Source organism: Nicotiana tabacum, chromosome 22 (assembly GCF_000715075.1).
Source record: "Nicotiana tabacum cultivar K326 chromosome 22, ASM71507v2, whole genome shotgun sequence".
NCBI classification, from domain to species: domain Eukaryota; kingdom Viridiplantae; phylum Streptophyta; class Magnoliopsida; order Solanales; family Solanaceae; genus Nicotiana; species Nicotiana tabacum.
This window is the reverse complement of record NC_134101.1, coordinates 133,440,493-133,501,440: the sequence shown is the minus strand read 5'-3', so window position 1 is coordinate 133,501,440 and position 60,948 is coordinate 133,440,493. Positions and strand designations below refer to the sequence as shown.

General features: G+C 41.1%; 1 long non-coding RNA gene across 1 annotated transcript; it reads left to right on the top strand.

Moving 5' to 3' along the window:
• The first annotated feature begins 2,035 nt into the window (after positions 1-2,035).
• On the top strand, positions 2,036-18,381 carry LOC142176470 (uncharacterized). Its single transcript, XR_012705105.1, has 3 exons — positions 2,036-2,569; positions 17,087-17,156; positions 18,090-18,381. It is a non-coding gene; the product is annotated as an uncharacterized LOC142176470 (long non-coding RNA).
• Positions 18,382-60,948: the final 42,567 nt, after the last annotated feature.

The following is a 60,948-nucleotide window of genomic DNA, read 5'->3' as shown; positions in this document are numbered from 1 at the left end:
CAGGGTACGACATGGTAGAGGTTTTGTGGGTCAGCCAGTTCAGTTGCACTTCAAGCTTCACACGATATTTCAGGCACCCATGGGTCTCAAGATACCCGTGCTGGACAGCTTCTATAGACATGTCAGCAGAGAGATTGCATTGAGTGTGGAGATACTAGCCATATGGTGAGAGATTGTCCTAGACTCTGGACAGATGTGTTACAGTGGGGTATTCAGACTATGTCTGCTCTAGTTGCTGATATTCCTGCACCGCCAACTTGGGGTACAGGTCATGCGAGTAGAGGGCACCCAAGAGGGGGAGGCCCGACCCGTTGATGCGCTTTCTATGGTAGGGCTGAGGCTGCTACACCAGATGATGTTGTACAAGTATGGTTTTGATTTGTTATGTAGGTCCGTCATTCATATTTTGTTTCGGTTTTGCTTATCGGGTTGAGTCCTCCTATGTTACTTCACATACGGGTGAGTATAGTAATTTGGTACTCTGCTTATGTGTTTGCCTATGTTGGGAGATTTTATAGTGGTAGCCCGTGTCTTTCATTTTGTTTTCATTCATTATTGAGATATATGACTAGGAGTGGCCTTCCCTTACTCATTTCGGTAGTTTTGATGTGATTGTTGGACGATTGGTTACTATTCATGATTTAGATGCTCTACCAATGTGGGAGTTCAGTATGTGTCGTGATTTTTGTTAGCAAAATTGAATTAGTGGAAGCTTTCGGTTGTATGATGTGTATACTACTTGTGATTCAGAGCTGAGGATGGAATCCTCGCATTTTCTTGTGAATTGATATGTTTGGACCAGGCTGCGGGCCGTGCTAGAGTTATATCAGGATGAGAACCTCGTGATTATGATTAGTTCATGTCTTTTGATTCTCCCTTATGAAATTGATTCGTAGTATGGTACTGATAGGGAGTGGCGCCTGTCGAGCTTGTTTGATAGTTCTTTCATGTGTTTCCTTGTATATTCAATCATATTTGTGCTCTGCTTAGTGGGTTTTAACTTGCGAGGTGTGTTCCCAAGTGGTGTTGGGTGTGACTTGTTGATTTGAGTGAATAGTCATGGCATCTTCATGTTTCCTACATCGTTGTCAGTGTTGTGGATGTCTGGGAATGGGGTTCTAGCTAATATGAGGCTTATTGCCAGTGCATGATTTGATTATGGGCAGCTATTATGGCCAGATGAGTTGTTATGGACACATGTGTGATGTGCCACTGCGTATGGTTGTACCTTGTGGGTGTAGGCATAAGTTGTTGCAGCTGGTTGAGGCTAATACCGTGTGTTGATATAGTAATCGGGTCTTTAGAAATGGTCGGATGGTCAGAAATTCGGTTCTAAGGCTTATTGGTATTGGTGGAAGGAATAAATTTAAGTTGAGATGGTGTTGTTGGGCTTATGTGGATTGGGGTAACGTGGGATCACCCTGGGTATATGTGGTGAATACATTCAGTGATTTGATGACTTCAGGACAATTCTTGACACGTTCGAGGACGAATGTTTGTTTAAGAGAGGGAGAATGTAACGACCCGATCCGGTCATTTTGAGAATTAGAGTCTCTTTCGGTGGTTTAAGATCTCGAGCAGCTTCGCATTATGTGTTATGACTGTAGACATGTAATTTTTGACCTTCCCCAAGATTTTACACATTTTAACGTAAAATATTTAGTTTAGGTTTAGTATCGCTATTTTAAATAGTTTTGACTCTTTTACTTTATTTTATCATCATAAAAATAAAAATTACAAAAAAAAATATTTTTTATCTTTAGTTTAAAGTCAATTAGTATATTTATATTTATAGTATACAACATTTGAAAATACAAAAAATTAGTTTCACTTTTAGTATTTAGTTTTATATTAGTTTGTTTTAATTAAGAGTGATTTTTATACTTTATAGATACATTGTATTATTTGGTCTTCTTAGCCTAAATTTAAACCCAAAAAATACATGGTCCAACCCAATTTCTTAGATCCAAGCCCATACCCATTTCCCATTTGACCTAACTTAATTCCTACCCCTAATAAAATAATCCCTAATTCCTAAATCCTTAAGCTAATAACGGATCCCTCGCCTCTCAAAAAATGAGCCGCAATAGATAAAGAAAACAAAGAGGGAAAAAGGCAAAGTAGTTTCTTTCTTTAGTTGGAGGTCAACATAAAACCATTGTCCAATTTCCTAAACAAAAAGAAGCAGTAGCTGGGCAAAAATGATTTGAGCTCAAAGATAGACAAAAAATGGGAGATTTATTTTGTTAATAGAAATCGGCCGAAATTCCCCCATTTTTGAACCTAACGCCTCCTGGTTCTTCTTCTTCAACCATTGACGATCTTTACCGTATCACCGCTGACTCACGTAGAAGGAAGGTCCTGCTAGTTGAGCAAAAGAATAGAAATAATACTTTGAGGATAAGTCTTGGTTGCTTAGATCTGGCAGCAAGGCTGTCTGTTCCGAGGTTGGAGATTTCCGGCGAGGCTTTCCGTTTGAGGACGAGTCGAGGTCAGCGATCTTGGTTGGAACTTCATTGTTGGCGTCAGTTTGCATAGCTGAAGCTCATAATTTGTACGCAACAAAAAGGTTAGAAATCCTTCAATTGAAATGTCCACTCCTAAATCGTTCTTGGTTCAATGTTATATGCATATGGGAGTTTGTCTCTATTTGTGTGTATTTCTGTATGTATATATAATTTTGATTCAAAGTTATGGTATTTCTGTTGAAAGTTTGATTTTTGTAATAAAGTTGAATTTGGGTTTTATGTGTTTGTTGTTTGGTTGTTATATTATTGTTATGGGATTCTGGGTTTTCACTTCAAATAGCAATTCAGTTATGTTTAATCATTTGAGAACCAGTTGTTCGTTAAAGTAGCAATGTTGGGCGTTAATTCTTGATGATTAATAATATGTTATAATGGACGTCCTTTTGCTGCCCTTATAAAATTCACTGTGTCTACAATATAACCTTATAACAGTACATCTCCTCTATCCATTTCGACAATAATGTTTGATAATTCAATAATTTTTCACATAGGAATGCCAACAAAGTTTGATATTTACACATAGTTAAAAATTTTCCTTACATGATATTGATATATAGTTACTATCTCTGTTCTGTTAGTACTTCAAATATCCTAACATAAGTTCATTTTATTCTAGTGCCCAAAATGCACAAGCACCTCAGACTCACTGTTAGTGCAAAAATGCTTTAGGCGTGATTGATAAATAAATTATTGTGGCTATGAGTACAGTTCTCGTGTCATAGTCATGACACGTAATCTCCAATTCGAGTGTGCATTTCACGTGACTCGACCCTAACTTCAAACAATAATAAAATAAATATATCGCAAATCGCGAGTGCATTTCATGTAGCTTAGTTTGCAATGTGTTACAAAACAGCAAGTGTACGACAATCGTAACTTGTTCAAAAAATAATTTCATAAATCCTAAAAAGCGGTTTAAATAATTAAAAGTGGTTTAAAAGTTTAAAAATGCACAATAGGTTTAAAACATGTAATCAATCAGATAATTAGGCCAATATTAATAGTTGAGCGACCATGCTAAAACCACGGAATCCGGGAATGCCTAACACTTTCTCCCGGGTTAACAGAATTCCTTACTCGGATTTTTGTGTTCGCAGACCATAAATAAAAGTCAACTTCCTCGATTCGGGATTTTAAACCGGTGACTTGGGACACCATAAATTATCCCAAGTGACGACTCTAAATAAATATTAATAATTCCGTTTCGATTATTGTCACTTTAATTGGAAAAACTCCCTTATATCCGCTCTTTTGGGGTAGAAAAAAGAGGTGTGACAATGACTTGCATGTATGAGCGAGTTCAGTTTCCGGATGATTCGGGATCAATTTGGAAGAATGATTCCTGTTTTAGAAGCTTAAGCGGTAAGAGTTGACTGGAGTTTTGACTTTTATATAGACGACTCCAAAATAGCGTTTTGATGATTCCAATAGCTTCGTATGATAATTTTGAACTTAGGCATGCGTCTGGATTTGGATTCGGAGGTCCGTAGGATAATTTGAGGCATTTTGGCGAAAAATTGAAAAGTTGAAGTTTTGGAAAGTTTAGAGGTTTGACCGGGAGTTAACTTTGTTAATATCGGGCTCGGATTGCGATTTCGAGAGTTGGATTAGCTCCATTAAGTCATTTGGGACTTGCATGCAAAATTTGATGTCATTCCGAGTTGATTTGATATGTTTCAGCACGAGTCTTAGAAGTTGGAAGATTTGGAAATTCATAAATTTGATTCATGGTGAGATTCGTAGATTCGACATTGTTTGATGTGGTTTGAGGCCTCGAGCAGGTCCGCGTTGTGTTATGAAACTTGTTGGCATGTTTCGACGAGGTCCCGAGGGCCTCGGGTGTGTTCTGGATGGGTTAAGGGCCATTTCTTCATGCTTTAGAGTTGCTGATTCTGTCATCTGGTTTTCTTCATCGCGTTCGCATCAATGCCTTCGCTTTCGCGTAGTGTTATTTGGAGACAGTCAATATTGTTCTTCACGTTCACGTAGTGTTATTTGGAGGCAGGCAGTATTGTTCTTTGCATTCGCGACTAGGAGCCCGCGATCTTATAGCTTGGAAGATTGTTGCCATTGCGTTCGCATTCCCCCTTCCGCATTCGCATAGTGCTCTTTATTTAGGGGCAGTGATGTTCCTTCATTGCGATCTCACCCCTTCACTCGCGATTGCGACGTGTAGCCTGGGCACCTGGTATTTTTTTCACTTCCGCGATCGCATGAGTACATTCGCGATCACGTAGTATATTTTTGGGGCAGTAGTTATTTTTTCCGCGATCGTGATGTGCAAATACCTGGGCATCAGAATATATTTTCGAAAATCGTGGGTTTTGTCCATTTTTCATCTTTGAGCGATTTTTGAGGGGTTCTTAATGTGGTTGTTTGGAGTCAGTGATCTTTACCCGGTTTTGATATTGATTTCATGGGTTTATCTTTGTTTTCATCATTAAATTAGAGAATTAAGTGGGAAACTTGGGAAAAATTTGTAAAATCTTTCAAAAGTGTAAAATGATGATTTGAAGGACGAATTGATATCGGAATTTGATAATTTTAGTATGGTTGAACTCGCATGGGAATGGGTGTTCGGGTTTTGTGAAATTTGTCGGGTTCCGAGGTACGGGTTCGGGGGTTGACTTTTTAGTTTTAATTAAAGATCGAAGCTTTATTATCCGAAATTGTCTTCTATGAGTTTTATTTGTGATTTGAAGTTAGTTTTGCAAGATTTGAGCCGTCCGGAGGTTGTTTCACTCGAGTAAGTCATTTTAAAATAACAGTCTAGCTTCTTTGAGGTCAGTATCTTGCCTAATTATGTATGGGAAAACTACCCCTTCGGAGTCATTTGTGCTAATTGTGTCATCTGAAGGCCATGTACGCAAGGTGACGAGTACGTGCTGAGGCTTATTTTTGGAAATTTGACCCATTAGGGCTCTTAGGTTCTTATGTTCATTGGATATGAAGTTGTTTGTCATGTTAAATTCCCCATTTACTAAATTCACCCTTACGTTTCTTAATTGGAATTAATTGCTTAATGTTCTTCCCTTATTGCCGATTAAAATCTTATGTGCCTTACCTGAAGTTGTTGCCTCTTTTATTGTCATGCTATCCTTTTTGTAATTGCTTAACCATAATTGAAATCATTATTATCTCTTATGTAATTGCTTAGCCTTTATTGAAGTTCGTTATCCCTTTCACTGTTGACGTATTCTTATTTGGGGTCATATAGTCACGCTATCTCCCTTGTTGTCGAATTGTACTTTCGTGGAATCATTGTTACACATTACCTCTCCTTGGTCGAACTATTCTTGTTGAGACTATCATTTCCCTATTGTGACTTTCTTTGTGAGTTCGTTCTTCCGTTTCTTTGTGTTCTGAAGTTCTTGTGTTAATTTACTTGTCATATTCTCGTGTTATTGTTGTTGTTGCTGTTGTATTCAGTGTTGTTGAGCGAGGGCTATGCGTGATTGTGATATTGAAACTGTTTTGAGAAAATGTTGTGGCATATGGGCACATATTGTGAAAGTTATTTTGTTGAGTTGTTATGTTTTGGCACACATGTTATTGTTGAGAGGATTGCTATGATGTTTGCACGAGGTTTCTGTTGTGCTATTGTCATGATGTTTGCACAAGGTTTATGCCGTGCTACTGTTATTATTGATACGCATGCGGTAGTATAAGGTCAGGGTGTTGAAACGCATGCGGTGAGATAAGGTGGGCTTGATACGAGTGGCTAGTGGGGGAACTACTAGAAGCCATGCAGTGTGATAAGGTGAGCCAAAATGTGGGTGCTATTTCGGGAAAAATAATTTTCAAAACTAAATGTAAAGCCTCCTGTGGTGATATAAGGAAAGACTGTGATTTATTTTGTGATTTGAGACTATGAGGCGGTACCTCGGTAGTGGCTCTTGTTGAAATTTCCCTTTTTTTTGTACTTGTCTTTGATTGTTGTTTCCTTATCATACTATTAATTGTCTTTCCCCGTGTAGCACAATTTGCATAGTTCTGTGTAGTTAATCTTGTTGTACTATTTGTGATTTCCATGTCATGGCTGTCTTTATTACATTATACATTTTGTGGTGATCGTTTCTTATGTGCCATTCATTGTCTCTACTCTTACTTGTTGACTTGAATTGTGGTAGAACACTTGCACAAGCATACACATAGATAAATCACCCATATCGGTCTAAGAAGATGAAATTTGATGTTTTGACCATTTACATGTACCCCCGTGTACTTGCCTTATATGTGAATCTTACCCTGTTGGCACGTGAGTTGTCCGTGCAGTCTTGAGTCATTATTATTGTTGGCATGTGAGTGGTCCGTATGGATATTAGATATCGTCACTCCTTGAGCAGTGCTGCTGCGAATTGTAAGGTGGGCACAAGATGCCAAGTGATTAGGGTTCACGAATTGGGACCCGTGATTTGTGATTTTGAGGTTTGGTACCTTGTGGAAATTCTTAGATAAACCTGGTGTGAAAGCGGCCGTTCCTATTAAGTTGTCACTTGTTTTTCTTTATTTGGTTTCATCGGATTTAACTGTGTTCAGCTCACTCTACAATGTTGTACCTATTTGTTTCTTGTTGTTAATTGTTGCTTTTAGCTTCCTATTACAAGCATTGAATTATTATTGCCATCATTCCTAGCTTTATAGAGACGTTGCTCCCTGTTAGTTCTACATTTATACTTGTTCAGGTTGTTTAGTCTAATGAATGTCTTGACTGTTTTTCGTCACTATTCCACCGAGGATAGTCTTAATACTTACTGGGTACTGCTGTGGTGTACTCATACTACGCTTGTGACGGACCAATTTCTCCTATGGGCCGTGATGGTGCCCAACGTTATCGCTAGGCAAGCCAACAATGAATTAACTATGTCATCCTTTGTTTTAAAGATTTAAAATAGTTGATTTTTAAGTTGTGCATAAATAAAAAGTAAGATTTTTAATAAAAAATGATAGATCAGTTTTAAAAGCAAGTGAAACAAGTTAAATAACCAAGAGCCTTTAAGTGACTACTAGCATAAATCACCAGGACCTGGTGTCACAAGTGTAAGGGCTACTAGTAGAATATACAAAAGAATACTACTTTACTGTCTGAAATAAAATAGACAGAAAAATAAGCAAAAGGAAGACTCTGGCTGATGCAGAACGGGATCGGAAGGCAGCTCACTGTATAGTTTCGTAGAAGTGATCAAGTGTGCGCGTCAGACTGATATCCAAATACACCTGCCTCAAATTCTGCACGTTAAGTGCAGAAGTGTAGCGTAAGTACATAAACAATATGTACCCAGTAAGTATCCAGTCTAACCTCAAAGAAGTAGTGATGAGGGGTTGACTTTGACACTTACAATGGGCTAACAATAAAATGTTTAAAAATTATAGCTAAGCATGGATTACTTGAATATAGCTGAAAACTCCATAACAGGAATAATAAACAATCCTCTCGGTAATAGTAAATTCCAAGTTTATTTCCATCATTTAACAATTTATATCTCAAGCTAATGAAGCAATATCAATTATAAATAGTTCCAAAGATTCATTATACGCAATTATGTCGAGGTCGTACGGCCCAATCCAACATAAAGATATTTAAATTGTGCACTATCGAGGGTCAAGCGGCACGAACCATAGATGCATCTATCTGTTACCGAGGCGTTCGACCTGCTCCACAAGAAGAGAAAAATACATTAAAACAACCAACTCAAGACTTATTAAGGGGCATATATTCAAAGAGATACCAAATTCTCATTAACGATTCAATAAATGAAGTTTAACCTTTTACAATTCCTTTATCAAGTTCCAACATGATTTAAGTAATTAAATTAACAATTAGGGTGCAAACATCGCAAGCATAACATGGTTTGGCTCCTAGACACCCGGACATGAGCATAATTAGTAGCTATATATGGACTCTCGCCACCTCGTGCGTACGTAGCCCCCCTCCCCCACAAATAGAAGCACATATTAATTCAATTCATCTATGGGGTTAATTCCCTGTTACAAGGTTCGAAAAGAGACTTACCTCGTCTCAAAGCCTACTTTCTGGTCCAAGATTGTGCCTAAACCCTCAATTCGGTGCCGAACAATTCAAAACTAATCAAATGGTATATAAATTAATTATTACATGTTCAAAAGTTCGTATTCCAACTATTAAAGTGATTACCCAACCCTAAATATAGGATTCCTAAAATTCACCCTCGGTTTCACGTGCCCGGATTCCGAAATTTTTTGAAGAAAGTTGTTACCCATAACCTCATGAACTCAAATATATGAGTTTCACTAAATTCCATAACAAATTTCGTGGTTAAATCTTATTTTTATCAAAACCCTGGGTATTCTATCTAACCCTTAAATTTTGATAAATTTACATGTTAAAATCTACCCAAAATCTATGTTATAAACCAATATTATGTAGAAGTTACTTACCTCAAAATGCTAGGTGAAAACCCCTCTCAAGAAGCTCCAAAATCACTCAAGAAGTGAGAGAAATGGGTTAGAAATGGCTTAAGTCCCGTATTAAATGAACCATTCTGCCCCAGCGATTTCTGCACATGCGGTGCTTGGTCCGCTTCTACGGATGGGATCCTGCTTCTGCGGTCCCGATTCTGCGGCAAGCGTGTCGCTTTTGCGGCTGGGTTCGCACCTACGCCCTTCCTCATCGCACCTGTGCGTTCGCGGGTGCGCACAAAATTCCGAACCTGCAGTCCCTGACCAAACGCTCCCAAACCGCTTTTGCGGCCCAACCCTCGCACCTACGGGCTCGCACCTGTGGCCCTAAGCTCGCAGGTGCAGGCATACCAGAACTGGTGCACCAGCAGCCCTCTTGAATTTCAAACTCAATTTCCACACCATCCGAACAACATCTGTGGCAGACTCGCTCGCACCCTCGTAACGCACATAACAACATCAAAACTAAGAATCACACCCCAAACCAATTGAAATCAAGAATATGAACTTTAAGTTCTTCAATTTACTCCCAATGCGCCAAAATGTACTTAAATTACTCAGAATGACACCAAATTTTGCGTGCAAGTCTTAAATCACCATAAGGAACTGTTCCGGGTCTCGGAATCCCATTTGGACCTCGATATCACCAATACCTATTCCAAACCAAATTTAAACAACTTTAAAACCTTCAAAGAACCAACTTTCACTATTAGGCGCCGAGACACTCCCGGGTTATCCAAAACCCGATCTGAGCATACGCCCAAGTCGGAAATCATCATACGAATCTATTGGAACCATCAAATCTCGATTCCAAGGCCGTTTACTCAAAATGTTGGCCGAAGTCAAACTTAGCCTTTTAAGGCCAAACAATGAAACCAAATATTTTGATTTTAACCCAAACTCTTCCAAATCCCGAATTAACCATCCCTGCAAGTCATAAAACAGTAAAAACATGTACGATAAGTCTTATTTATGGGAACAGGGTTCTAGAAGGCAAAACAACTGGTTAGGTCGTTACATTCTCCACCTCTTAAACAAACGTCTGTCCTCGAACGGGTCTAGAATCATACGTGGAGTGCTGAATAAGTGTGGATGTCTGCTCCGCATATACTCCTCGGACTCCTAGGTCGCCTCCTCGACTGGTTGGCCCCTCCACTGAACATTCACTGTAAAAATCCTCTTGGATCTCAACTGGCGAACCTGCCTATCAACAATGGCAACTGGCTCTTCCTCATAACCCAGGCTCTCATCTAACTGAATCGTGCTGATGTCTAACACATGTGACAAGTAGGGCATGATACCTCCAGAGCATAAACACATGGAAAATTGGATGAACTCCCGATAGACTAGGAGGTAAAGAAAGCTCATAAGCAACCTCCCCAACTTGTCTCAACACCTCAAATGGGCCTATAAACCTTGGGCTCAACTTGCCCTTCTTCCCGAACCTCATGACCCCCTTCATCAGTGAGACTTTCAATAGAACCGTCTCGCCCACCATAAGTGATAAATCACATGCCTTCTGATCCGTGTAACTCTTCTGTCTGGACTGTGTTGTGCGAAGTCGCTATTGAATCAACTTTACCTTTCCAAGGCATCCTTCACCAAATCAGTACCATATAACTTAGCCTCGCGGGGATCAAACTAACCGATGGGAGAACAACATCATCGACCATATAAAGCCTCAAATGGAGCCATCTCAATGCTGGACTGATAACTGTTCTTGTAAGCAAACTCGTCCAAGAGCAAGAATCGATCCCACTGCCCTCCAAAGTCAATCACACATGCTCTGAGCATATCCCCCAAGATCTGAACTATCTGCTCTGACTGCCCGTCGTTCTATGGATGAAATGCTATGCTGAGCTCTACACGGATCCCCAACTCACTCTGTACTGCTTTATAGAAATGCAAAGTACACTGAGGGCCTCTATCTGATATGATAGAAACATGCACACCATGCAACCGAACTATCTCCTGAATATAAATCTGGGCCAACCTCTCCGAAGTATAAGTAGTTGCAACTGGAATGAAGTGTGCTGACTTGGTCAAGCTGTCAACAATGACCCAAACTGCATCAAACTTCCACAAGGTCCACGTCAACCCAACTACGAAGTCCATAGTAATACTCTCCCATTTCCACTTCGGTATAGTCATCTGCTAGAGTAGGCCACCTGGCCTCTGGTGCTCATACTTAACCTGTTGGCAATTTAGGCACCTAGCTACATACTCAACTATGTCTTTCTATATCCGCCGCCACCAATAATGCTGCCTAAGGTCGCGATACATCTTTGTAGCACCTGGATGAATAGAATACCTAGAACAATGTACCTCTTCTAGAATCCTCTCCCTCAAGCCATTGACATTAGGAACACATAGACGACCATAGAGTCGCAGAACACCATCCTCGCCGATAGTAACCTCCTTGGCACCACTCTGTAGTACCGTCTCTGAGAACCATCAAGTGCGGATCATCAAATTGTCGAGCCCTGATCTACTCCCATAGTGAAGACTGGGCAACAACGCATGCAAGAACTCGGATGGGCTGTGAAATATCCAACCTCACAAGTCTGTTAGCCAAGGACTGAATTTCCAAAGCTAGTGGTCTCTCCTCTGCTGAAATGAATGCCAAACTACCTATACTCTCTGCCTTTCTGCTCAAGACATCCGCAACTACATTCCCCTTGCCCGAATGGTAAAGAATGGTGATACCATAATCCTTTAGTAACTCAATCTATCTATGCTGCCTCAAATTGAGATCCCTTTGCTTGAACAGATGCTGCAAGATGCAATGATCAGTATAAACCTCACAGGACACCCCATAAAGATAATGCCTCCAGATTTTAAGAGCATGAACAATCGCAACCAACTCCAAATCGTGTACATGGTGATTTTTCTCATGGATCCTCAGCCAGCGTGAAACATATGCAATAACTCGCCCCTCTTGCATTAATACACAACCCAAACCGATGCGTGAAGCGTCACAATACACAGTATACATCCTCGAACCAGAAGGCAACACTAGAACTGGTGTTGTAGTCAAAGCTGTCTTGAGCTTCTAAAAGGTTGCCTCACAATCATCGGACCAATGAAATGGAGCACCCTTCTGGGTTAATCTAGTCAAAGGTGCTGCAATATATGAAAAGCCCTCCACAAATTGGCGATAATAACTTGCTAACCCCAAGAAGCTCCTGATCTCCGTTGTCGAAGTGGGACGAGGCCAACTTTGAACTGCCTCAATCTTCTTGGGATCCACCTTAATGCCTTCGTCTGATACAACATGTCCCAAGAATGCTACAGAATCTAGCCAAAACTCACACTTGGAGAACTTAGCATATAGCTTCTGTTCTAGTAATATCTGAAGTACCACTCTCAAATGTTGCTCGTGCTCCTCCATGCTGCGCGAGTAGATCAAAATGTCATTAATGAAGACAATAGCAAACGAATCAAAGTATGTCCTGAACACCCTGTTCATCAAGTCCATAAACGCCACTGGGGCACTAGTCAAGCCGAAGGATATCACTAGAAACTCATAATGGCCATATTTAGTATGGAAAGTAGTCTTCGGGACATCCGAGTCCCGAATCTTCAACTAATGGTACCCCGATCTCAAGTCAATATTGGAGAACACCCTAGCACCATGCAGTTGGTCAAACAAATCATCAAACGTGGCAACGAGTGCTTGTTTTTAATGGTAACTTTGTTCAATTGGCGGTAATCAATGCACATCCGCATAGTCCCATCTTTCTTCTTTACAAATAACACTGGTGCACCCCAACATGATACACTTGGTCTGACGAACCCCTTTGTTAGAAACTAATCAAGTTGTTCCTTCAACTCATTCAATTCTTTCAGAGCCATAAGGTATAGTAGGATAGCCATAGGCTAGATACCTAGAGCCAAGTCAATACAGAATTCGATATCACGATTTGGTGGCATGCCTAGAAGGTTAGAAGGAAACATATCGGAGAACTCCCGGACTACTGGTACTGAATTAATCACCGGAGCCTAGCTCTGCGGTAGTATCCCGAACATAAGCTAAATAAGCCAAACAACCCTTCTCGACCATATGTCGAGCCTTCAGAAAAGAGATAACCCGACTAGATGCACTGATAGATGAACCCTTCCACTCCAATTTAGGCACCTTTGGCATCGCCAAGGTAACAGTCTTGGCATGTCAATCAAGGATGGCGTGATATGGGGATAGCCAGTCCATCTAGGATGACCTCAAAATCGGCTATATCAAGCAACAGAAGGTCCTCTCTAGTCTTGTATCCACAGAATGTGACCACACAGGACCAATAAATCCGATCCACAAAATAGAATCGCCCATTGGAATGGACACATAAACAGAAGTACCCTAGGACTCACGAGGAATATCCAGGAAATGAGCAAACAAAGATCACATAGATGAATAGGTAGATCCTAGATCAAATAGTATCGAAGCATCCCTACCATAGACAGAAGTAATACCTGTGATCACGGCATCTGAGGCCACTGCATCTGGTCTGGCCGGAAAAGCATAGAACCTAGCTGGGGCACCGACTGGCTATCCCCCACCTGACTGGGTTGTAGCTGGCTGGCCTCCACCTGCCTAGCCTCCACCTCTAGGATGGCCCCAACCCGTTTGTCCTACGCCTATGGGCGGCCGGACAGCTGATGTTGTAGTCATAGACTGCTGGCCCTGCTGCACTGCCTTGCTTCGAAGCCTGAGGTAGAATCTCTGCATATAATTGAAATCTCTGCACTCGAAACAACCTCACGGTACAGTGATCTGCTGGCCTGAAGTCTGACCCTGATTGCCTGAGCACCCACTGGAAAAACCCTGAATGGCTGGTGGGCGGTAAGAACTCTCTAGCATGGCACTGAAATAGGGTCGCACTAGAGCACCACGAGGAGGCGGCGGTGCTGGATATGTGGGCCTGCTAGGCTGACCACTCCCAAACTGACCTCTGCCCCCAGCCGGGGCATCTTTAAACTCTCTAGAATAACAGACCCGATTGTTCCACTGTATCTGCTCTCTACCTCTCTGACCGTAACCCTCAATTCTCTGAGCTATCTCCACTACTAGCTGATAAGAAGTCTTCGTTGCAACCTCCCGGGCTATAGTGGCCTGAATACCTGAGTGCAACTCAGCAACAAACCTCCGCACGCTCTTTGTGTTCGTAAGAAGTATCATAAGTGCATGGCAAGACAACTTAGAGAACCTCGCCTCATAAACGGTCACTAACATCTGACCCTACTAGAGCTGCTCAGACTGGAATCGTAACTTTTCCCTCTGGGAGGGTGGAATATACTTATCCAAGAAAAGGCATGTAAACTGATCCCAAGCCATGAGAGGAGAACCTGCTGGTCTGCCGAGAACATGAGACTGCCACTACCTACGGGCCCTGCCCTCCAGCTGGAAAGTAGTGAAATCCATCCTATGGGACTCCAATATCCTCATGTTATGCAGTATGTCCCTGCACCGATCAATGAAGTCCTAGGGATCCTCATGTCGCTCACCCCCGTAGATAGGAAGGTGTAGCCTAGTCCATATGTCCAATAGCTTCTGCAGCTCGTCGGCCACAACTAGTCTGGCTCAGGTATGGATGCTGCTACTAGCTGGGCCCTGCGTACGGGTAGTGCGCCCAAGGTCTGATATACAACAGCTACATGCCCAGGAGCCTGAGCAATATGAGTCTGTGCTCCCCCTCCCGCCTAAGATGTGGCTGGGTCTGCTGGAAATAAACCAACTTGGGTCATAGAGTCCATGAACTGTAGCATACGACCCATAACCTCCTAAAATCCCGGTGCTAACATGAAATCAACCTGGACTGGCTCTGTTGTAGGCACCTCGCTCTGCTCCTCAATAATGGGATCCACCACTAGATCCGCTAGTGGTACAACTGGGGCAATGCTGGGACTTCCTCGTTCCCTACCTCAGGCTGGTGCCCTCCCCCGGCCTCTGCCTCGGCCTCTAGCAACAAGAGGAGCAGCCCCTCCTAGGTATGGAACGTCTGTCGTGCACGTTCTCACCATCAGTGAAAGAATAAGAGAAAGAAACTTAGTACACCATCAACTGCACGATAGGAGATGAAAAAGAGTAGTTTCCTAACACCCTATAGCCTCTCGAAGATAAGTACGGACGTCTCTGCACCGATCCGCAAGACTCTATTAGGCCTGCCCATAACTTGTGAAACCTATGTGAACCTAGTGCTATGATACCATGTTTTCACGACCCAATTTCTCCTATGGGTCGTGATGGCGCCAAACGTTATCGCTAGGCAAGCAAACAATGAACTAACTCTGTGATCCTTTGTTTTAAAGATTTAAAATAGTTGATTTTTAAGTTGTGCATAAATAAAAAGTAAGATTTTTAATAAAAAAAATGATAGATAAAGTTTTAAAAGCAACTGAAACAAGTTAAATAACCCAAAACTGTTAAGTGTCTACTAGCATAAATCACCAGGACCTGGTGTCACAAGTGTATGGGCTACTAGTAGAATATAAAAAAGAATACTACTCTACTGTCTAAAATGAAATAGATAGAAAAATAAGCAAAAGGAAGACTCCGGCTGCTGCAGAACAGGCTCGAAAGGCAGCTCACTGTGTAGTCTCGTAGTAGTGACCAAGTGTGCGCGCCAGAATGATATCCAAATGTATTTGTCTCAGATCCTGCATTTTAAGTGTAGAAGTGTAGCGTGAGTACATAAACAACATGTACCCAGTAAGTAACCAGTCTAACCTCAAAGAAGTAGTGACGAGGGGTCAAATTTGACACTTACTATGGGCTAAAAATAAAATGTCAAAAATTATAGCTAAGCATGGATTACATGAATATAGCTGAAAACTCCATAACAGGAAATAATAAACAATCCTCTCGCTAATAGTAATCCCAAGTTTATTTCCATCATTTAACAATTTATATCTCAAGCCAATGAAGCAATATCAATTATAAATAGTTCCAAAGATTCATTATATGCAATTATGCCGAGGTCGTATGGCCCGATCCAATATAAAGATATTTAAAGTGTGCACTGCCGAGGGTCGAACAGCACGAACCACAGATGCATCTATCTGCTACCGAGGCGTTCGACCCGATCCACAAGAAGAGAAAAATACATTAAAATAACCAACTCAAGATTTATTAAGGGGCATATATTCAAAGAGATACCAAATTATCATTAATGGTCCAGTAAATGAAGTTTAACCTTTAACAATTCCTTTATCAAGTTCCAACATGATTTAAGCAAATAAATTAACAAGTAGGGTGCAAACATCGCAAGTATAACATGATTTGGATTCTAGAATACTTGGAAATGAGCATAATTAGTAGCTACATATGGACTCTCGTCACCTCGTGTGTGTTTCAGATGCTCAACGGGTCATTTTTGGACTTAGAGAATTGCAGAAAAATGTTGCAGCAGTCAATTCTGGTTTCCTTATTTGCATTCGCGAGTAGGGTCTCGCGTTCGCGAAGAGGAGCTGGGGCTGGTGAGGAGTTAACACTTCGCGTTCGCGAGGCTGTGGGACTTTGTGCCTACACGTTCGCGAAGGCAGTCTCGCGTTCGCGTAGAGGAAGAGAAATGATCATCGCGTTCGTGGCTCAGGCATCACGTTTGCGAAGAGGGAGACTGGCCAGTGAACTTTAGTGCATCGCGTTCGCTACCGTGGCCTCGCGTTCGTGAAGAAGAACGCGCCTGGGCAGAATGTTTTCGTTCAAAATCGAGGGTTTAGCGATTTTTATCAAAACTTAAGCTTGGGAGCTCGGATTTGAGCGAGATTTTGAGAGATTTTCCGAGATATCGATTGGGTAATGATTCTTAACTCCTTTTTGCTTGTAACCCATTAATCTAAAAATGAATTCAACCTTTAATTTTGGAATTTGTATGAAAATTGGGGAAAAGTTCTTAGACCAAGAATTTGACTTTTGATTGGGGATTTTACATTGGATTAGGATAATTTTGGTATGGTTAGACTCGTGAGAATGTGAGGATTCTGGAAATGTAAATTTTACCCGATTTCAAGACACGGGCCTAAGGGGCGTTTTGGTCATTTTACCTAATTGCGCGTATTAGCTTAGAATTTAATTGTAAAATCAGTCAATTGAAGTGTTATTTACATTATGAAATTGAATTGAATAGATTCGGGCCATTTGGAGTCGAGTACTCGTGGCAGGAGCATGATTTTGGATTGATTTTGAGCCGGTTCGAGGTAAGTGGCTTGTCTAACCTTGTGTGGGGGACCTTCCCCTTAAGATTGTTATATTTGGTAATTGAAATGCCTTGTACTTAAGGTGACGAGTGCGTACTTGTGCTAATTATTGGAAATCCGATTTTCATTAAGTAATCACTAGTATATTTCCTTTCCTGTTTTTATTACTTGCACTATTAAGCCTGTTGTTAGCTTTGGAAAGCATGTCTAAGTGACTTAATTGTTTTATTTGCTCAACCTGCCTTACCTGAATTTTGTGCAGCATGCTACGTCAAAATCACTTGTTGCCTTAATATGGAATTTTTCCATTTCTGTATATTTTCCTGTTACTGCTGTGTATTTATTTTGGGACTATGAATGTGGGATTCCGGTAGCTCCCTCTTGTCTGTTTATTTTGGGACTACGGATGTGGGATTCCGGTAGCTCCCCCTTGTCTGTTTATTTTGGGACTACGGATGTGGGATTCCGGTAGACCCCCCTGCACGGTTATATGGAACTACGGGAATGTACTCGGTAGATTCCCCCAATACTAGGTATTTATATTTGAGACTACAGAACGGGATTCTAGTAGATCCTCGCACACTATGAGTTGGACTACGGGACGGGATCCTGGGAGATCCATTGGATATGTACATATGGAACTACAAGACGGTATCCTGGGAGATCCCATGTTGTTATTTTGGTGCTAAGTCGCATTTCTTTCCGTGTTTTGCTTGTTCCTGCAATAGTTGTTGCCCTTTTTATATCATGTGTTACTTTTACTGCTGTATTTATTTATACTGTTCTTTTCTACACTGTCAAACTTTATATTTTATTTAACCTCAGTAGGGCCCCGACTTTCCTCGTTAATACCCGACCGAGGTTAGGCTTGGCACTTACTAAGTATCGCTGTGGTGTACTAATGCCCCTTCTGCGCATGTTTTTCATTTGCAGATCCAGGTACTGCGACTCAGTCCTATCACCCTTGAGGCGAGGCGACTGCTCTAACGATTTCGAGGTATATCTGCCGCGTCCATAGACCAAGGAGTCCCTTTCTATTCTAGATTTTAAACATTTGCCCTTCTGTAATTCTTTCCCTTGTTAGATATTCTGGAGTTAGACATTGTAGATATCCAAAGGCTTGTGGTTCTGTGAGTTTTCGGGTTTTGAGATAGTGTACTTGATTCTGAGAATGTTGTGTTGTATATGCCGCGCGGCATTTTAACTATTATTTTCATTCGGTTATTTTGGCTTTTGATTATTTCTTCCGCAAGTTTCGTTTATGTTCTGTATTTATTAGGCTTACCTAGTCGTAGAGACTAGGTACCGTTACGACAGTTCACGGAGGGCGAACTGGGGTCGTGACAAGTTGGTATCAGAGCTCTAGGTTCATAGGAGTCATAGATCACAAGCCGGTTTATTAGAGTCTTGCTGATCGGTACGGAGATGTCTGTACTTATCTACGAGAGACTATATAACTGTTAGGAAATTCCACTTCATTTGATTTCCTTGTCGTGCGATATTTTGACATCACTATTATAAACTTCTGTCTTCTATTTTCTCACAGATGGTGAGAACATGTGCTACCCGAGATGATGAGGCACCGACGCCCCCTACTGTAGCCGTCAAAGGCCGGGGCCGGGGTAGAGGCCAAGGACGCACACGTGGTGCAGCCAGAGCACCTGCACGAGGTGCCGTCGAGGTACCACCAATAGTTCCAGCCGAAGTCCAGGCACCTGACACGCCTACTACTACTATTACTACTCTAGCTCTTCAGGAGACTCTACAGTTCATGAGCATGTACACCACTCTGGCTCAGGCAGGGTTGCTTCCCCTTGCTGCAACTACATCTCAGGCTGGGGGAGGAGTAAAGACTCCCGCCACCCACACTCCTGAGCAGCGAGTGCATGTTGAGTAGGTCCCTGAGATTATTCTTGTATCGCCTGCAATGCTAGTTTAGCCCGAGGTTAGGGCAGCGACTTCCGAGGATGAGTAGCTGAGGCTTGAGAGGTTCAAGAGGTACAAGCCTCCTATATTCAGCGGTCTAGCATCAGAGGATGCTCTGGGGTTTCTAGATGAGAGTTACTGCATTCTTCGTACCATGGGTATATCAGGATCGAGCGGGGTTTCCTTCACTACTTTCCAGCTTCGAGGAGCCGCCTATGAGTGGTGGCGCACCTATGAGTTAGATAGTCCGGATGAGGCTGCTTCGCTAACTTGGACTCAGTTTTTAGATATGTTCCTAAGAGAGTATGTTCCTCAGAGCCTCAGGGATGCATGGCGCACAGAGTTTGAGCATTTGCGCCAGGGTACTATGATTGTCTCAGAGTATGCAGTCTGTTACACTAGTTTGGCTAGGCATGCACCAGCCTTGGTTTCTACTGTTCGCGAGAGGGTTCGCCGGTTTATTGAGGGCCTTATTCCCAGCATCAGGTCTAGCATGGCTCGTGAGTTGGAGATGGATATTTCTTATCAGCAGGTGGTGAGCATTACTAGGAGGATTGAGCGTATGCATGCTAGAGAGAGAGAGAGAGAGAGAGAGAGAGAGAGAGAGGAGAGGAGAGGGAGGCCAAGATGTCTCGAGAGTCTGGCCATTTCTCTGGTGCCCATGCCCTAGTAGCCGGTCGTCATAGTAGGGGTTATATGAGTCACCTCGTTCATTTAGCTCTTCCAGCAGCCAGTGGTGTTCCATCTCCTCCTAGACCTTAGGAGCCTTATTATTCACCTCTAGTATCTAGTGCGCCTCCTACGCGGGGTGCTTTCAGTGGTCAGTCCAACAGACCTAGCCCGAGCCAGTCACAACCACCACGTCCTCCCAAAGCTTGTTTTAAGTGTGGTGACTCATGCCATATGGTGAGGGATTGCCCCAGATTTGGGAGGGGTGCACCTCTACAGACTTCTCAGCCACAGCGTGCCCCGCAAAGTTCTCAGGCTATGGTTATAGCTCCAGTTGCTATCCCACCTGCTCAGTCAGCTAGGGGTGGAGGTCGGGGAGGTAGAGGTCGCCCTAGAGGGGGAGGCCAGGCCAGATACTATTCCCTTCTTACTCGTACCGAGGTTGTTGCCTCCGATTCTATCATCATAGGTATTATACTGGCTTGTCATAGAGATGCATCGGTTTTATTCGATTCATGCTCCACTTACTCTTATGTGTCTTCTTATTTTGCTCCGCATTTGGGTGTATCTCGGGATTATTTGAGTTTCCCTATTTATGTTTCTACTCCTGTAGGAGATTCTCTTGTTGTGGACTACGTTTATCGGTCGTGTTTGGTTGCTCTTAATGGTTTTGAGACCAGAGCCAATTTATTGTTACTCAGCATGGTTGACTTTGATATTAACTTGGGCATGGACTGGTTGTCATCCCATTATACTATTCTTGATTGTCACGCCAAATCCATGATGCTGGCTATGCCAGGTGTACCGCGTGTTGAGTGGAGGGGTACTTTAGATCACACTCCCAGTAGAGTTATTTCTTTTCTTAAAGCTCAACGTATGGTTGAGAAGGGGTATGATGCGTATTTAGCTTATGTGAGAGATGTCAGTATTGATACCCCTCCAGTTGATTCAGTCCTAGTAGTACAGAATTTTCCCGATGTGTTTCCAGCTGATCTTCTAGGCATGCCGCCTGATAGAGATATTGATTTTGTCATTGATCCGTTGCCGGGCACTCAGTCCATTTCTATCCTCCGTATCGTATGGCTCCTCCTGAGTTAAAGGAGTTGAAGGATCAGTTGCAGGAATTGCTTGACAAGGGTTTTATTCGGCCCAATGTATCACCTTGGGGTGCGCCTGTCTTGTTTGTGAAGTAAAAGGATGGTTCTATGCGTATGTGTATTGATAATCTCCAGCTGAACAAGGTTACAGTGAAGAACCGTTATCCTTTGCGTCGTATTGATGATCTGTTTGACCAACTTCAGGGCACACAGGTGTTTTTTAAGATTGACTTGCGCTCAGGTTACCATCAGTTGAAGATTCGGGCGCCAGATATCCCAAAGACTGCTTTTAGGACTCGGTATGGTCATTACGAGTTCCTTGTCATGTCATTTGGGCTGACCAATGCCCCAACAACTTTTATGCACTTGATGCACAGTGTGTTCTGATCGTTTCTTGATTCATTCGTCATTATCTTTATTGATGATATTCTGGTGTATTCCCGGAGTCGGGAAGATCATGAGCGGCACCTGAGGACTATGCTTCAGACTCTAAGAGAGAAGGAGTTATATGCTAAGTTCTCAAAATGTGAGTTTTGGTTGGATTCAGTAGCATTCCTAGGCCACATGGTATCGAGTGAGGGCATTCAGGTGGATCCGAAGAAAATAGAGGCCGTGCAGAATTGTCCCAGACCATCCTCAGCTACGGAGATCCACAATTTCCTTGGCTTGGCGGGTTACTACCGTCGTTTTGTGGAGGGGTTTTCATCGATTGCAGCCCCCAGGACCAGGTTGACCCAAAAGGGTGCTCGATTCCAGTGGACGAAGGAGTGTGAGACGAGCTTTCAGAAGCTCAAGACAGCTTTGACCGGAGCCCCAATTTTGATACTGCCTACATGATTGGGGTCTTATACGGTCTATTGTGATACCTCAAGGATTGGCCTCAGAACGGTGTTGATGCAGGACGGTAGGATGATTGCCTACGCGTCCAGATAGTTGAAGATACATGAGAAAAATTACCATGTCCACGACCTTGAGTTAGATGCCATTGTTCACGCCCTGAAGATCTGGCGCCATTATTTATATAGGGTTCCCTGTGAAATTTATACTGACCATCGGAGCTTGCAGTACCTGTTCAAGCAAAAGGATCTAAATTTGCGCCAGAGAAGGTGATTAGAGTTGCTGAAGGACTATGATATCACTATTTTGTATCACATGGGCAAAGCCAATGTGGTGGCCGATGCTTTGAGTCACCGGGCAGAGAGTTTGGGGAGTTTGGCTTAATTATCGGCACCAGAGAGGCCTATAGTGATGGATGTTTAGGCCTTAGCCAGCCAGTTTGTGAGATTGGATCTTTCAGAGCCAAGTCGGGTTCTAGCTTGCGTGGTTTCTCGGTTTTCCTTATTTGATCGTATTAGGGAGTGTCAGTCTGTTGACCCTCATTTGCTTGTCCTCAAGGACAAGGTTCAGCATGGTGATGCCAGAGATGTAATTATTGGTGATGATGGGGTGTTGAGGATGCAGGGTCGGATTTGTGTACCCAATGTCGATGGGCTTCAAGAGTTGATTCTAGAAGAGGCCCATAGTTCACGGTATTCCATCCATCCGGGTGTCGTGAAGATTTATCAGGATTTGAGGCAGCACTACTGGTGGAGGCGGATGAAGAAGGATATAGTTGGATTTGTAGCTCGGTGCCTCAACTGTCAGTAGGTGAAGTATGAGCACCAGAGACCGGGTGGGTTACTTCAGCAGATAGAGATTCCGGAGTGGAAGTGGGAGCGGATCACCATGGACTTTGTAGTTGGGCCCCCACGGAATTTGAGAAAGTTTGATGCTATTTGGGTGATTGTGGATCGGCTGACCAAGTCTACTCACTTTATTCTTGTGTGTACTACTTATTCCTCGGAGTAGTTGGCGGAGATCTGTATCCGGGAGATTGTTCGTCTGCATGGTATTCTGGTTTCCATCATTTCAGATAGAGGTACTCAGTTCACATCACGGTTCTGGAGAGCCGTTCAGCATGAGTTGGGTACTCGGGTGGAGTTGAGTACAACATTCCACCCGCAGATGGACGGACAGTCCGAGCGCACTATTCAAATTCTTAAAGATATGCTCTGTGCGTGTGTGATTGAGTTTGGAGGGTCTTGGGATCAGTTCTTGCCATTGGCGGAGTTTGCGTATAACAATAACTATCGGTCCAACATTCAGATGGCACCGTATAAGGCTTTATATGGTAGACGGTGTAGATCCCTAGTGGGTTGGTTTGAGCCGGGTGAGGCCAGATTATTGGGCACATACTTAGTTCAGGATGCTTTGGAGAAGGTTAAGGTGATTCAGGATAGACTCCGTACAGCCCAGTCCAGATAGAAGAGTTATGCGGACCGGAAGGTTCGTGATGTTTCCTATATGGTTGGAGAGCAAGTTCTGCTTCGGGTTTCACCTATGAAAGGCGTTATGAGATTTGGGAAGAAGGAAAAGTTGAGTCCGAGGTTTATTGGGCCGTTTGAGATATTGAGGCGTGTTAGGGAGGTTGCTTATGAGCTTGCCTTACCTCCCAGCTTGGTAGGAGTTCATCCGGTATTTCATGTTTTGATGTTCCGGAGGTATCACGGTGACCCGTCACACGTGTTGGATTTCAGTTTAGTCCAGTTGGACAAGGATCTATCTTATGTTGAGGAGCCAGTGGCAATATTGGACAGGCAGATTAGAAAGCTGAGGTCAAAGAACATTGCTGCAGTAAAGGTTCAATGGCGGGGTCAGCCGGTCGAGGAGGCGACCTGGGAGACCGAGCAAGATATGCGTAGCCGTTACCCTCATCTTTTCACTACTTCAGGTATGTCTTTATGCTCGTTCGAGGATGAACGAATGTTTAAGTGTAGGAGGATGTGACGACCCAGCCGGTCTTCTTAAGAATTAATTCCCCGATCCCCTATTAACTGTTTCTCCAAGTTTACTTCTGCTATTTTGATTTGCCCGGACGTTCGGGTTTGGGTTTCGGAGAGTTTTGGGACACTTAGTCTCTAAATGAGAGCTTAAGTGTTGGAAAGTTGGCCGTCGTCAGAACAGTGTGAAGACGCCCTCGGAATGGAAATCTGATGGTTCCGTTAGCTCCGTTGGGTGATTTCGGGCATAGGGGCGTGTTCGGATTGTGTTTTGGAGGTCCGTAGCTAATTTAGGCTTGAAATGCCGAAAGTTGAATTTTTGAAGTTCCAATTCGATAGTGAGATTTTGATCCGAGGGGCAGAATGGAATTCCGGAAGTTGGAGTAGCTCCGTAGTATTTAATGTGACGTGTGTGCAAAATTTCAGGTCATTCGGACGAGGTTTGATAGACTTTTTGATCGAAAGTGTATTTTTAGAGTTTTTGGAATTCGTAGGCTTGAATCCGATGAATAATAGATGTTTTGATGTTGTTTTGACCATTCCTAAGGTTGGACCAAGTTTGAATGATGTTTTAGGATTGGTTGACATGTTTGGTTGAGGTCCCGGGGGCCTCGGGTGTGTTTCGGATACTCAACGGGTCATTTTTGGACTTAGATAATTGCAGAAAAATGTTGCAATAGTCAGTTTTGGTTTCCTTCTTCGCGTTCGCGAGTGGGGTCTCATGTTCGCGAAGAGGAGCTGGCGCTGGTGAGGAGTTAACGATTCGCGTTCGCGAAGGATCTTACGCGTTTGCGAGGCTGTGGGACTTTGTGCCTACACGTTCGTGAAGGCAGTCTCGCGTTCGCGTAGGGGAAGAGAGATGATCATCACGTTCGCGGATCAGGCATTGCGTTCGCGAAGAGAGATCAGCCAGTGGAATTTTAGTGCATCTCATTCACGACCGTAGCCTCGCGTTCGCGAAGAAGAACGCGCCTGGGCAGAATGTTTAAGTTCAAAATCGAGGGTTTAGCCATTTTTATCAAAACTTAAGTTTGGGAGCTCGGATTTGAGCGAGTTTTTGAGGAATTTTCAGAGATATCGATTGGGTAATAATTCAACTCCTTTTTGCTTGTAACCCATTAATCTAAATATGAATTCATCCTTTAATTTTGGAATTTGTATGAAAATTGGGGGAAAGTTCTTAGACCAAGAATTTGAGTTTTGATTGGAGATTTGACATTAGATTGGGATAATTTTGGTATGCTTAGACTCATGAGAATGTGAGGATTCTGAAAATATAAATTTTACCCGATTCCAAGATATGGTCCCGAGGGGCATTTTGGTCATTTTACCTAATTTCACGCATTAGCTTAGAATTTAATTGTAGAATCAGTTACTTGAAGTGTTATTTACATTATGAAATTGAATTGAATAGATTCGGGCCATTTGGAGTCGAGTACTCGTGGCAAGAGCGTGGTTTCAGATTGATTTTGAGCCGGTTCGAGGTAAGTGACTTGTCTAACCTTGTGTGAGGGACCTTCCCCTTAGGATTGATATATTTGGCACATGACATTTCCTTAGTCAAAATTTCCTTTACTCGAGCCATTGAAAATTCGGTTTTCATTAAGTAGTCACTAGTTTGTTTCCTTTCCTGTTTTTATTACTTGCACTATTAAGCCTGTTGTTAGCTTAGGAAAGCATGTCTAAATGACTTAATTGCTTTATTTGCTCAACGAGCCTTACCTGAATTTTGTGTAGCATGCTAGGCTAGAATCACTTGTTGCCTTAATATGGAATTTTGCCATTTCTATATATTTTCCTATTGCTGTTGTGTATTTATTTTGGGACTACGGATGTGGGATTCCGGTAGCTCCCCCTTATCTGTTTATTTTGGAACTACGGATGTGGGATTCCGGTAGCTTTCCCAGCTTTCCCTTGTCTGTTTATTTTGGGACTACGAATGTGGGATTCTGGTAGATCCCCCTGCACGGTTATATGGAACTACGGGAATGCAGCCGGTAGATTCCCCCAGTACTGGGTATTTACATTTGGGACTACGGAACGGAATTCCGGTAGATCCCCATGCACTATGAGTTGGACTACGGGACGGGATCCCGGGAGATCCATTGGATATGTACATATGGGACTATAGGACGGTATCCTGGGAGATCGCCGGTTGTTATTTTGGTGCTAAGTCACATTTCTTTCCGTGTTTTGCCTTGTTCTTGTAATAGTTGTTGTTGCCCTTTTTATATCTTGTGTTACTTTTACCGCTATATTTATTTATATTGTTTTGTTCTACACTGTCAAACTTTATATTTTATTTAACCTAAGTAGGGCCCTGACCTTCCTCGTCACTACCCGACCGAGGTTAGGCTTGACATGTACTGAGTACCGCTGTGGTGTACTCATGCCCCTTCTGCGCATGTTTTTTATGTGCAGATCCAGGTACTGTGACTCAGTCCTATCACCCTTGAGGCGAGGCGACTGCTCCAACAACTTCGAGGTATATCTGGCGCGTTCGCAGACCGAGGAGTCCCTTTCTATTCTATCTTTTAAACATTTGCCCTTCTGTATTTTTTCCCTTGTTAGATATTCTGGAGTTAGACATTGTAGATATCCAAAGGCTTGTGGTTCCGTGAGTTTCCGGGTTTTGGGATAGTGTACTTGATTCTGAGAATGTTGTGTTGTATATGCCGAGCGGCATTTTAACTATTGTTTTCATTCGGTTATTTTGGTTTTTGATTATTTCTTTTGCAAGTTTCGTTTATATTCCATATTTGTTAGACTTACCTAGTCGTAGAGACTAGGTGCCGTCACGATAGTTTACGGTGGGCGAACTGGGATCGTGACAGTTATCTTTTTTCTCAAATTTTTGTTATTTTCCCCTTTATTTTGATTTATGTGATATTTGTAAAGGCCCAAAAGACACCACTGTAAACGCTTGGTCCAGACTACAAGAATCCGAAAAGTTATGACTATTACACAAACGAACAATTAAAGAAACATTTCAGTTACAAATCAATTTTTTTTTTATATTGATGATACTTAATACTAATTTTATTACAACATTTATTGTACTTCAGAATATCACAAATGAAGCTTTTCAGTTACTCAAAGGACCACGAGCAACCAATTGTGATTTTTTCTACTGTAGTTGGTTCTATGGACTATGATGATTCATTTACCTTTTACAATTCATGTTTCTGCAATTAATTCTATCACGTTTACCGCCATACTTTCTGTATTTTCTAACTTCATTATCGCTCATGAAGTCTGAATGTATTATTAACTTACTCTATTTTCTCTTGTAGAAGAACCTATATATATGCTTAATCACGTATTACATTAATTTTCATGTTTTTGCTTTGTTGTTTCTTTATTTGAAAGTTCATTGACTTTGTATTTGTTTGTTATTCGGCAATTGACCGTTAAATTGAATACAACTTTTCATTCAAGAAGATTTGAGTATCTCACTAATCTTTATGGCTTAACTCAAACTGAAACAATGACGACAAATTTTTGATAAAATATTTGAATTATTAAATTTATAACTATTATTATCCTTATGATCTTCTTGGCCTTCAAGGTATCCTGTGTCCGGAGTCTGTGATAATATGAATTTAAAGCCGAGAATGATTAGTGTCGAAATAGCATGAGAATCTATTTCGAAAACGAATAATGTTTAAGAAAATCTGGCGTAAAAATATTTGTTTGGTTATTTTGGATGGAAAATAGTTCCAATGTGCTGTGAATAGGGCTCAAGTACGGGAGAAATTGAAAAAGCAATGGATGAAAAGGAAGGGAATGAAAGAGAAAATAAAAGGGAAACAAAGAGAAAGAGGATACAAGAAATGAGAGGGAAGAAACGAAAAAGAATTGCTGAAGAGTCGAATTGCATCCATCACGTAAGACCTCATATGTTTCTCTTTTTTTTTTCCCTATATATATTAAAAGCAGAAAATAAGAAAATGATATTAATTAATTACATTTTCTTCTCAGTTCTTCCAAAATAATTGCAGCATCCTAAATTTTGAAAAACAATTTAATTTGAACATTACATTTACTCATAATGATAAGCTTTTATGATTACACAAATATTATAACATGTTTAGGATCATAATTCCAACTTTCAAAAGTCCAATACTCCAAAAATATCACAAAATACATAAGGCCTCAAATTTTAAAAATTATTATTTCTTTCTTAAACTTCATGTCGGTGCCATTATGCTAGAATAATCTAAAATAGAGTGGATAAATTAAAATAAGAAAAGTTAGATAACATACTTACTAAGTAATATTAAATCTTTGTAAAATTTTAAAAAAAGAATCTCGAGATTTCTAATTATGTCTAATTACCGTCATGCGAGAATAGGGCCTTCTCTATATCTTTTCTACCTTGCACATGAATTGCTTATTTATTTATTTGTATCTTTTCTCTAATAGCAGAAAGAGACAAGTCGATATGTGAAAGTTATAGATTGGTTCTCAAATGATTACGAAAGTTAGAAGCTTTGCTCTTTTTACCGTTGGTGTGTATATAATATGTCATGATAGTTATTCTAATACATCAATTGTACTACTCCATGATTTATGTTGTATTCTTGAGTAAGTTGGCAATGACACTATATTTTTTCCTTTTTTATTTTCTCCATCACGGCTGGTACCGCGCAAAGCGCGGATATATATACTAGTTAATGTATATTTAATAACAAAATACAAAAATACAATAGGCTGGGTGATAAAGGTATTAGTAATCCAATAGGTTAAGTATATTAAATAAATACAACTAAACTTTGATTGTTCCTCTTCGTAGATTAAAAAGATATCTGATCATCTAATTAACCTTGACAAATGAGTCACCGTACAATAATCCGCATCAATCTCATTCACTACTTTATTTATTCATGTATAATAGTTTATTCAAAGCTTTTTTCAAAAATATATAATGATATTATTTTACAAAATCGTATTACATGACTCGACATAAACGTGCAACGCACGTACCGAGAAACTAATTAGTTAATAAAGACAAAAACCTTATAGATTTTCACTTGATTGTTGGTTGGCAAAATGTTAATGAAAGACTGGACTAGAATTTCAGTCTGCAGGATGTAGAGTCATTTATCTTACTCGCATGTTATAAGCATTTCTTTGCTCCTTTCTTTGTTGGACATACTAAGAATGTTATTACTGTTGTTGTTATCATCTAATTTCTCTGTTCAAGACTCAGTGATACATTCAAGTTTAGAATTCCTCGACGTTTATAAAGCTTTCATTGATTAAGCAGATTTCACACGAATTTGTCCATTTTAAGACTTTTTGCAAGTATGAAGCCTAGAATGATCGAATGTATTGAAAGGAAGCGTTAATTCCCTTATTTGTTAAAGGAAATTAATGTTGGGTTTTAAGCATGTTAAAGCTTAAAAATAGGGTGAATGAGAAATGAAGGAAAAAGTGAACATTTTGAATTTTCCTCTTTAACAAAGGGACATTGTTCCATATTGGATGAGAAAAAGAGTTTTGATGGGTATATATACAATTGTACTTCTTCTAGCTCTTAAAGAGTTGAGAAGAAGACAAGGCTCGTGCCGCAGTCATTCCTCGCTCGGCTTCGGATTTGGATTTGGTCAAATGATCTAATTGATTGATTAATTTCTTAGAACAAATTTATTTATTAATATTAACACAATATTGGTAATTTAATTTTTTCCTCAGTTTTATTTTTCCCATTTAAATTTGAATTCGGCAGTTTGCGTAAATGTCATGATCCAAAAACCGACCCGATCATGATGGCGCCTATCGTGAAATTAGGCCAGCCAACCCATTTCCAAACACTCCATATTTCATTTAAAACTTAAGTAAAACCATGTTTTTCTTAACAGAAATACGATAAAAGTTAGAAGGTAAAAAGTCAAAACAAAGCGGGAAATATAAGCCCGACCTCGGATGTCACTAAGCCATGAGCCAAATACTACAACGGTTCAAAATAAAACAAGACTAACATAGTCTGAGAATAGCCAACCAAATACACTAAAGGAAGATAAGGAAGGAGAAGGCGGGACTGCAATCGCCAAACAGCTACCTCACTATCTCCAAGGAAAGTCCACCACCGAAATGATCAGCAACCGCTACCGTGACCCGAGATACCTGGATCTGCACACAAGGTGCTGGGGGGTAACGTGAGTACACCAACTCAGTAAGTAACAAGTTCAAACTATGGACTGACAGGTAGTGACGAACCAAACCTCAACAGGTAAATGTACAGAAAAGTAGACATGCTTGCAGTTCAGGCAAAAAAACTCAACAGTAAGTAAATGCAGTCTGAACAATACGAAGTATAAAGCTCAGAAAATCTCTATGTACCAATGCACAGATAGCATAATCAATGTTGCGTGTACCTCCACTCACAAGTGCTCAACCACTCGGTATTGTATATGGCCCAGGGAAAACCCATCCCGGAATATATATATCACTGACCGCAGTCATCCAGTATCGAGGAAGGCTATTTCAAGCCTGTGGAGAAGATCCATCTCCAGGTATAAATATTTCGGACAAGATCCATGTCCAGGGAAGATCCATCCCTCAATATCATCAACTGCGCTCATTGAGGGTGTGCTACAGACTCCGGAGGGGCTCCTACAGCCCAAGCGCTAATATAATCATCAACATAACCGTTATGACGTGCAACCCGATCCCATATACTGTCAGTCACAATCAGGCTCTCGGCCTCACTCAATCATCACTCTCCAGTCTCACACACACGGGCTCACAATGTCATGATACTAGCCCGAACAATGATATAAGGTGTCACATAACAATAATCGAGACCAAGGCATGATATAAAATGCATGAACATGACTGAGTACAGAATATCAGTGAAGCTAATGATATGATAGCAAGAAATGACCTCTCGGGTCTCAATAGTATCGACGTGAAGCCCTAACAGGATATCTAGCATGTTTTCACAGCATATTTACTTAATCACATGATAGTAACACGTATATCAACAAGAAAGAGTCACTAAGCGGTGCCATGGAATGATCCAAGCCGCATCACTCACTGTGCATGCCCACACGCCCGTCATTTGGCATTGCGTCACCTCAATAGTAATCATAGAACACATAGTTCGGGGTTTTGAACCCTCAGAACCAAGTTTGGAAGCGTTACTTACCTCAAGCCAAGCCAAACTCTAGCCCGCGACGCCTTTTCCTCTCGATTCGGCCTTCAAATGCCCCAAATCTAACCAAAATCAGTATATAACCATCAAAATATGCTAAGGGAATGAAACCCATATGAGAATTATCAAATTAACTTAAAAATCCTGAAATTGGCCAAACCCGACCCCCAGGCCCACGTCTCAGAATTTGATAAAAATTATATCACCAGAATCCTCATCCTCCCACGAGTCCATACATACTAAGAACATCAAAATCGGATCTCAAATGGCCCCTCAAATCTCCAATTTAAACTCTCCAATACCAAACCCTAATTCCCCCAATTTTAGCCTTTAAATCTCACTAATTTCATGTCTAATTAGTTAGAAACTACCATAGAATCGAGTATTGAGTTCAAAAACCTTAACTCAAAGTATTTCCCTTCGAATCCCTCTCCAAAAGCTCCAAAAGCTCCAAAGCCGTTCAAAAATGGTGAGAAATGGCCTAAAAATAGCGAAGATTGCTTTATATACATTCTGCCCAGGTGTTTTTCCTTAATCGCGATCGCGAAGAACAACTTTGCTGGCTCCTGAAATAACCATACGCGAACACGTCAATCTCCACGCGAACGCGATGCTCTGCCCCTCACTCCTACACGATCGCGAACCACTGACCGCGTTCGCGATGAACAAATGTGTGGCCTCCGCTTTGATCCACTTAACCTTACGCGAACGCAACTTAGCCCACGCGTTCGCGATGCTTCACCTGCTTAACTAACGCGATCACAACCTTTACTATGAAAATGTGAAGAACAAACCTGGCTACCTTCACAAATGCTCTACACGATGGCGAGCCCCCTCACGCGATCGCGAAGAAGGAACCTCTGCAACAAAAATACCAACTGAATCTGCTCACCTTTCAAGTCCAAAAATGAGCCGTTGAGCATCCGAAACACACCCGAGGCCCTTGGGACCTCAACCAGTCATGACAACATATCCCATAACATTATTCAAACTTGTTCCAACCTTCAGAACACTCAAAACAACATCAAAACATCAAATCACCATCGGATTCAAGCCTAAGTATTCTAGAACTTCCGAATTCCGCAAACGATCAAAAAGTCTATCAAAACTCACCCGAATGACCTGAAATTTTGTACACACATCACAAATGACACAACGGACCTACTACAATTTCCGGAATTCCATTCCGACTCCGATATCAAATTTTTCACTATCGACCGAAAATTGCCAAATTTCCAATTTCGCCAATTCAAGCCTAAATCTACCACGGGCCTCCAAAATACATTCTGATCATGCTCCTAAGTCCCAAATCACCTAACGAAGTTATCCGAACCATCAGAATTCACATCCGTGACCTTCTACCCATGAGTCAACATCCGGTTAACTTTTCCAACTTAAGCTTACTCAAAAGAGGCTAAGTGTCTCAATCCTCTCCAAAACCACTATGAACCCGAACCAACCAACCCAATACCACATAATACAACTGAACAATACATAAAAAAGTAGAAATGGGGGAAACAAAGCAATAACTTATGAAATGACCGGCCGGGACGTTACATCCTCCCCCTCTTAAACAAACGTTCGTCTTCGAACGAGTCAAGAAACATACCTGAAGACTCAAATAGGTGAGGATATCTGCTCCGCATCTCCCGCTCGATCTCCCAGGTAGCCTCCTCCATGGGCCGACCTCTCTATTGCACTTTCACTGAAGTTATATCCTTTGATCTCAACTTTTGTACCTGCCGCTCCAAAATAGCCAGTGGCTCCACATCATAAGTCAGATCACCATCTAACTAAACTATGCTGAAATCCAAGACATGAGACGGATCGCCAATATACTTCCGGAGCATAGAAACATGAAATACCGGATGCACACTTGACAAGCTGGGTGGCAAAGCAAGCTCATAAGCCACCTCCCCAATCCTCTGAAGCACCTCAAAAGACCCATGAACCGAGGACTCAATTTACCCTTCTTCCAAAATCTCATAACACCCTTTATGGGTGAAACCTTTAGTAGAACCTTCTCCCCAACCATGTAAGACATAGAATGGACCTTCCTATCAGCATAACTCTTTTGTCTGGACTGCACTATACAAAGCTTCTCCTGAATCACCTTCACCTTATCCAGAGCATCCTGCACTAAGTCTGTACCCAAAAGCCTAGCCTCACCCAACTCAAACCAACCAACTGGAGATCTACACCGTCTCCCATATAAGCCTCATATGGGGTAATCTGAATACTTGACTGATAACTGTTGTTATAAGCAAACTCTGCGAGCGGTAGAAACTGATCCTATGACCCTCCAAAATCAATGACACAAGCGCATAACATGTCCTCCAATATCTGAATAGTGCTCTATGACTGCCCGTCCGTCTGGGGGTGAAAAGTTATGCTCAACTCAACCTGAGTACCCAACTCTCGCTGCACGACTCTCCAAAACTGTGAAGTAAACTGAGTACCTCTATCTGAAATGATGAAAACTAGGACACCATGCAAGCGAACAATCTCTCGGATATAAATCTCTGCTAACCGCTCTAAAGAATAGGTAGTACACATAGGAATGAAGTACGAACTTGGTCAGCCAATCCACAATTACCCAAATAGCATCAAACTTCTTCAAAGTCCGTAGGGGTCCAACTACAAAGTCCATGGTGATCCACTCCCACTTCCACTCTAGAATATCTATCAACTGAAGCAAGCCACCCGGTCTCTGATGCTCATATTTCACCTGCTGACAATTGAGGCACCTAGCTACAAATCCCATAATATCATTCTTCATTCTTCTCCACCAATAATGTTGTCTCAAATCCTAATACATCTTCGCGGCACCTCGATGGATAGAATATCGCGGGCTATGGGCCTCCTCCAAAATCAACTCCCGAACCCATCTACATTGGGCACACATATCCGGCCTTACATCCTCAATACCCCATCATCACCAATAGTCACATCTATGGCATCGTCGTGCTGAACTTTGACCTTAAGGAAAAATAAATGAGGATCATCATACTGGCGCTCTCTGATGCGACCAAACAAGGCAGATCGAGAAACCACACAAGCTAGGACCCGACTGGGCTCCGAAATATCCAACCTCACAAACCGATTGGCTAAGGCCTGAAAATCGACTGCGAGAGGCCTCTCCCCAATAGGAATATATGCCAAACTGCCCATACTCACAGCCTTCCTACTCAAGGCATCAACCAATACATTGGCCGTCCCCGGATGGTACAAGGTAGTGATATCATAATCCTTTAGCAACTCCAACCTTCTCCGCTGCCTCAAATTGAGATCCTTCTGTTTGAACAAGTGCTGGAGGCTACGATGATCAGTAAACACCTCACAAGACACACCTTACAGATAATGCCTCCAAATCTTCAACGCATGAACAATGGCAGCCAATTCTAAATCACGAACATAGTAATTCTTCTCATAGGGCTTCAACTGACGAGAAGCGTAAGCTATCACTCTACCCTCCTACATCAACACACACCCAATACCAACTCTCAAAGCATCACAATACACTATATATGAACCTGAAGCTGATGGCAAAACTAATACTGGATCTATAGTCAAGGCAGTCTTGAGCTTCTGAAAGCTCGCCTCACGCTCATCCGACCACATGAAAGGAGAGAACCCTTTTGAGTAATTTGGTCAAGGGTAATGCTATAGATGAAAATACCTGAACGAACCGATAGTTATAGCCCGACAAACCAAGAAAGCTGCGAATCTCTATGGTTGAGGACGGTCTGGGCCAACTCTGAACTGCCTCTATCTTTTTCGGATCAACCTGAATACCCTCGCTGGACACCACGTGCCCCAAGAAAGCCACTGAACTGAGCCAAAACTCACACTTGGAGAACTTTGCATAAAGTTTCTCCTCCCTCAACTGCTACAACACAACTCTCAAATGCTCTACGTGCTCCTCCTAACTACGCGAGTACACCAGAATATCATCAATGAATACGATGACAAACGAGTCTAGATAAGGCCAAAACATGTTCTTCATCAAATTCATGAATGCTGTTGGGGCATTGGTCAGCCCAAAAGACATCACAAGGAACTTATAATGACCATATCGGGTCCTGAAAGTTGTCTTAAGAATGTCCGAGTCCCTGATCTTCAACTGGTGATACCCTGAACGGAGATCAATCTTGGAGAACACCCTCGCTCCCTGAAGCTGGTCAAATAAATCATCAATACAAGGCAAAGGATACTTGTTCTTGATTGTGACCTTGTTCAATTGCCTATAATCAATACACATCCTCATAGTGCCATCCTTCTTCTTCACAAATAGAACAGGCACACCCCACGACGACACACTAGGACGAATAAACCCCTTATCAAGGAGGTCCTGAAGCTGCTCCTTCAACTCCTTCAACTCCGCCGGTGCCATACGATACGGTCGAATAGAAATGGGCTGAGTTCCCGGCACCAAATCAATACCAAAATCGATATCCCTGTCCGGTGGCATGCCCGGTAGGTCTGCAGGAAACACATCCGAAAAGTCTCTCACTACCGGAACTGAATCAATGGTAGGAGTCTCTGTACTAACATCCCTCACAAAGGCCAAATAAGAAAGACAACCCTTCCCAACCATCCGCTGGGCCTTCAAAAATGAAATCACTCTACTGGAAACATAATCCGTTAAACCTCGCCACTCAATCCATGGCAATCCTAGCATAGCAAATGTCACTATCTTAGCATGACAATCCAAAATAGCACGACACGGAGATAATCAATCCATGCACAATATCATATCAAAATCAACCATACTAAGCAACAAGAGATCCACTCGGGTATCCAAACCCCCAATAGTCACCACACACGACCGATATACACGGTCCACAATAATAGTATCGCCCATCGGAGTAGATAATAAATAGATGAGACAAGAAACTCGAGAGGCATATCCAAGTAATGAGAAAAATATGATGACACATATGAAAAAGTGGAACCAGGATCAAATAATACAAAGGTATCTCTATGGCAGACTGAGACAACACCTATAATCATAGTATCTGAAGCGATAACATCTAGTCTGGCTGGGAGGGCATAAAAATGGGCCTAACCACCACCTGATCGACCTCCCCCTCTAGGGCGACCCTTAACTGACTGACCTCCACCCCAAGCTAAGTGAGCGGGTGGGGAAGTAACTGGTGCTAAAGTCGAAGGCTGACTCCTCTACTGAGAAGAACCTCCCGTAAGACGAGGACAAAACCTCTTAATATGACCCAAATCTCCACACTCGAAGCAACCTTTCCCGACAAATGGAGGTGGGGACTAAAGGGAGCCTTGAACACCGAGATGCCCACTAGAAGAACCTGGCATAGATGAGCCCTGAACTGATGGTGCCTGAGTCGAACTCTGAGCTGGAAGGGAACTGAGAGACAAGTGACGTTGATGTGAACTATGAGAATCGTGGCCAGATGACCCACCACGGTGGCCCAAACAGGCTGGCTAAGCATGTCTAAATGGACGGCCTCTACCGTACTGAAACTGACCTCCTAAAGGAACATCACCAAAACTACCAGATTGCTGAGGCCTCTTGGCCTCCCTCTCAACTCGCTCTTGGCGGCGAACCGACTCTATCTCTCGGGCAATGTCAACCACCTCCTCAAAAGAAGCACCAGACACCCTCTCTCTGGTCATAAGAATCCGTAACTGATAGGCGAGGCCATCCATGAATCTCTTGATCCTCTCCTTGTCTGTAGGAACCAACCAAACAACATAATGGGATAACTTAGAGAACCTCATCTTGTACTGCATCACAGTCATATTATCCTGATGCAACTACTCGAACTGCCTGCGCAGCTCCTCTCTGCGGGACTACAACACATATTTCTCAAGGAAGAGAGGGAGAACTGCTGCCAGGTAAGGGGCGCTGCACCAATAGGCCTACGCCTACCCTAAGCCTCCCACCAAGTGAAGGCAGCTCTAGAAAACTAAAAATTAGTAAATGAGACCCCACTAGTGTTACACCCTATGTTTTCGTATGTTAGAGTATCCGTAAGTCAATTGATGTAAGCTCAGAAATGAGATCAACTTTGAAAGTACGTAAAGTAAGTTAATACTTTTATAATGGAGGTTACAAATCTTTATGATCATGAATAACGAGTACCAAAAGGGTTGGAAAGCTTAGGCGCTAAATGAATTAAAGAAAATAAGTTTCGTCGAATGTCGACAAGTTTGGAATGTTATAACCTATACTTTTGGGGTGAGACAAGGGTGATTAACATGATGATGAGGTTATGTTATGATTTATTTTAGTTGTATGATAGTCGTGTGTTATGTTTTTAAGTCAAGCAAGTTGTGGAACAAAAGTTGGAAAAGGTCATCACAAGTTACATTCAAAAATGAGTTGAAACTTAGGTTAAATGTAGCTAAGCTTTTCTCCCTACATACTTTGAATCAAGAGATTATTTACATATTAAATTGAATATCTATGAGTCTAGTTTTCAACTCATTAAACCGTTTATCAATACGATCTCTGAGTATAGAGATATTTGTATTTTCGGGAGACCGCGCAGCTAGTAGGTGACAAGTAGGTGCATCACCTACTTGCCAAAAAGAGAGGCCTCAACTAAGTCGTTCAAGAGGGGACTTTTAAGGGATTATAAACTCAGTTATTTCACCTATCTTTCAGACTAAGTAAACCTAATTGAACCCCTGCAACTCCTCCCCAAAAATCCCACACAAACCCTAGGGTATTCCGGGTGTTACGATGCAATTCTAGTGCTGAAAAGTCCGGACAGCTTGCTAGTTTCTCTTTCTCCTTATTGTAGCCGTGTTGAGGAAATTATTTTTGATGAAAAAGGACCAGGTTTAGTGGGTTATACTCAGTACAAGGTAAGTTTATGCTTCTCTTTCCATTATCTGTGTGTTTGCGAGTTGTAACTCGATCGTAAAGAATAGACCTAGCTAGTTTCGAAAGAATGGTATGTTGTTTGTTCTTGTGTAATGGTTGGCTGGTTGTAAACTTATTTTTAAGTTGAATTCATGGCTGTTTTATTGGATAAGAGGTATAATGATTTACTTTTGGTTGTATTTCCCAATTTGAAAGAAAAGACAAGTCGAAACGTGTTTAAGTAAACTGAAAAATTATTTTTGACTTGATGAACTTGTGGGAATATTTTTGGGTTGTTTCGTGTTGGTATTGGGTTTTCTCTTTTAATACTATTTTTATGGAGTTGAGATGAGGAAGGTTGTGGAGAAACACCACATAATGGCAAGGTTGTTTGTTGGTCGTTCGTCGTAATATTTTTGGGTTGGTTGACACTATTATGGTTGTCGTGTTGTGTATGAAGTGATAGGGGTATGTTGGGCTGTTTGTGATTGTTTTGACTAGTGTGAAGTAATATATATAGGGGATGTTCTTTCCGTTTCATTGTAAAATAGGTTGTGGTCGATACATAATAGTTATGACGCTTAAACGATAATGAGAGTGTCATTTCTCTTATTGCAGACTAAGGAGCCATGAAATTGCATAGCTTGAGGTTGGGAAGAATATACAAGGTATGTTAAGGCACTTACTTCTTTCTTTTGGCATGATCTAAAGTGACATGAACATAAACGGTACACTAATTCATAACGGATCTACTCCTAGAAACTAAGGTTGTCCATGTTGTTCTTTCCTTATAAAGTTATTCTAAACAAGTGTGTATGATCCTTAAATCCCACTAAGGTTCATATTGATGGTAGGGATGTCCATAATGTTAATCGAAGGTGCAATGACCTTACATCACTCTGAAAGGGTTAGAACGTGATTCCATGAGTCGAGCATGCATTATATATATATGTATCTATTTTACTCTACCGAGCCGCGCTATAGTCGGCCATGTATGACACCTATTGTGCAACCACTGATCAGTTGGGTTTACCGAGCTCCACGTGGCCGGGTACGATTCTACAGAGCCTTATGATGGCCGAGTACGTTTTTACCGAGTCCTCTTTGAGGCCGGGTACGATACGATGATGATGATGCCCACAGAGGCGAATGTTTTTAAAAAAAGTTCATGTATATATATGTATTATGCATTTCATGTCAGTAGCCCCCAGAGGCACTCAGATGTTACAGGTTGTATCTCTTCTATCTCTCTTTACATTAATGTTCTTGTTTATGCTTTCCTACCTTACATACTCGGTACTTTATTCGTACTGACATCCCTTTTGCCTAGGGATGCTGCGTGTCATACCCGTAGGTCCCGATTGATAGGTTGACAGTCCTCCTAGTAGGCTATCAGTTCAGCGAAGGTGTTGGTGCACTCCACTTGCTCCGGAGTTGCCTAGTTGGTCAGTATGCTTTGGATATGTATTGATTGGTATGGCGGGGTCCTGTCCCGATATTTATGATTTTATGTACTCTTAGAGGCTTGTAGGCAGATGTCAGGTGTAGGGACACTTGTATGGCCTTGTCGGCCTATGTTTTGAGTTTACAAATTTTCATGTCGACCTTATAGGCCCGTATGTCACATATAAGTTTGTATATCATGTTGGGTCTTCATATGTTGAGTATTCCCTTATGTTTTATTCTTGTTATCTCATGACGGGTTTTCTGGCTCATTTACTCATGATAATATGATAAGAAAGATATGTTGTGTTGGTACTCGGTTGAGTAAGGCACCAGGTGCCCGTCACGGCCCTTCGGTTTGGGTCGTGACAACTAGTCTCCAGAATACCTGTTATACGTAACATCCTCTAACACTTGTCCAAGAAGCCCTGGGCATCCTTGCCCTCTACACCACTGAAAGTCGGAAGCTGAAGTCTACCAAACCTCTCTAATCGACTCTGCTCATCATCAGGCATAACTGGAACTACATAATCCTGACCAGGTTTAACCGACTGGGCTGGTGGTGCCTCTAGTGTCTGTAGTCCCTGAACAACCTACTCGGGTGCACGAGCGACGAGAGTCTGAGTGCCTCCCCTGGCCTGGGAAGTTGTTGTTGTAGTAGTAACCGCGACCACTTGAGCAAGACTGGTGCATACGGGCAGAATCCGAGCCAAGGTCTCCTAGAGATTCAGAATAACAATAGGCACAGTCGGTGCCGGAGCTGGTGTTGCTAGAGAATCCCCCGCTGGAGTCTGATCATGAACTGGGGCGGTTGGTAGATCTAGAGGTGCTACCCTAGCTGTTGTACGGGCTACATCCCTGCCCCTACAGCGGCCTCGACCACGTCCTCGGCCTCTAGTGGCCCCAACTGGTGGTACTGGTGGTCGTCCGTCCTGACCGGTAGCACGTGTCCTCACCATTTGTGAGAGAATAGAATAATAGAAGTTTACTACCAGAATCAACTGATTCGCACGACAAGAATTCAAAAATGTGAAGTTTTTCCTAAAGGTTCTGTAGCCTCCCGAAGATAAGTACAGACGTCTCTGTACTGATCTGCCAGACTCTACTAAATTTGCTCATAACTCGTGAGACCTACATAACCTAGGCTCTAATACCAACATGTCACGACCCAAAAACCGACCTGGTGATGATGTCGCCTATCGTGAAACTAGGCCAGCCAACCCATTTCAAAACACTCCATATTTCATTTAAAACTTAAATAAAACCATGTTTTTCTTAACAGAAATTCGATAAATGTTATAAGGTAAAAAGTCAAAACAAAGCGAGAAATACAAGCCCGACCTCGGATGTCACTAAGCCATAAGCAAAATACTACAACGGTTCAAAATAAAACAAGACTAATATAGTCTAAGAATAGCCAACTAAATACACTAAAGGAAGATAAGGAAGGAGAAGGAGGGACTGCGATCGCCAGGCAGCTACCTCGCTATCTCCAAGGAAAGTCCACCGAAATGATCAGCAACCGCTACTGTGACTAGAGATACCTGGATCTGCACACAAAGTGTAGGGGGTAACGTGAGTACACCAACTCAGTAAGTAACAAGTCCAAACTATAAACTGAGGTAGTGACGAACCAAACCTCAACAGGTAATATCATTAAAATGTACAGAAAAGTAGACATGCTTGTAGTTCAGGCAAAAAAACTCAACAGTAAGTAAATGCAGTCTGAACAGTACAAAGTATAAAGCACAGGAAATCTCAATGTACTAATGCACAGATAGCATGATCAATGTTACGTGTACCTCCACTCACAAGTGCTCAACCACTCGGTACTGCATATGGTCATCCGGCCCTAGGAAGATCCATCCCGGAATATATATCACTGACCGCAGTCATCCAGTATCGAGGAAGGCTATTCCAGACCTGTGTAGAAGATCCATCTCCAGGTATGAATACTTCGGACAAGATCCATGTCCAGGGAAGATCCATCCCTCAATATCATCAACTGCGCTCACTAGGGGTGTGTTACAGACTCCGGAGGGGCTTATACAGCCCAAGCACTAACATAATCATCAACATAACCGTTGTGACGTGCAACCCGATCCCATATACTGTCAGTAACAATCAAGCTCTCGGCCTCACTCAGTCATCACTCTCCAGTCTCACACACACGGGCTCACAATGTCATGATACTAGCCCGAACAATGATATGATGTGACAAATAACAATAATCGAGACTGAGGCATGATATAAAATGCATGAACATGAGTGAGTACAGAATATCAGTGAAGCTAATGATATGAAAGCAAAAAATGACCTCCCGGGTCTCAACAGTATCGGCGGGAAGCACCAACAGGATATCTAGCATGTTTTCACAACACATTTACTTAATCACATGATAGTAACACGGATATCAATAAGAAAGAGTCATTAAGCGGTGCCATGGAATGATCCAGGCCGCATCTCTCACGGTGCACGCACACACGCCCGTCACTTGGCATTCACATCACCTCAAATAGTAATCATAGAACACATAGTTCGTGGTTTAGAACCAAATTTGGAAGCATTACTTACCTCAAGCCAAGCCAAACTCTAGCCCGCGACGCCCTTGCCTCTCGATTTGGCCTCCAAATGCCCCGAATATAACCATAATCAGTATATAACCATCAATATACGCTAAAGGAATGAAACCCATACGAAAATTATCGAAATTGGCCAAACCTGACCCCCGGGTCTACGTCTCGAAATTAGATAAAAATTACATCATCAGAATCCTCATACTCCCACGAGTCCATACATACCAAGAATATCAAAATCGAACCTCAAATGGCCCTCAAATCCCCAATTTAAACTCTTCAATTCTAAGCCCTAATTCCCCCAATTTTAGCCTTTAAATCTCACTAATTTCATGTCTAATTAGTTAGAAATTACCATAGAATCGAGTATTAAGTTCAAAAGCCTTACCTCCAAGTGTTTCCCTTCGAATCCCTCTTCAATTCCTCTCAAAAAGCTCCAAAGTCGTTCAAAAATGGTGAGTTTTTCCTTAATCGCGATCACGGAAGGACCCTCGCGATCGCGAAGAACAACTTCGCTGGCTCCTAAAATAACCATACGCAAACGCGCCGATCTCCATTCGATCGCGATGCTCTACCCCTCACTCCTACGCGATCACGAACCACTGACTGCGTTCGCGATGAACAAACGCGTGGCCCCAACTTTGATCCACTAAACCTTACGTGAACACGACTTAGCCCACGCGTTCAGGATGCTTCACCTACTCAACTAACGCGGTCGCATCCCTTACTACGCGAACGCAAAGAACAAAACTGACTACCTCCACAAATGTTCTACGTGATCGTGAGCCCCCTCACGCGATCACGAAGAAGGAACCTCTGCAACAAAAATACCAGCAGAATTTGATTCCCTTTCAAGTCCAAAAATGACCCGTTGAGCATCCGAAACATACATGAAGCCCTTGAAACCTCAACCAATCATGCCAACATATCCCATAACATCATTCAAACTTGTTCCAACCTTCAGAATGCTCAAAACAATATCAAAACATCAAATCACCATCAGATTCAAACTTAAGGATTCTAGAACTTCTGAATTCCGCAAACGATCAAAAAGCCTATCAAACCTCTCCCGAATGACCAAAAATTTTGCACACGCGTCAAAAATGACACAGCGGACCTACTTCAATTTCTAGAATTCCATTCCGACCCCGACATCAAATTTTCCACTGCTGACTGGAAAATGCCAAATTTTCAATTTTGCCAATTCAAGCCTAAATGTACCACGGACCTCCAAAATACATTCCGATCATGCTCCTAAGTCCCAAATCACCTAACTCATCATAATTCATATCTGAAACCTTCTACCTGTAAGTTAACATCCGATTGACTTTTCCAACTTAAGCTTACTCAAAAGAGACTAAGTGTCTCAATCCTCTCCAAAACCACTCTGAACCCCAACCAACTAACCCAATACTACATAATACAACTGAACAACACATAATGAAGCAGAAATGGAGGAAATAGAGCGGTAACGCATGAAACGACCGGCTGTCGTTACAGTAAATGGCCATTTTATAAAACAATCATTTTGAGTTGCAGTCTTACATGAAGAGTTGCAACTCTTCTCCTTCTTCTTTCTGTATTGTTTTAACAGAGAAGAAAACAGTAAGTGTGATTTGCTACTATTCTTTGAGTTTGTTGGTCACTGGGGTTTGAAGTACCGCTACACCAGTGAGGGTAATCTATTATATCCTAGGAGGAAATAATCATAAACCTATGGCGCTAGGAGGGGATTAAGTTCCTTAAGGAAACACTGTGAATTCAGTGGGCGAGAATTTATTTCTGTTCTTCTACATTTCTGATTTCTCGTTACTATTGTGTTTGAATATATTTTTTGAATACAGAATATTAACAAGACTAACAAGCTTAAGGAATTTAAATTTATTTTTCTGTATTCATCTTATATTCTATTTGTGAGAGACTAAAGCCTAGTGATTTCTACTTTCGGTTTGAAGACTAAAATCTTCGGATTTTCTACTCCTTGGTTGATATTACGAGATTAAAATCTTTGTGATTTTCTACTCATTTTATATTCGGTTTGAAGAAATCAAATCTTCACCGTGGTATTTAATCTATTTCTGTTAAAGTTATTCAGTTTGAAGATTTTAAATACTTCACCGTTAATTAATTTTATTTCTGTTTTGTGATTAACAGAAATGACAGAAACAAGAACCCCCGTTGTTGTCTCTACGAGCAATGTTGCTTCTTCTAGTCATTCTATGCCACCACCGGCTCCGGTGGAAAAGTCCAAAAAAAATTCGAAATTAATTTCAAACGTTGGCGACAAAAGATATTCTTCTACTTGACTACTTTGAGTCTACAAAAGTTCATCAAGGAAGACATTCCGGTTCTACCAGAATCAACTCCTGAAAATGAATGTTTTATTGTGACTGAGGCATGGAAGAACTCAGATTTCTTATGCAAGAATTACATTCTTAGCGGACTGAAGGATGATCTTTGCAACGTCTATAGTAATGTGGAAACTTTGAAAAGACTACCGGAGGCATTGGAAAAGAAGTATAAAACCGAGGATGCCGGTTTAAAGAAGTTTGTTAAATCCAACTTTTTGGACTATAAGATGGTAAACAACAAGCTTGTCATTACCCAAGTTCAAGAGCTGCAAGTTATAATTCATGATCTCCTTGCTGAAGATATAATCTGAGTTAAAGCTTCTGTTGGAAGTATTAATTTTGTTACTAATTACGAATTTTTTGTTGAAGGTTTGGTCATCAATGAGGCATTTCAAGTTGCAGTAATGATTGAGAAATTGCCTCCTATATGGAGGGACTTTAAGAACTACTTGAAACACAAGCACAAGGAGATGAAACTCGAAGATCTCATCATTTGATTGAGGATCAAAGAGGACAATAAAGCTACAGAAAAGAAGACACTTGGGAACTCAACAATTATGGGAGCAAATAGTGTTGAGACTGCTCCAACTAATCCAAAAAAGAGAAAGAAGTCTTCTGGACCAAAAAACTTTCCCAGTAAGAAGAAATTCAAGGGAAACTGCTAGTAGTAAACTTGGACACAAAGATGCAGAATGTCGTGCTCCAAAGAAAGAGAAGAAAAAGGGTCAAGAAAATATGGTTGAAACAAATGATGATATTGATGACTTGTGCGCTATGTTGTCTGAATGCAACTTAGTGGGGAATCCTAAGGAGTGGTGGATTGAATCTGGAGCCATTCGCCATGTTTGTGCTGTTAGAGAAGCATTGCTTCATAAACTCCCGCTAGACCCGACGAGATCATTTTTATGAGAAATTCTGCAACGGCTAAAATTAAAGGTTATCATTTTTATGAGAAATTCTGCAACGGCTAAAATTAAAGGTTATGGAAAGATATTCCTGAAGATGGCCTCTAGCAAGGTGGTGACTTTGAACAACGTCTGTCATGTTCCTGAAATAAGGAAGAACTTAGTTTCTATTTCACTTCTCGTCAAGAACGGGTTTAACTGTGTTTTTGTTTCAGACAAAGTTGTAATAAGTAAGAACGAGATGTACTTAGGAAAAGGTTACCTTACTGAGGGCCTTTTCAAGCTAAATGTAATGGTTATTGACAACAATAAAATTTTAGCTTCTTCTTACTTGCTTGAGTCAAACAATTTATGGCATATACATTTGGGATATGTCAATTATAAAACCTTACAAAAAATAATTAATTTCAAAGCATTGCCTAAGTTTGAATGCGACAAATCAAAATGTCAAATATGTGTGGAATCTAAGTATGTTGAACATCCTTATAAGTCTGTTAAAAATAATTCAAATCCTTTAGACGTAATTCACACAGATATTTGCGACATGAAATCAATACCATCTCGCGGTGAAAAGAAGTGTTTCATAACTCTTATTGACGATAATACTCGATATTGCTATGTTTACTTACTTAATAGTAAAGATGAAGTAATAGATGCATTCAAGCAATGCAAAATAAAGTTGAAACACAACTTAACAAGAAAATCAAAATGATAAGAAGTGATAAGGGTGGTGAATACGAATCTCCTTTTGAAGAGATATGTTTAGAATATAAAATTATTCATCAAATAACGGCCCCTTACACGCCACAATCCAATGGAATTGCGGAAATAAAGAATCATTCATTAAAGGAGATGATGAACGCTTTGTTGATAAGTTCTGGTTTATCAAAGAACTTGTGGGTGGAAGTTATTCTTACGTCTAACCAGATACTAAATCGAGTACCCCATAGCAAAACTCAATCCATTCCATATGAAAAATGGTGTCACGACCCAAAACCGACCCGGTCGTGATGGCGCCTATCGTGAAACCAGCCGACACAACTCACAAATCAACCATTTTCTAATAAAAGTAGTTTTTATACCATTCATAAATAATAATTCTCATAATGAAATTTTTGAAGAAAAGTGCGGAATAATTACACAAGCCCGACATCGGGGTGTCACTAGTCATGAGCATCTACCAAGGTTCGAATACAACTAGAGTCTAAAAATATACTAAATACAGTAATGAAAATGAGAGGAAGGAAAGCAGTGCTGTGAACGTCATGCAACCACCTTGCTAACTCCGATGACTCCACCTCTGAGCAATCAACACCCGCTACCGGGTTCCGAAATACCTAAATCTGCACACGAGGTGCAGGGAGTAATGTGAGTACTCCAACCCAGTAAGTAATAAGAGTAAATAAAGACTGAGCAGTAAGAAAAGTCGTCAACCATGTCATAGCACCACAATGATTACAACATGTTCCCAAATCAGGATACCATTCAAATCATTTCGTTAAACTCCCAACTTCAGTAAAATCCTTTAAAATTTATCTTTCTAACCTTTTCAATATAGGTTTAATGAAATATATATATAGTGAAAGTGATAAAAATATCATAATCGGCCCCTCGGGAAAAACATAATCGGCCCCTCGGGCAAAACATAGTTCGTATACAGCCCCTCGGCAAAATAGAAATTTATACCCATTTCATAACTTAAAAACTTCAGTTTGAATGAAAGTTGTTTTAAAGCATTTGCTCAACATTTTCAATAGAGGCTCGATCTAACGATGAGTGAAAGCAGTAACTATATCAACATATTCGATAAAAACTCACTTTAAGGAGGAGTGAAAAATAGTAAGTTCATAAAATGCCCCTCAGGCAAAGTATCACTCATGTATATGAATATCTATAGCCCCTCGGGCAAGCCTCTCAGTCACTCATGACTCACTCTTACCGGCCAGCGTTCACACTCAGCACTCACACTCGGCACTCACACTCAATATGTACCATATGGTAACCGCTGCGGCACGCAACCCGATCCATATATTGTTGCAGCGTGCATCCCGATCCATATATCTCGTCGACGGCGCTCACTGGGGTATGCAGACTCCGGAGGGGCTCCTACAGCCCAAGCGCTATATCGCTGCGGCGTGCAGCCATATATATATATACTGCTACGGCGTGCAACCCAATCTATAAATATATAATGCTCCCAACCAGGACCTCGGCCTCTCTCGGTCATTATCACAGTCATCAACCTCATAATCAGACCCTCGGTCTATCTCAGTCATCATCCTCACAATCGTTCGGGCCATCAGTAAATGAAGGAACTCAGCCTAAACAGTTTTCACATTTTAAGAAGTAAAGTGACAAAAACAGATTTAAACGATAACAAGTAAAACATGACTGAGGATATGCTTTCAAAACAAATATAGTGAGGAAAAGTAGTGAAAGTTCTCTTAAGGGTCTCAACAGGTCGGCACAAGGCCCCAAACATGGCATACAACCCAAAATGTAATATCAATCTCTAAAATATGGAATATCATAAGATTTCAAATCAAATATGCGACTTGACAGTCGTACGGGACGGACCAAGTCAAAATCCCCAACAGTGCACGACTCCACGCTCGTCATCTAGCGTGTGTGTCACCTTAAAATAGCACAGCGATGTGAAATCCGAGGTTTCAAACCCTCAGGACAGTATTTACAATCATTACTTACCTTGATCCGGTCCAAACTCTAGCCTGCGATGCTTTTGCCCTCACGACTAGACCTCCGGATGCTCCAAATCTAGCCATAATCAGTACATAACTATTAAAATATGCTAAGGGAACAAAGCCCACTCGAAATTATCCAATTTACATCAAAAATTCCGAAATTTTTCAAACCCGGTCCCCGGGCCCACATCTCGGATTCCGATAAATTTTACATCAATAGGTTCCTTATCCTCTCACGAGTCTATACATACCAAGAACCTCAAAATCGGACCTCAATTGCCCCTTCAAATCCCCAATTTACACTCTCCAAATTCAAGACCTAATTCCTCAATAATTGGCTTAATTTCCATGATTAATTAGGTAGAATTCACACAAGAATCGAGTATTGAGTTCCAAAATCTTACCTCCAGGTGTTATCTCTTGAATCCCTCTTCAAATCCTCTCAAAAGCTCCAAAATCGTCCAAAAATGGTGAAAGTTAGCCCCAAAATCACGGACAATGGCTATTTAAACATTCTGCCCAGGCATCAAAAACCTTCTTCGCGAAGCGGTCAAAGCCTCGCATTCATAAAGTACAATCCAGCTTTGACCAAAATTCCTTCTTCGCGACGCGTCTTGCCACTCGCGAATGCGATGACCAATCACACATCCCTTCGCGAACGCGGAGCCTGCCTAGCGAACACGAAGGCTAAAATTCCAGCCTTCACCAGCTAACCCTTCGCGAACGTGAAGGCCATTTCTCTGCAGCACAGATCAACAATTTTCTGCAATTCCAAACAATATGAAATGGTCCGATTGACCACCTGAAACTCACCCGAGGCCTTCGGGACCTCAACCAAATGTGCCAACATATCCCATAACATCATTCAAACTTGTTCCAACCTTTGGAATGCCCAAAACAACATCAAAACACCAAAATCCCATTGGATTCAAGCCTAAGAATTTCAAGGACTTCCAAATTACGCTTTTGATAAAAAACCCAACCAAACCACGTCCGAATGACCTGAAATTTTGCACACATGTCACAAATGACACAACGGAGCTACTGCAACTTTCGAAATTCCATTTCGACCCCCATATCAAAATCTCATCTATCAACCAGAAAATGCCAAAATCTCAATTTCACCAATTCAAGCCTAAACCTTCCACGGACTTCCAAAATGCATTCTGATCACCCTCCTAAGTCTCAAATCACCTAATGGAGCTAACCAAATCATAAAAATTCCGATCTGAGATCATATACAAACAAGTCAAATCTTGGTCAAACCTTTCAAATTTCAAGCTTCAAACTGAGAACTGTTCTTCCAAATTTATTCCGATTACCCTGAAATCCAAAACCAACGATTTACATAAGTCATTATCCATCACACGGGGCAAGTCATGCCTGGGAACTGGCGAGCAAAATGTAAAAGCTCAAAACGACCGGTCGGGTCATTACATCCTCCCCCACTTAAATATATGTTCGTCCTCGAACGTGCCTAGAGTTGTTCCAAAAGCCAACCAATCACTGAATAACCTTACCATGCATATACCCGGGGGTGATCCCACGTCACCCTATCTCACATAGGTCCGATAATACAATATAACTGAAATTTCACAATCCATCCTAGCCCATAAACCTTAGAGCCACATTTCCACCACTGAAATCATCCACAAGATCAAAATCTCACATCTATACTCTGAATAGGCCCGAACAAGCTGTAATAACCCATACCTGCAACCATCAGGTGCAATTACACGACATACCACATAACTCAAACACTTGTAGCGATAACTTCTAATCACAACAGTTGCACACAACAGTCGAATATCGATAGAGAACCTCTTATCAAATAAAGTCTCATTCCAACACTTTCATATATTGCCAATGATAAATGAAACACGCAGTAAGCCATAACCATTTCCCAGATCAACCATTCATGAAGCCACTTCTCCTTTGGCAAAGACCATAGCAAATTCCTGAGCTGAACCTCGATATTATCCTTCCAACATACTGAAATCAAATCTGTTTGTATTCATTAAAGACCCCAACAATCTCATCTAATCCAACACAATTACTCTGGTGACATGACACATCAATGCATGCTAAAGCCACAACTTGTACAACCCGCGCACCAATAAGCAACAATCCGAACATACCCAAATCATGAAAATGATTCAAATGAAAGAGTTGTACCGCAAGCTCACCAGTATCACCACAACACAAGGCTGAGAACCCATCATACATTGTAGAAACAGAACACACAAATCTAACCCGCAGGATCATACCTCCACATAGCTTCGCTCCAATGCGCGACCTCATCCAAACACTGGTCCGCATGAAACACCTTAAGTCACTATGCTCAAAATCGACAACCGCGCGCAATATGATGTCTAAAGCCAAAGCTATCATCATAACCACCGCGAAGCAATTACATAACACCACACAACTCAAAAGGACATAACCTATACGCCATCCACCGAGCAATACCCAGTACTCTTCCCGCTCGAATTCCATTAAGAGGCCCTAATAAAGCCGTACCATATGTGCATATAACCAACAAATCCTAACGGCTCGCAACACGGAAAGGTAACTCATAGATCCCCCTGATTACTAATAAATCAATAACAACCGAATCAACACATCCCTCACCAATAGCAACTCGAAGTCAACAAAGCCGTCTCGATGCCAAACACACATCCATATAGGTCTACCAATGAACCACACATCAACTCTAGTTACCCACAACAGATAAATAATCCTCCGAAGGTTCACAATGACTAAATCATAGCACATACTATCATCTGACTAACTTACCCGCATCTTTGCTGTCCACAACCGCGAGCTAACCTGTATATGAGAACTTCCAGTTTCCAAGTCCATAAAGCACACGAATTACCATATCTGATCCCAATTCTGCCTCTCGCATATATAACACACCTCTAATACTTAATCATCTCATGAGAGGTACACCTATAATTCTTCTAAGCCACCAAACAAACTCGAATGTCATCTGTCGATCAAACAAGATAGTGCTGCAATACTAATAAAGCATCTGTAACTCGAACACATCGCCCTTTCTGAAATGTTATTCCCTCATCAACCCACACTTATCAGTGATCTCATTTATCTAGTCACCTAGAGCTGCCCATGCCATCTAAGAATTTGTGACCTTCCTTTCAAATCTGAACCGTGTCCTTACATATGCAAATATCAATCCTACACAACATACCGCGTAAACCGTACCATTCTAGGATAACCACGAGAACTTCATATCCCTTCCGAGCCATAAGCAACTATGTACTCCACAAGCCAAGAACTTCCCATTGATCCCATCTAGAAGAAAATCACTATACATCCCATGCTCCTCACGCTAATAGGAAAAATATACCCTTCTAACTGTGGTGGAAACCATCTAGAACTCTCTGAATTCCATTTGCACAACTCTAAATCATTAGGACTGAGTCCTTCTAACTCAACCGAGCTACGCAGGTCACTAAAACCCAAAAGAATTGTCGCAAAACACATGTAGAAATTCATTACCTCGTAAGCATCTAAGAACTAATCATATCCTTACCATACCGACTAGGCCTACTACCAAGCTATCCCATCTATCCGAGTTCCCTTCTGATTTACCTTCAACTTGATACTCCTTCTTGCTATAGCATCACAATTCCTCAACTCAGACTTACCACACGAGACCTAAGCATAAAGCCACACCGTCCTATGGTCCATAAGCCGCTAAATACTCTCTACATATTCCCAACAACACCACGTTCAAAATGCTTACCCTAAAGAGACTTCCTACAAATCCAAAGCCATAACCTTCACCTTCCTGATACTAATATATAGAATCCCATAATTAATATAGAAAATACCACAAGTCTTGACATCTTCCAATGAAAACTCAGTTTCTAGGAACATATACAACTTGAAAATACCTAATTGTTACATGTAAAATATTGAACACATTAGAACCATTCTCGAGAGTCATTCACTCTATTCAAACTACAATTAGCCTAATCAAATGAACTGAACCACCAGTGCCTCAATAGCACTCCAACACCGCAGAGTGTAACCTCATCCTAGAAAAACCAAGCAACTTCCTGCTCTACGCATAGAGCATCCATTACCAACAATAACTCAAGACATTCTGTGATTCTCATACACCTATGAAGCATGACATAAACTTTGTCAAAATTTTCCTTTACTCGAGCCACCCTCGGTCTCAATCTCCGTAAGCCATAACTGATTCACCCGCACGCCTTAAACTAGAACCAACATAGCACATAACCGTGCAATAGACTAATTAATAGTGGACTCCTCTTCTTGGCTCAAAGCCATAGACCAAAACATACACAATAACTCATAACGCATATACTTTATTGTTGTCATAATACCATAGTGAGATTAAACTCAATCTTTCATAAGCTCGTGGAACACAGACCATCTGGTACTTTATATCTTATGTAAATCTCGCATTCACTCTCGTAGTAGTCAAGCCTACTCTCTTGAGCAACCCAAATTCAAATTGTAAAACATATATTTCCCTAGTAATAGAGATCTTCCAATAAATGACATAAGGAATTACACAAACTTCAGAACAATCCGCAGGAGATAACCCACCCGCGTCGCCTCAGCAAACATCTCTTTATACCCTTCCATCGACATAGACATTACGTAGTCACTTAATCTTTCTGAGTCTAAACTCGCAACATGAAATTTACTTCACTCCCATCTAGGACATCTGAAAAGATTCTTCACACTCCCATAACTCGGGGCTATCCTTAAATCAAGATGAAAACCAAGCACCTAATAGTTCTTCTATCCTCCATCAGACCCTTCTTGTCGCTTCCAAATCATATGGATACATCTTGCAGCCATAACATACTCATTACATAGCCATTCGGCCATCAATTCTACCAATAGGGCACTACCGATAGTATAAGTTCAAAAACACTTGCTCACACAATCAGCACCTCGGTGCTCAAGCTATAGGAAAAAATCCGGCCTCGAGTCCTCCAGACTGGCCCAACATCAACACATAAAGATCACATCTCGCCTCTCGATCAGGGAATCACAAGCCATTGATGTACATCTGATACCGAGCGCTCATGCGCGCATACGAATGTGTAGAAGGAATTCCAAGAGTTACTTTTCAAGCTAAATGAAGGACGCACGATAAGAATTCAAGAATGTGAAGTTTTTCCTAAAGGTTCTGCAACCTCCCGAGGATAAGTACAGACGTCTCCGTACCGATCCGCGAGACTCTACTAAACCTGCTCATGACTCGTGAGACCTATGTAACCTAGGCTCTGATACCAACTTGTCACGACCCAAAACCGACTCGGTCGTGATGGCGCCTATCGTGAAACTAGGCCAGCCGACACAACTCCCGAATCAACCATTTTCTAATAAAAGTTGTTTTTATACCATTTATAAATAATAATTCTCAAAATGAAATTTTTGAAGAAAAGTGCAGAATAATTATACAAGCCTGAGATCGGGGTGTCACTAGTCATGAGCATCTACTAAGGTCCAATTACAACCAGAGTCTACAGTAATAAAAATAGGAGGAAGGAAAGCAGTGTTGTGAACGTTGTGTAGCCACCTTGCTAACTCCGCCGACTCCGCCGACTCCGCCTCTGAGCAATCAACACCCGCTACCGGGTTTCGAAATACCTGAATCTGCACACGAGGTGCAGGGAATAATGTGAGTACTCTAACCCAGTAAGTAATAAGAGTAAATAAAGACTGAGCAGTAGGAAAATACGTCAACCACGTCATAACACCACAATGATTACAACATGTTCCCAAATCAAGGTACCGTTCAAATTATTTCGTTAAACTCCCAACTAGAGTAAAATCCTTTAAAAATTATCTTTCTAACCTTTTCAATATAGATTTAATGAAATATGTATATAGCGGAAGTGATGAAATAAAAGTCCTTTGAAAAATGTCTGTCTAACAGTTTCAATAGAGGTTCAATATTGTTTATAGTGAAAGTGATGAAAATCATAATCGGCCCCTTGGGCAAAACATAGTTCGTATACAGCCTCTCGGCAATACAGAAATTTATACCCATTTCATAACTTAAAAACTTCAGTTTGAATAAAAGTTGTTTTAAAGCGTTTGCTCTACATTTTCAATAGAGGCTCGATCTAAAAATGAGTGAAAGCAGTAATTAAATCAACATATTCGATAAAAACTCACTTTAAGGAGGTGTGAAAAACAGTAAGTTCATAAACAGGCCCCTCAGGCAAAGCATCACTCATGTACATGTATATTTATAGCCCCTCGGGCAAGTCTCTTAGTCACTCATGACTCACTTTTACCGGTCAGCGCTCACACCTAATAAATACCATATAGTGCGGCGCGCAGCCCGATCCATATATCGCTGCAGCGTGCAGCCCGATCCATATATCTCGTCTATAGATATATATATATATTGCTGCGACGTGCAGCCCGATCCATAAATATATAATCCTTCCAACCAGTCCCTCGACCTCTCTAGGTCATCAACCTCACAATCAGACTCTCGGTCTATCTCAGTCATCAACCTCACAATCAAACCCCCGGTCTATCTCAGTCATCAACCTCACAATCACTCGGGCCATCAGTAAATCAGGGAACTCAGCCCAAATAGTTTTCACATTTTAAGAAGTAAAGTGACAAAAATAGATTTAAACGATAACAGGTAAAACATGACTGAGGATATGCTTTCAAAACAAATAGAGTGAGGAAAAATAGTGAAAGTTCTCCTAAGGGTCTCAACAGGTCGGCACAAGGCCCCAAACATGGCATACAACCCAAAATGTAATATCAATCTCTAAAATATAGAATATCATAAGATTTCAAATCAAATACGCGACTTGACAGTCGTACGGGATGGACCAAGTCAGAATCCCCAATGGTGCACGACTCCACGCTTGTCATCTAGCGTGTGTGTCACCTCAAAATAGCACAACGATGTAAAATCTGGGATTTCAAACCCTCAGCACAGTATTTACAATCATTACTTACCTCGATCCGGTCCAAACTCTAGCCCGCGATTCCTTTGCCCTCACGAATCGACCTCCGGATGCTCCAAATCTAGCCATAATCAGTACGTAACCATTAAAATATGCTAAGGGAACAAAGCCCACTCAAAATTATCTAATTTACATCAAAAATCCCGAAATTTCTCAAATCCGGCTCCCGGGCCCACATCTCGGATTCCGAAAATTTTTAAATCAATAGGTTCCTTATCCTCTCACGAGTCTATACATACCAAGAACCTCAAAACCGGACTTCAATTGCCCCTTCAAATCCCCAATTTACACTCTCCAAATTCAAGCCCTAATTCCTCAATTTTTGACTTAATTTCCATGATTAATTAGGTAAAATTCACACAAGAATCGAGTATTGAGTTAAATGTTTTACCTCCAGGTGTTATCTCTTGAATCCCTCTTCAAATCCTCTCAAAAAGCTCCAAAATCGCCCAAAAATGGTGAAAGTCAGCCCCAAAATCGTGGAAAATGGCTATTTAAACATTTTGCCCAAGCATCAAAAACCTTCTGCGCGAACGCGGTCAAAGCCTCGCGTTCGCGAAGCACAATTCGGCTTTGACCAAAAATCCTTCTTCGCAATCGCGTCTTGCCACTCGCGAACGCGATGACCAATCACACCGCCCTTCGCGAACGCGGAGCCTGCCTCGCGAACGCGAAGGCTAAAATTCCAGCCTTCACCAGCTAACCCTTCGCGAACGCGACGGCTTACCCGCGAACGCGAAGGCCATTTCTCTGCAACATAGATCATCAATTTCTACAATTCCAAACAATATGAAATGGTCCGATTGACCACACGAAACTCACCCGAGGCCCTCGAGACCTCAACCAAACATGCCAACATATCCCATAACCTCATTCAAACTTGTTCCAACCTTCGGAATGCCCATAATAACATCAAAACACCAAAATCACAATGGATTCAAGCGTAAGAATTTCATGAACTTCCAAATTACGCTTTTGATAAAAAACTCAACCAAACTATGTCTGAATGGCCTAAAAATTTGCACACACGTCACAAATGACGCAACAGAGCTACTACAACTTTCAGAATTCCATTTCGATCCCTATATCAAAATCTCATCTATCAACCGGAAAATGCCAAAATCTCAATTTCACCAATTCAAGCCTAAACCTTCCACGGACTTCCAAAATGCATTCTGCTCACCCTCCTAAGTCCCAAATCACCTAATGGAGCTAACTAAATCATAAAAATTCCGATCTGAGATCATATGCAAACAAGTCAAATCTTGGTCAAACCTTTCAAATTTCAAGCTTCAAACTGCGAACTGTTCTTCCAAATTTGTTCCGACTACCCTGAAAGACAAAACCAAAGATTTACATAAGTCATAATACATCACACGGGGCAAGTCATGCCCGGGAACTAGCGAGCAAAGTGCAAAAGCTCAAAACGACCGATTGGGTCGTTACAAATGGAAAGGAAGGAAGTCCAATTTGAATTATTTTAAAGTGGGGGGGGGGAGGGTATTTGGCAAAAGTGCAAGTTCTTAAACCCAAAAGGGTAAATATAGGACCGAAAACCATTGATTGTGTTTTCATAGGATATTCAACCAATAGTAAAGCATATCGATTTCTGGTTCATAAATCAAAAAATCCTGATATTCATAATAATATGATTATAGAATCAGATAGTACTGAATTTTAAAAAAATATATATACATATAAAAAGGAATGTGAGTTGATTGGTGAAGGATCTAAACGACCTCGGGAAGAAACAAAAGAAAGTACGTCTAATACGGAGGATCCAAGACGTAGTAAACGTCAAAGAACGTCTACTTCATTTGGAACAGATTTTGTATCTTTCTTATTGGAAAATGAGCCTCGAACATTTAAAGAAGCCATGTCTTCTTCGGAATTATTATTTTGGAAAGAGGCAGTCAATAGTGAAATAGAATCCATACTGAATAACCATACATGGGAATTAGTTGATCTTCCTCCAAGCAGTAAACTATTGGGCTCTAAATGGATTTTTGAGAGGAAAATGAATGATGATGGTACTATTGACAAATATAAGGCAAGACTTGTAGTAAAAGGGTATAGACAACGAGAAGGCCTTGACTATTTTGATACATACTCTCCAGTTACAAGAATTACGTCCATACAAACGTTGGTAGCATTAGCTGCAGTATATAATTCATCAAATGAGCATTAAAACGACCTTCTTAAATGGAGATTTGGAGGAAAAAAACTACATGGAACAACCTGAAGGGTTTGTGGTTCCAGGTAAAGAAAAAAGGTACGTAGACTTGTTAAGTCGTTTTACGGACTAAAACAAGCACCCAAATAATGGCATGCAAAATTTGACCAAACAACATTGTCAAATGGTTTTAAAATAAATGAATGTGATAAATGTGTGTACATTAAAAATGTTACAACTCACATAGTCATTATTTATTTATATGTGGATGATATACTTATAATGAGTAATGACATTGCCAATATAAGTGCGACTAAGCACATGCTAACTCGCAAGTTTGATATGAAAGACTTGGGAGTTACTGATTTAATTATGGATATTAAGATCCATAAGACTCCTAAAGATCTGGAATTGTCGCAATCTCATTATATTAAAACAGTACTTGAAAAATTCAACTACTTAGATTATAAAGTTGCAAAGACTCCAATTGACGTGAATCTTGCACTTGCAAAGAACAAAGGCCAAAACACATCATAATTGGATTATGCTCGTGTGTTGGGATATTTAATATATATCATGAATTGTACTCATACAGATAAAACTTGTGCTATAAATAAATTGAGCCGATACACGAGTAATACAGGTCAATCTCATTGGATGGGGATGAAACGAGTTTTGGGATATTTAAAACATATCCAAGACTTTGCTTTTCACTACAATAATTATCCTGTGGTGATTGAGGGATATTGTGATACAAATTGGATTACCGGTTCAACTGATTCTAAATCCACAAGTGGATATAAATTCACTATTGGTGGAGGAGCGGTATCTTGGAAGTCGCCCAAACAAACTTGTATTTCCTGCTCTACAATGGAGGCTGAGTTTATAGCCTTAGATAAAGCCGGTGAAGAAGTTGAATGGCTCCAGAATTTCTTGGAAGATATTCCATTTTAGCCCAAATCGTTGACACCAATACGCATATATTACGATAGTCAAGCGGCAATTAAAATGGCTGGGAGCGTTTTGTATAACGGTAAATCTCGTCATATACGACGAAGAGATAAAACTGTTAGGCAGCTACTCTCTAGGGGATCATCACAATTGACTACACAAAGTTAAGCAATAATATACCAGATCCGCTTACAAAAGGCCTAACTAGAGAGGTAGTTGAAAGATCATCGAAGGGAATGGGACTATGGCTGATGATAAGTCATTGTGGCGGTAACTCTACCTAGAAGACTGGATATCCCAACATCTAGGTTCAAGTAGATCAAACAAAGTCATTAATGACAGTTTAACGTTGTCAACTAAAATTTTGGTCCATTCTCGTGATGAGACAGTGTTCAGTACCAAGGATAAAGCATTAAGAGTTTGTAATAGTTTTTATATTTGATACGAGGTATATCAAAGAGTGTATCGATGGGATGACACGTTTAGAAATGACCTATGTAAGTGTGAAGTGTTAGCCGCTTCAAGGAGTATTTTGCAAGGCAGTTCTCAACGCACTTACGAAACTAGGTGGTGTTCACGGCTAAAACGAACACAACAATGAGAACCAAAGACGGTTAAGGGTTGATTGTGTGACTTATGGTTGTCTAGGTATACACAAAAGTTCAACAGTTCAAAGATATCAAATCTACCGACTGATCGAGTATATTCGACATAAGTTCACTACGAAAAGTTCAAAGGAAAACCTACTTATCCAGATGTGATTACTTCTTGCTTGTAAATCACATATTTTTTTCATGCATATTTTCGTGATATAACCATTCTCCATTCATGTGGTAGTTGTTGGGTTTTAAGCTTGTTAGAGCTTAAAAATAGAGTGAATGAGAAATGGAGGGAAAAAAATAAAAAGTTTAAATTTTCTTTTTTGACAAAGGGACATTGTCCCATATTGGAGGAGGGAAAGAGTTTTAATGGGTATATATACAATTGCACTTCTTCTAGCTCTTAAAGAGTTGAGAAGAAGGCAAGCCCCTTCGTCGTCCTCGCTTGCGCGGCTCGGCTTTGGCTCGACTTCAGCTTCGGCTTCAGATTTGGTCAAATGATCTAATTGATTGATTAATTTTTTGGACCAAATTTATTTGTTGATATTAATGCAATATTATTTAATCCAAATTAGATCGTTTCTGTAACGGTAATTTAATTTTTTCCTCCATTTTTTTCCCCATTTTAATTTGAATTTGGCGGTTTGCGCAAATGGTCGTTTTATAAAACAGCCATTTTGAGTTGCAGCAAGAGTTGCAACTCTTAGGTATTACCCAACGTTTTGGCTATAAATACTTGATCTCTCCCTCAGATTTAAAAATCCTGATTTCTCCTTCTTCCTTCTGCATTGTATTAACAGAAAAGAAAGCAGTAAGTTTGATTTGCTACTGTCCTTTGAGTTTGTTTGTTACTGGGGTTTGAAGTACCGCCATACCAGTGAGGGTAATCCGTTCCATCCTGGGAGGAAATAATCCTAAACCTCAGATATTAGTAAGAGATTAAGTTCCTTAAGGAAACACTGTGAATTCAGCGGGCTCAGATTTATTTTTGTTCTTCTATAATTGTGATTTCTCGTTGTTCTTTTTGCACATATTTTTCGAGTACAGAATACTAAAAATTAATTCCTTATTCTTCATATGTAGGCTACAATATAAATTAAACTTTCGTTATGTGATCCAACAGCTTCGTTAGACTTTACTTGCAGAAAACTCTTGGAGTGGTAGGACTAATAGCGATTCTGCTTTAATTCGGTTTAAAAAAAAAACTTGGTTAATTAGCTCGTGTAAAAGCCCACATAATTGGTTTATGGGAATGAGGAGGTAACTAAGGTTGTCTGCATTTGCATTTATCTCAGATTGCCTGAGTAGGAGCCTTCAGCTGGCACTAGAGTCCGTTTTCCTAAAGCAAATCAAAATAAATTCTTTTAAATTTTTTGCAGTCAACTGATAGCATGTGAAATGGTGGGATAAAAATAAAGAACATTTTCAGAAAGCCCAGGTAATTAAGTGATGATATTTATAAGCTTATTCCATGTCACGACCGCAGTTCGTCCTCCGTGAACTATCGTGACGACACCTAGTCTCTACGTCTAGATAAGCTTAACAAATGCGGAAAAAGAACAATTGCGGAAAGAAAATAATTAAAAACCGATATAACAAAATGAAATAGTGTTTAAGATGACGTCTGACATATAATAGTACAAAAATCTCAATCTAACACTCCCAAAATCCGGAACCCCATGAATCACAAGCTAAGAGTTTACATAAAAAGCTCTAACTCCAGAAATATCTATCAACAAGGAAAATACATAAGGGTTATACTAATACTGAGAATAGAAAGGGACTCTTCGATCTGTGGACGCGGCAAATATACCTCGAAGTCTCTATGAAAGTGCCTCGCCTCAAGTGTGATAAGACTGAGTGGAAGTACCTGGGTCTGCACATGAAAAACATGCGCAGAAAGAGCATGAGTACACCACAGCGGTACTCAGTAAGTGTCAAGCCTAACCTCAGTCGGGTAGTGACGACGAAGGTCAGGGCCCTACAGAAATTAAATGAAATATAAGGTATAATAGTACAGAATGAGACAGTACAACTAAGTGCAACAGTAAGAAATAACACAGAATAGAAAAAACAACAGCAACTATAACGGAGACAAAATAATCACGAAAAGGAGTACAACTCAACATAGAGATAACATCCGGGGATCCCTTAGTATCCTCAATATGTGTGTCGGGGATCTCTCAGTATCCCGAGGATCTCTTAGTATCCTCAATATGTATGTTGGGGATCGCTCGGTATCCCAAGGATCTCTTAGTATCCTCAATGTATGCTGGGGATCTCTTGGTATCTCGCACTACAGTCCAAATCGATAGATATGTGCAGGGAAATCTCCCGGGATACCGTCCCGTAGTCCCAAAGTAAACACGCAGCAACAACACGAAAAATACTCAATTAAATTCAATTTCACACCAAGGTAAAACAGGTATTTCTAACCTAATATGCTTCACATAGTCCAAATAAGGCAGTTTGAGAAAATAAAAACAATTAAGGCAATTAGACATGATTCTCTAAGCTAACAGAAGGCTTGATTGCAAGTAGGATAAACAGGAAGGGAAGACACAATTA